We start from the raw sequence: 72,089 nt of genomic DNA on the forward strand, positions 1-72,089 counted from the left end.
GTTACATTGTGTCAACACTGTATTCAAATGCAGCATAGCAGCAGTCCTCAGTGACTCCCTGCCTTGTAGAACTTTTATGCAGTAACCAGGCATCAGTAAATATTTACTCTATAGAATCATATGAGAGAAACATTTTACAGTCATCTATAATTAGCCATCTTGATATGTGGTCTCAACACAGCTATACAGCAGATAGAATTGGGGCTATAATGAGATGTTTAATTTCTGATTCCAACCTAAGACCTCTGGGTTCGTGGAACATTCAGGGATGCCCAGATGCTCCTCTAAAATCATTGTTTCTTAGTGGATAGAAACCAAAGCATCGACAATAAAAGAGCATAAAATATCACTGTGTTTCCTTTCTCTTTGTTTCTCGCTCTCTACGGTGGCTGCTGTGACTGGACTGCCTTCTGACGCGTGAGCTCCGGGCGACTCGCACGTCTGCTGGGGTATACTGCAGGCTGCCCCTCCGTCATGGTGTGATCCTCCCAGACCAGTTTGGGGCCGCGGGCCACCACTTCCACTTTCATCACGCTCCCTGTTCGTGTTTGTTCCCGGGGCGGGTGGAGGGGGGGTGCGGTAACTGTCATCCTGCCACGACAGTCTGTTCTGCCAAGCTCCTCTATCCCCGTGCCCCAATCTTTGCGTTTTCTCTGCAATCGGTAGTTCCTGAACTTTGGTTACTGACAGCTTGCCAACAGCACACTCTGTGCCCTTGTCATCTCTCGCCTATCACACCTGCTGCTGCCACCTGTTCCCATAACTTGCCAACATCTCCCCCACTGCCTTCGGTGCTGGCCAGGCTCCTTCAGGGGGAAAGGTTTTTTTTTCTATCAGTAGCTGCTGCTGGACAGTGACACAACTACACAGTGACACCTGGGAAATATCATGTCATCTGTCCTTGAGCTGGTTTGCTACTCTCTTTGCTGCCAAGGTATCTAACCACCAAGCTCTGAGGTCTGTGGTGTTTACTGTTCTAAGAACATTTTATTTTCCTGGCTTTCTAAGAACCGCAACCTCTACCAAACAATATCTAACTGTTAAATAAAATTACTTCTTTAATTTTCATGTAAAATTTCGTTAGCAGGAGACAAAGGAAGGGATGTATTATAATTTCGTTCCAGCATCATTTACGTTAGCCAGCATAATGAAAATAAGTCTAGATCAGAGAGTCCTATTACATCTATAGATAAATCTAAAATAAACGTACAGATTTTAAAGTAAATATTAAGTTATTATCTGACACATAAAAGATAAATAATTAGGATATCAATGACTGTACCACATACTTCTATGTAAATGGTGTACCCCATAATATTCTGTTTTTCCAAAATGCCAAAGAGAAAACTGGGTGGAAGAGAGAGGGAAAGAGGGGAAAATGAGACATTTGGAACCGATACAAATTTTCAGAAAGCGAGATCTAAAAAGAAAACAAACACGTGCACATCTAGCCCGAGCCAGGCAGCTCAGTTGGTTAGAGCATCGTCCCCATTTGCTGAGGTGCAGATATGGTCTTCCATCAAGGCAGATACAAGAATCAACCCGTGAATATGCATACTTAAGTGGAACAGCAAATTGATGTTTCTCTCGCTTTCATCAGTAAATAATAAAATTTAAAAAGAGCTTGCATATCTATAGAATGACAGACTAATGAAGATTCAAAGATCAATGGAAATGAAAAGATATGAATGGGTTAGGTAAATAATACATTATTATGCAAATATAAAGATTATTTTAGTCAGGTTATTTCTAAAGCATGGCTTCCAGAAACAGTAAACTGATCTTTTAGTAAGACACTCTATTTCATTTAGAAACAGCTCTAATATTTAGAAAAATTATAACAAGCCAAAGGTGATTTCACTAGTACTAACTGGTTCTGTTAGTACAGAACTAGAAGGATACAAAACAGTCCAATGTCCTTAGCAGATCCTTTCAAATAATTAAATACATTTCTGCAACAATGTAAACTCTGTAATAGCTATGTTCCTTTGGAAGTAGAGAGTCAAGAGTTTCATGCTGTTGGAGGGGTCTGTGGAGAACTACCCTTCTTGAAAAGTAATCTGGAAAAACTACTCAAATAAAATTTGTATGTAACCTCTGACCCAGTGTCCTAGTTTGGGGAATCTATCTCATGGAAATAAAATTATAGGTACATTTGAATGTTTTGCATTATAAGTAATTATAAAAAACACTGGAAATGAATAACTATAAAAGAATATATGTTTATTGTATATGAGTTCCTGAAACATAAAACATATTTAAGAGGCCAAATTCAATCTGTATGTATTAATCCATTCCAAGAGGACTACCTTTGGTATATTTTTATATGAGGGAAGCACAAGCATGGGTATTAATAGGTTTCATTTCCTAAAGCAAACAAAAACAACCCAATTGTATCCCAGGGGATAAATGTTTGAAAAGCCACAGGAAAAGGCATAGAATAGAATAACTACACATCAACATTTATAACATATTTTAAATATATATCTGTTTTGTTTGAGTAAGTTTGCATTCCTTTGAAATTTAAATTACCTGATGTCTAAAACACAAAAATTACAAGGTCAGTCCAGAAAGTATCCAGTCGTGTAATATGAAAAATAGAGATATTTATTCAAGAAGATATAAGATACAATAACATTGTACATAGGTCAATGACACCTCAGTCCCCTTCAAAGTAGGCACCTTGGGACTTCACACAGTTCTCTCATTGGCCACCAGCTGCCCTGTTGTGTTTTCCTGAATATCTTTGACAGTGTGAAATCTCTTCCCTTTCAAAGGTGATTTTGGTCTTGGGAAAAGCCAAAAGTCACATGGCGCCACATCTGGGCTGTAAAGGGGCTGAGTCACCTGGATAATTTGAAGTTTAACCAAAAAACTCTGCATGAGACATGATACATGATCGGGTGCATTGTTCTCATGAAGCTGCCAATCACCAGTTGCCGATAGCTGTGGTCTTCTGAACCTTCTGGATAGTTTCTGCAGAGGAATTTTGAAGGTTAATGCAAATTTTATGCAGATTTGTTGCCCTACTCACTGAGTTATTTTGAATGCGACAACTACACAGTACACATGCTCATTGACTAGTGTCTATTGCCACTATTGCCACCAGTGAAGTCATCATTGTTCACACACGTGCATTCCAGTCCATTCTCCTTGGCCTCCAGGTTACAATGATACCACACAAACTGTTCTCCTTATATTAATAATGGTTAGACTTTTTTCCATACAGATCTTATATTTTTAAAAGTAAAACTCAGCCCTGGCCGGTGTAGCTCAGTGGATTGAGCGCGGGCCTGCGAACCAGAGGATCGCGGTTCGATTCCCAGTCAGGGCACATGCCTGGGTTGCAGGCGGGTTCCCTGCAGGCCAACTCCCAGCAGGGGATGCACGAAAGGCAACCATACATTGATGTTTCTCTCCCTCTCTCCTTCCCCTCTAAAGATTAATAAATAAATAAAATCTTTAAAAAAAAAGTAAAACTCAATCTATGCTGTTCTATAACTGTACATGAAATTGAAGTTGCTTCTAGGATTTCTTCCAGTTTAGAAGTCTTACAATTACACTCAACTTCCCCGTAATATTTATTTATTTTAACTTTTTAATTGTTATTCTATTACTGGTGTCCCAATTTTCCCCCTTTGCTCTCTCCTGCCCAGCCCACCCCCCACTCCCACTGTCAATCTCTACATTGTTGTCCACGTCTGTGGGTTATTCATGCATGTTCCAGTCCCCTCCCCGTCCTTCTGTGATTATCCCCCTCCCTTCTCCCCTCTGGTTGCTGTCGGTCTGTTCCATGTTTACATCTCTCTGGTTCTATTTTGCTCATTAGTTTATTTTTGTTCATTAGGTTCCCCTTACAGGTGAGATCGTATGGTATTTGTCTGTCACTGACTGGCTTTTTTCTCTTAGCATAGTGCTCCCCAGTTCTATCCATGCTGTCCTGAAGGAATGAGTTCCCTCTTTCTTTCTGCTGTGTCATATTCCATTGTATAAATGTATTACAGTTTTCGATCCATGTTGTAGACTGCTCTGCCTGGTTATAGGAATTGTATCTCGAACCCTTGTGATAAAGGCAAGGGGCAATCTTTGGAATGCGAGCCACAGGAGGCAAAGCTTGTCTCCAGTAGCAAACACTGCCTCAGTTTCCTCTCCCTGCACCCAAAGCTTGGTTGGAAGTCAATGATGGGTAGGACTCCTCACAGCAGGGGCACAACCTAATCCAGACTCGATCACTTGGGAGGCCTTCATGGAAGGACTTGGGGACTGCAACAAAGATCAATGGACTCTGGCTCCCTCCCCACCCCCCCCTTCCCCTGCTTTGACATAGCCCAAGTCCCCAGGTTCTCTGGGAGAAATGCTTCCTGGCTCTAATCCCCTTAAGCCTGAATACCTACCTGATGGGGAGGAGTTCAGCTCCTTGCCTTGCTAGAGTATGTCCTGGGGAAAAATCTGGCATCACAAAGACTTCCTGATAAACCTGTGAAATCTGCTCTGCTAAGAGTGCTTTCATTCATATGTTAAGGGTTTGAGCAGGAAACCCTAAAACTCTGTTCCTGACAGACTCTGACTCATAGTAAGCCCTCAGATTTCTTTGAAATGTTATCTACTGTTTGATCCTTGCCCCTCTGTATTTCTGTGTATTAGAACCCAATAAAGGGCCCTGGAGGAGGGAGCTGAGGCCTTTTTCCCCTGAGAAACTGGCCACCCCTCCTCCCCAAGCAGATCACATCATGTCTCAGTCATATTTACTCTCATCTATGGCATGGCGGTGGGGGGGAACTTGCAAGGAATGTCGCCCCCACAGATCCACTCATTTACTGACGGGCACTTAGGCTGTTTCCAGTACTTGGCAACTATAAATAGTGCTGCTGTGAACATAGGGGAGTATAGGTTGCTTTGAATTTGTGACTTAGGATTCTTAGGGTATATTCCCAACAGTAGAATTGCTGGGTCAGAAGACAGTTCCATTTTTAGTTTTTTTTGAGGAAATTCAATACTGTTTTCCACAATGGTTGTACCAGCCTGCATTCCCACCGACAGTGCACTAGGGTTCCCTTTTCTCCACATCCTTGCCAGCACTTGTTTGTTGATTTATTAATGATGGCAATTCTGACATGTGTGAAGTGGTATCTCATTGTGGTTTTAATTTGCATTTCTCTGATGGCTAGTGATATTGAACATCTTTTCATATGTCTATGGGCCATCTCTATGTCCTTCTTGGAGAAGTATCCATTCAGGATCTTTGTCCATTTTTAAATTGGATTTAAATTTTAAATTACATTTTTGTCTTCTTGTTGTTGAGTTGTGTGAGTTCTTGATATATTTTGGTGATCAAACCCTTGTCCAAATATCATTGGTAAATATGTTCTCCCATAGAGTCAAACCCTCTTTTTATTTTGATGATGGTTCCTTTAGCTATGCAGAAGTTTTTTAATTTGATATAGTTCCATTTGTTCATTTTTTCCTTTATTTCCCTTGTCTTAGGAAATATTAACAGTAAAAATGTTGTTGCGTGGGATATCTGAGATTTTCCTGCCTATATTTTCCTCTAGGACTTTTGTGGTGTCAAGACTTTTATTTAAGTCTTGTATCCATTTTGAGTTTATTCTTCTGTATGGTGTAAAATTGGTCATCTAGTTTCATTTCTTTGCATATCTAGTTCTCCCAACACCATTTATTGAAGGGGCTATTTTTACTTCATTGTATGCTCAGGCTCCCTTTGTCAAATATTAATTGACCATAAAGACATAGGTTTATTTCTGGGCTCTCTGTTGTATTCATCTATGTGTCTGTTCTTATGCCAGTACTAGGCTGTTTTGATAACAGTGGCCTTATACTATAGTTTAATATCAGATATTATGATCCTTCCTTTGTTCATATTTCTCAAGATTGCTGAGGCTATTCAGGGTCTTTTTGACCCATATAAATTATTAAAATATTTATTCTAAATTTGTGAAATATACCATTAGTATTTTCATGAACATTACATTGAATGTATAGATTGCTTTGGGTAGTATGAACATTTTAATCCCAGTAAAATTTATACTTAAAACATCATTGGTTTTCATACATGAATCATTAAAGTATCCTAATATTGCAACAGAGTTGTAGAAGCCTTATCCCAACAGAGATATACACTAAGATTATACCAAACTAACGACCTCAAGTCTTTCCCTTGTGTGTTGTATTTGTGAGTGTTTTAGCATAAAGTATGTTAGATCTTCTATCATCTATTTTGTACATGAGCAATTAGCACTACATTTAGGACTTAGTCATTATCTATACTATTTATGTATTTGTTTTTAAATTTCCCAACTTCGTTTTGAAATATTTTATGTATTTATTTTTAGAGAGAGGGGAAGGAAGGGGAAAGAGAGGGACATTAATAACAGTGTGTGGTTGCTTCTCACATACCCTGTACTGGGAACCTGGATCAAAACCCAGGTGTGTGCCCTGACTGGGAATCAAACAGGTGATCCTTTGGTTCACAGGCCATGCTATACCAGCCAGGGCTCATTATCTATATTAAATAAAAAGGAAATATATTGTATGTATGGCATGATTACAACTCTGTGAAATATATATCTATTTGTTTAAAAAGTTTAAACAAACCAAACTATCGATTATAATATGTTTAGGTATTAAAATCATAAATAATTTGCCCTTTTTGATAGTTTTTTAATTCTCAAGATTCTTAAATGAAAAGTTATATTATTTCAAACAAAACCTTAAATGTTTATTGAATTTATTGCCGTGACATAGATTAGTAGAATTATATAGGTTTCAGGTGTACAAGTCTGCAACACATCATCTGGGCACTGTATTCTGTGTTCACCACCCCATGTCAAGTCTCCTTTTGTCACCGTTTATCTCCCCTGTATCCTCTCCTACTCCCACCCCCTTTCTCTCTGGTAATCACCAAACTGTTGTTTGTATTTATGAGCTTGTTAATTTTTGTTGCTATATCTTTTCACATTTTTTACTATGCTCTCCAAACCCCTCCCTTCTAACAACTGTAAGTCTGTTCTCTGTATCTGAGTCTGTTTCTATGCTGTTGGTTTATTTTGTTCATTAGATTCCACATATAAGGGAAATGATATGTTCTTTGTCTTTCTTTAACTGTCTTATTTCACTTAGCAAAATATTTTCCGGGTCTATCCACGCTGTCACAAAAGGTAAGATTTCCTTCTTTTCTATAGGCAGTTAGCATTCATTGTGTGAATGCACTGCACAGCTTTTTTATCCACTCATCTACTGATGAGCATTTACGCTGTTTCCAGATCTTGGCTATTGTGAATAGTGCTGCTATGGACATAGAGGTGCATATATTTTTTGTATTGGTGTTTCAGGTTTCTTAGGATCTATTCCCAGGAGTGGAATTGCTGGGTCATAAGGCAGTTCCATTTTTAATTATTTGAGGAAACTCCATACTGCTTTCCACAGTGGCTGCACCCATCTGCATTCCCACCAACTGTGCATGAGAGTCCCCTTTTCTTCACATCCTTGACAACACTTGTCATTTGTGCATTTATTGATGATAACCATTCTGACAGGTGTGAGGTGACATCTCATTGTGGTTTTAATTTACATCTCTGATGATTAATGACGTTGAATATTTTTTCATATGTCTGTTGGCCATCTGTATGTCCTCTCTGGAGAAGTGCCTATTTGGATCTCTTGCCCATTTGATTTTTTAGTTTAATTTAGTCCCATTTGTTTATTTTTTTCTTTGTTTCCCTTGCCTGAGGTGATATAGTGGCAAAAATATTGCTATGAAATGTGTCTGAGATTTTACTGCTTATGTTTTCTTTTGGGATTTATATGGTATTTAGTCTTATATTTGTCTGTAATCCATTTTGAATTCATGCTTTTACATGGTTAAGGAGTTGGCCTAGTTTCATTTTTTTTTCCACATCATCTGTCCAACTTTCCCAACACCGTTTGTTGAATAGACTATCTTTACCCCATTGTACGTTCTTGCCTCCTTTGTCAGATAGTAATTGACCATAAAGGCATAGGTTTGTTTCTGGCCTCTCTATTCCGTTCTCTTAATCTATATGTCTGTTTTTATATGAGTACCATGTTATATTGGCCACTATGAACTTGTAGTATAGTTTGACATCAGGAATGTCAGGTTTGACATTCCTCCAATTTTGTTCTTCTCAATATCACTATAGATATTTGGGGTCTTTTTGTGGTTCCATACAAATTTGGAGATTATTTGTTCTAGTTCTGTGAAATATGCCATTGATAGTTTGATAGCAATTGCTTTGACTCTATAGAGTGCTCTGGAGAGTATGAATGTTTTTAACAATGTTAGGTCATCCTATCCATGAGCACAGTTCATGTTTTCATTTATTTGTACCTTTTTGTTTCTTTCTCCAGTCTTTTATAATTTCCTGAGTACAGGTGTTTCAATAAAATAAAAAATGAAAATGACCTTTAGCTTATTGTTTGTCTTTTAACAAACTGCTATACATCTGTTACTGGAGGTTTTTCTGTGGTGTTGCAGGGAAAGAATTTCAGGGACACTCACATACAAGACGCTTTAAGAGATAGAGGCCCCATTTATTAAAACTAAAGGCGACAACACTCAGAGAGACAGAGAGTGAGCAGGAAAACACTGCTGTGTATCCAAGGATGACACAGGAAAGAGAATTTGAGAACGTTTCATCATAGAGCAGCAAGAATGCCTTGTTGCTGGGATCTTGGATGTTGCTGTGGCTGTTCCCTGCCTACAGGTATAACAGGCAAAAAGAAAGGGGCAGTTGGAGTTTAATGGGTGCGAAGTTCCAGTTTTGCAAAATGAAATATTCCTGGAAGTCTGTTTCACAACAATGTGTCTATACTTAACACAACTGAACTAATACTACTTAAAAATGGTGAAGATGGTGAGTGGACCAAAATTCTCCCATCTTGAAATTGCCCTTTTGGAATACTGATTTTAGGCTGTTTATTAAAAAACAAGACTCAAAGGGAGGTTTTGCCCCTCCCCCCTTTCCTGCCCAAGAGATTCAGACAGAAAACCTGCTTCAGGAAGGAGATCTTTGGATGTTCCCCCAGCCCAATGGGAATTAAGTGCAATAAACAAGAGGGCTTCAGTCAGGCATCTCTTAGCTACATGCCCCCTGATCCCATTGTTTCTGAGTTGCCCGGCAAGGATTTTCCTGAAATGTGTATTGCTCTTCCTTAACCACCTGTAGGTCACTCACTCTCACATCTGAAATCTAATCCTCAGTCTCCTACCCTGCTTTCTCCTTTGTCCAAAATGTCTTGTGTACCCAATGTTTTCTCATAGTCTTTGGAATGTTCATGCCTATTTGAATTCCCCATGCCCATGTATTTAAAACCTTAATTTTTCCTTTAATCAGTCTCTGTTAATTTGACTATTAACTAGAAAAACTTAGATGGTAAAATAAAATATATTAGTATTTTAGCCCCCACAATGGTAAGTTTTATGTTATGTGTCTTTTACCACAATTTTTAAAAAAGTGTGGAAAGGGCCTTGACTGATGTGGTTCAGTGGGTTGGGCATCGTCTCACAAACCAAAAGGCTGCCAATTCCATTCCTGGTTTGGGCACATGCCTAGTTTTCAGCCCAGGTCCCCAGTTGGGGACATGCCAGAGGCAACCAATCGATGTTTCTCTCCTTTTCTTTCTCCTTCACTTCCCCTCTCTTTAAAAAGTAAATAAATAAAAAATTAAAAAAATAAAACTTGTGGAGAGAGCAAAGCATTTCAATATTAATTATGGTGCATGAAAAACTATTTGATCACTCAAAGCATTCTGGCTTGTGCAACTTGGTAGGAGATGATTGCTTAATGCAAAAGGTGAATACATGCAAGGAGGAGCAATTTGGAGTGAAGATAATTAATAGATGCTCTGATGCTTTGCACCATCTCTTCTTTACTCAAGTGATTTCAGCACTGCTGCAGTAAGCAGTTTTATGTGTATTGCCAGGGTCCCAACTCAATTGGGAATAATTACACCTTTCTGCTTCTCTACCTCAGGGCTTTCTTCAGTGGCATCAGTACCCTCAGCCAGCCCACAGTTGAAACCAGGAAATGGGAGAAAGAGGAATCTATGGATAATTGTTCCAACTTCCCTGTCCTTCTGTGAGACAATTTTGAAGTAGGTTCTACAGGGTTCCTACCGTGTCCCAACTGGGCCTGAGCCCCAGTTACTGATGCTGGTAACCAGTTCAATAATCTATTTTCCTACTTTTTTTTTTTTGCTTTTTCCCATTTCTAATTTCATACTCTAGAGGCTAAAATAAGTACTTTTCTTCCTACCTTCTAAATTCTTCTAGCTGGGCTAGTAATCAAATTAACAGAGATGCTAACAGAACATAGATGTACATGTTGGAGGTGTCATAAAATATAAGACCCCAAGCACACTGGGCAGTTGAGGTATATACACCACTATGAATGAAGGAGAAACTAGGTAGTGGGCCTCATATTGTGAAGGAGACGGGCAATGTTCAGGTAGCTGAGGAAGATCAGAACACATGTGGCAGGAAAGTGGGATGGGAGGGTGTAAAAATCTGGCTACCAGGACCCTGTGTATAGTCTTCCTGTTTAATTCTAAGGTAACAATATAAGACTTGCTTCCTGAAGCAGGCTTTTATATCTGAATCTCATAGGCAGGAAACGGGGAAACTCAAAGGTTCTTTCTGAACCTTTTGTTTCTTAATAACCAGCTTAAAATCAATATCCCAAAAGGCACATTTTGGGGAGGCAAAACTTTGGTCTCCTTCAACTCCCTCTTTTCTGCTTCCTAGGATCATCTTCTGATAAGCACTAAGATAAAGATATTTAGGTCATAACATTGCACGAGTCTTTGTGTCAGCATAGGTAGCTAGATATTAATAAAAGAATGGAGTAAAGAAAATCAGACATCAGGAAGCCAGGGAAACTGGGGGACTGAATCAGATAATAAGCCTGCTTGCCTCACTAGGAAGCTACAGACTCACAAACTCCCTGGGGAACCACTGGTCCTTTCCCCACAGATTACTGGGGTAAGAGATAGAATTATAAAGTGGAAATACCTCTGCAGGGCACATGCCCAGTAGAAACCAAGATGGTGAAGGGGGAGGTTCTTCTACTATGAGGCATGTGCGGTAGGAGCCAAGATGGCAACCACAAAAGGGAGGAGCTTAACCTGGAAAAAGGATCAGATTGGATAAGGGACACAAAACCCTCAAAGATATAGCAAATGAGTTGGTAATGGGGAGGGCCTACTGCAAGCCCATGAAGGATTGGGAAGTTGATTGGTTAGTTTGAAAGGGTGCTCAGTTCTTCCCAAACTCCAGATAATATACTCTTCTCTTCCCTCCTTCTCTCCTACCCTCCAAAACAATCCTCGCCTTGTTTGTTCCCACATCTTCTCCTCTTAAAAGCCGTGCATTCCTAGTGGCCTGTGGCCTGGCAGCCTTGTGGACTCCAAGGGGGGGCCTGGGCATAGCACCAGCCAGCATGCAGCCAGAACAGATTAGGCTAACCAGGTGGGGACAGACATGGACTAAACTGGGCTAAGCTTTGGCATGGCACTGAATTTTGGAACTTGGCCTTCGTACTGGGCTTGGTGAAGAAAAGGTTGGAATTTTTTCATGGTGGAATAGACAGAGATGAGACACCAGAGCTGAATCCAGGATAGTGCTTTGTGTTTGCTCCAGTGACTCTAAAAATCTTACCACATTCTCCTATATGAGGGTTCCCAGAATGCTTTCCTGGTGACCCTGTGACAGAGACCCATTTTCCAATGGCAACATTTAGGAGATTAATTGAAGATGCTCCTTAGAAAATTTGAAATTAATTAACATCACCTCAAAAATAAATCTTTGCTGTTGCCTTGAGCTATTTCCCTCTTCATCTTCAAAAAAATTGTTCTTGCCCTGGCTGGTGTAGCTCAGTGGCTTGAGCTCGGGCCTGCGAACCACAAGATCGCAGTTCGATTCCCAGTCAGGGCACATGCCTGGGTTGCAGGCCATTTCCCAGCAGGGGACCTACAAGAGGCAACCATACATTGATATTTCTCTCCCTCTCTCTTTCCCTTCCTCTCTAAAAGATAAATAAATAAAATATTTTAAAATATTGTTCTTTTTGTCAATCATTTACAGCTATCATTATTCTGTGTCCTCTTGTATTTTACTGTTTTTTTTAAGTCTTAGTTCTTAAAAATGCTACTGAACAGAAATTTCATTTACATTGTCTCAGCTTTTTCTTCTTCAGATGCATCATATGTGACTATATACAGCTCTGGTTTCTTTCTGGTCTTCTTGAGTATGTGGCCATAGAGCTGCACCTAATTTTTTTCTCAATCCAGTTGCTCTGGGCAAGGGTATATTCTTGGTATTCTCTGTGCCTTTATTCCATCAGATGCAATATAATATCCTTAAAAGAGGTAAAAGAATACAATGAAAGATATTTGATCTTGCCTGGTCTTATCAGTTTAAGAAAGGTTAACTTGTAATAAAAAAGTGAGCTTTATTATTTTTCTTTCTTTTTAAATACCTCTAGGGACCCTCATGTCCATGTGTCATATCTTATTGGATGCACAGGGTCAGAAATGTGGTTGATATCCGGAGAAATCCAAGATCTTTGGCATTTTTCCAAGGCTAGAAGAAATCTTTATAGAAATTAAAACTGCTTGTGTCCTGGGAGAAGTAAAATTTTTCTGCTTGAATCAAAATTGTGGTCTTAAAGAGACAAATGGTGAAAAGTTTGGGTGATGAAACTGTGATTAATCCACTTTTGTAAGTTAGAGCATTCTTCCTCATCTTGTGGCGAGGATACTGTGATCTCGTTTCCTTATCCTAATCCTTTTCCAAACACACTGACCCCTATCTCCTGGGATATCATTTCCCCCTTATGTTTTGTTTTGACCTGTTTTATACCTACTTTCTATTGTTTTTTTTCAGAAATAACTTTTTCCCATGATATTTACCCTCTTTATAAGGTTTGTTGATTTGACTTAAGTTTTAAGAGAATCATTGGAAATCAGGCATTTAAAAGGCATTACTTCAAGGATTTTAAATAAAAAGAGCAACTTTAAATGAAACATAAAAACCTAACTAGAATAAGCAAATATTGGTGATAAAAAGGTGAAAAATGGTTATTTTCTTCTCTTAAGTTCATATATAAGAAAATGAAAGTTAGGGCAGTTTAAGTGATACATAAAGTCACAAACTAACAATAAACAACACCGGGGCTAAAATATAATCTACTTGCCATTTAATGTAGTTTAATTGAAATAGGCTGCAATATGATTAAGAAAAATTAGGGGTAGAGATAAGTGACTTTTTATTTTTGATCTTATGTCTGTGATATCTGTGTCATTTTTAAAAGAATCTTAGTGACAGTTTAATGGAACCACTTCTGCATCTTACAGTGCAGAAAGCCTGAAACATGGAGAAAGTAAGTAACTTGGCCAACCACCTGGTTAAGCAATGGCAGAGTCAGAACCAGAACCCAGTTATTCATCCATTTCTTCATGTGTGAATATTTTCTAGCACATTCGCAGTTGCAGGCACCATGGTAGAGAATGGGGATATAAATAGTGACCCAAATCGACACAGTTCCTTCACTCACGGAGCGCATGGTAGATCATGGCTGAGCTGCTATAAACCCAATGATAGCATAAGAAAGAGAACTTGGGAACATTTCGCTGTAATAGCAAAAGCTTCTAGCTGATAAAATGTTGGCTGCTGATATAGCCTATTCCCCCAGCTTTAAAATATAAAAAGCGGTAGGCTTATGGGTTGTTGTTTTTTTCTGCTCCTCTTACATTGTTGGTTCTTTAAAGGATGGAATAAACCAATGCATTTTGCATACACTGGTGTGCAGAACTGAGAAGAAATGATCACTCCCTTGTAAACTCTGTGGTTCCTAACTTTTACTCTGCTTAATAGTTGGTTCTGTTATAAAGCAAAGTGAAAGCTATGTTTGCTAGCAACTACGTGACCTTTTTTGTCAGTATTCGAAACTGGATCGACCTTAGTGGCCCAGCCTGGCCTAGTGTTTATTGTCTAGTTGAAAGTGTAGCTACACTAAAAAGTGTAGCTAACTCCAGGGTCTTACCCTAGAAGGAGGGTGACTGGTGGCAGGTCCTGTGCCACTTGTTGGTTGAGAAAAATTTATACAAAAAATTTAACTTTATTTATGTACTTTATAAATCATACTGTTGGTTTTCCATTGTACACACTGATCTTTACTTTTATACAGCTTTTATCTAACCAGTAGAGGAAAGTTGATAGATATAATTACAAGTTTAATGAAAGAATTGGGCTTTTTTAAACCTAGTACCTAAAAAATATTATTGAAACAAATGCCATCTTTGGAGAGTCGATCAGGACCAATCACATACTCAGCTCCTTTTTTTTAGCTTAGGCTGTGTGGAAGGAGATAGATATTAGACTAATTATTCCAAAACAATCCATGTACAAAAAGAAAGCTCTATAGCTACAAGTGTGATAAGTAGGCATACTTTAAAAAGACTGGGATTCTCTGGAAACAAAACACGGATGGGAGGATATTATCTAGATTTGAGGTTGGAGGTGGGTCAGGGAAAGTTCTTGTGAGAAAGTGGCTTCTAAGCTAAGATATTTAAAAAATAAAGAAATAAGAGAGAAGTAATTAGTCATTGAAAAGTACAGGAACTGGAGAGTTCATATCAGAAAACAGAACCCCTCATACCTTTCCTCTAAAACTCCCCACCTTCTTCATATTTTCTCTTTAAAGGACTGAATCATTCATACTATGTCATTAATACTGTATCATATAATCTTAGGGACAATTAAAACCAAAATAAGATCTCGATTTTGGTAATGGTTTCATGCCCCTACATTTGTCAAAACTTAGACCAGTACACCAAAAATGAATGAATGTTACTGTATGTAAAATAAAAAAAGACAAAACACAACTTAGATATAGCATTGACTATTGTTGTCCACTTGTTCCTTTGGCCCCAGGTTGAAAAGCAGCAAGTAATGTCTGAGTGCACACAGAATTATGTGTGCTTCCCGGGGACTCTTCCCTTCCCTGTGCAAATGGAATGTTGGTTCTTGCTTCTCTTTGTCTGTGTGATTTATGTTTCTAATACGAGCAGGACTCTTTAATATGGCTATAATATGTAGACCGGCTGGCAAAATCTCTAGAAAAAATACATTTGGTAGCATTCCAATTTGACAAATGGAGTGTCATTTGGAGGCTTGATTCTGGCATTAAGTGACAGGTGTCTGTGTTATCTAGAAGAGATACGGCTGCACTCACCAGTGGAACACACGGTATCGCTCCTTGAATGCCATCACTCCATTAATGGGAAGGCACAAAAGATCATTAGTTCATACCCTACAAAACTCACGCACCATTGTTGTTAGCCTGGAGGCCTGTCATTTCTCTACATATCATATGATGACATAGTCTCTATGTTTATGGCAATGAAAATCCCATGGCTGTTACTGCTGAGGTTAACTCCTGTTTTCTTTGCCTTTCACATATTTGAAGAAATCTGACTTAGAAAAGTCTGTTTAGATGCACTTGTTGATTTGCATTAAAATGAAAATCTTCCTCTTCTCCAACATAATTTTCTCCAAAATTGGTGAGAAGAAGAGGGATTATATTTTTTAAGATTTTTATTTGTTTATTTTTAGAAAGAGAGGAAGGAAGGAAGGAAGGAAGGAAGGAAGGAAGGAAGGAAGGAAGGAAGGAAGGAAGGAAGGAAGGGAGAAACATTGATCTTCTGTGCACCCCTACTGGGAACTGAACTCACAACCCAGGCATGTACCCTGACTGGGAATCAAATCAGTGACGTTTTGCTTTATGGGACAAAACACCCAACCAACCAAGCCACACCAGTCAGGGCAAGGGGAGTTGTATTTTGATGGTTATCCATATTGAGACACCCAATGTGCCAGGGAAGGACTGCGCTGCTTCATTATGCGCATTAGCTCCTTAGGTTGCACACCAATAATCAAAACAGCACTCAGAGGCAGAAGTTATTACTGTCTCCATTATACAAACATAGAGAATGAGGGCCAGAGAGGTTAAGAAACTTGCTCCAGGTTGCAGAGCTAAAAATGTTCTTATCCTTGTGCCTGCAGCAGAGAATGTTTGTGTTTTATGTGCCAAGGCCAGCTGTGCTTGTGGGAAGGAGTGATGCTGAGTAACGCACTCAAGCAGCCTCTAATTCCAATGGTGAGGTGTATGATGATTTCTTCCCCTTGGAGGCATTGTGTCAATTTATATCGAGACCTCAGCACTTGCTGGTTCTCAGCATTTCCATAGAAGATAATTTCCTGTGATTCTTTGTAAGAAGCTATAACCAAAGAGTCCTCCAAGATTTTGCTTTATTAATAATCCCATTTTCAATGGCAATAGTCTAAGTGTGAAATAATTGCAAAGGAAAATGCAAGAGTTTCCCTCTTCTTTATTAATAAATACAAAAGTAATATTTTAATAATTTAAAATATTTCAAGGGCTTTGCCATTGAAATAGGCAATTCTTTTATTTTTTTTGTAAAGCATCACCTTTAAATTTTTTAATCTTAGATGTGGCCCAAACTTTCACTGTGTTATGTTAAGCATAACTTTAAAAATTAATCATACATGAGAAAAACTCTTAAAGCTGCCACATTTGTATCTCATTTGCACTAATGGTGAAAACAAGGTAAAAATGGGTTAGAGCTTGTGTCAAGTGTGGGAGTTCAGTTGAGTCTATTCAGAACGTGCCACCCTGGCATACAGATTATTTTGAGCTTTAAACAATTAGAGTCCAACAAACTCAGGAAGAGAGGTTTTTCATTTGTTTGTTTTTGTTTGTACTCCCCTCCCCTTTTCCTTAAAGATATTTCAATAGAAAAACAAAACAAAACCAGCTTTGGGGAGGAAACTTTAGCATAATCACCTTAGCATATTCACTTTAGCACCTTTGAATTAAGTGTGGCAGACAAGAAGGATCCAAGCGAAAATCTGTTCACTAGATTCCCCTCTGTCCCAGTGTTTCTAAGTTGCCTGGCATGAATTTGTCTGCCACTTTCTCTGCAACCTGTGAATGCCTATGTCTCCTCTGAAGATCCAGACCCTTTCCTCCCTTTTTAACTTCATTCTATATTCTTCATTTTACCTCGCGGTCTTTGGGATTTTTAAGCTTATGTGAATTCTCCATTCACATGTATTAAAATTGACTTTCTCCTGTTAATCTACTCTACGTGGTTTGAATTATTCAATCAGCCAGAAGATGTGAAAGGGTAAAGGGGAAGTTTCCCCAGTCTCAGCTCAAATTATCTTCTCTAGCACTCAGGCTCTGTGAGATCATTTGTGTAGTTTCAAGACACATAGTTTTAACTACCATGGCATTAAGGTGGCTGCTACGAAGGTATTGAAACATGGAAATCTGGAGAGAAACCCCTTTCTTTCAAAGGGTGCATGAGTTATCTGGGCAGGTCCTCATGTCCTGCAAGCTGCTGTACCAGCTGGAGTCCTGGGAGTCAGAGAAGATGACACAGAGTGACTCTTGCTGCCTTTCTCCTTCTGGCGATAAAAAAAAGTCACTATTTGAAGGAGGCAGCTGAAAATGCACCTGGGCTTCTTTACTTTATCTTCTTTTCCTTTAGTGTTCTTCCAAATAAGGCAGATAAATCTCATTCACCCTAAAACTCACAGTGTTCACTGGAATTGTCTTTCAGCTGCCAAAATACCTGTAGGAATTCATAATCCAGCCTTGTAAAAAGCTACTGGACTAGGCTCTTCTGCTATAAATTATGATATACAAGAGCATTAATTTTTTATTCTATTATCTACATCTCTCCAAAGGCAAGATGAACTGATAAAATATTTTATACTCATATATTAGACTTTTTTGTATATTAAGAAAGTACAGTATTTTTGACAATTTAACATGTACAACTAGAATTTTTATTTTAAATTGAATTTGTGTAATGATTTCACATTCATAGTCACACCTATGTTCTTGTTTACTTCTCAAAGTACATTGGAACAGAAATTATTGCCCTTACTCCTTATTTTCGCAGAGAACAAAAATGAGATTACAAAGTTGACCAGGGCTATACAGTTACTCTGTGTGTGTGCATATTTGTTCATTTGTGGAAGTAAGTGGCAGAATTTAGAATTCAAGTATATTGGGTCTCAATAAGCAGTTTTTCACCACTTCCCCACTGTCTTTACAAAATGAACAAACTTGTGAAGCATGGCAGGCTTCCACTCCTGTGATGAAATTTAAAGAAATCTGGATTATGAGGTTTGCTTTGCTTCATTTTCAAGTGTGGGTACCACAACAAACCAGAAACATTTTGGCCACATAGTCCCCATTTTCTGACTCCAGAACCCTCTATAATGTGTGTTGTCTTTATTAAAAAATTCATACAGAAAATAATGTTTCGAACAAGACTGAACCATTCCCTCTGCTTTCCTTCTGTATTTCTTCTCACATCTACCTACTCCAAATACAGGGTGGAGGGGGGTAGGTGGAGTTGCAAAGGAAATTTAAAGTGAAAACAAAATCAAAGAGAAGTAAAAGCATCATTGTTATTTCACTAAAGGGGTTAATTTGCCTGAGCTCATCAAAGCCCGGTAAGACACAAACAGGATCTTGCAGTGAAGAAAGTAAGGGGTTACTCATTGAAGAAGTGGTCCACTTCTGGGGCCCCAGGTGAGCAATACTCCAAGACCTGACTCTCCGATGGCTTTCAGAAAATGGGATATACAGGAGAAAAATCAGTAATCAGGGTGACTAAAGGAGTTAGGGACATGGTTAGGGTTGTGGTCTTTATTGATTGGTCATGCTAGGGTAGTGGGCAGTTGACCAATGCACCTGGTTCTAATGTCAGCCATAGCGTCATTCTGTCTGGTTTTGCAGGGATCTGGTGGATGGGTTCCATTTTCTTGGGTCCAGAGCTGGAACATAACTGAGGTCTAGATGTTATCTTCCTCTAAGGTCGTTAGACCTCAGACTTTGTTCCAAAGATTGTGTGATGCTGACCAGGGCTTTGCTGTCCTGAGGGCTTAATGCATAAGGCAGTGGTCATGTAAGAGAGAAGGAGGCAGGTGAGTCCGGGTGCCGGGGGAGGCGAGTGCGAATCAAAAGGAAGGAAAAGAGAAAAGGTCAGGTTAGAGAAATGAAGTTTCTGCATGGTTACAGCCTCTCTAACGCAATTCCACTCTTTCCAAAATTATAGGGTGAAATAAAGTATCTGAACTAGAATGCTGTTTCTGCTCATTCTTCTCCATCTGAAGTCTCACAGAGGATGAACTGAGGGTCCTGAGAAGTGGAAGTTTTGGTAATGAGCTTAAAATAATATGTCGAGATGGGGAGCAGACTTTCCATCATCAAGTTCATGTACTCATCCAACAAATATTTATTGTGCTCCAAGAATGTGTCAAGCATCATTCTTTGTGTTTGTGAACAGAGGAAAGATTCTTACCCTCATAGAGCTTACATGCTAATAGGGTGAAACACATAATAAACAAGAAACACAACACAAGAAATATACCCTATAGTATAGACGCAACAAAACAGAGTAGTAACAGCATTGCTCCTGAATCACATTGTCTAAGTCTGAACCCCAGCTCCACCACTTCCTAGCTGTGTGACTTGGGTAAGTTACTTGCCTTCCCTGTGTCTCAGTTTTCTTATGACCCATTCAATAAACAAGACAATACTACCTGCTCCATAATGTTGCAATGTGCTTTGGATGAATTAATACCTAGCTAAAATGCCTGGATGATAGTAAGACCTATGTAACTGCTCATAAATAAATCATTGCAGTGGGAAAAATTAAAAAGTGTGTTAGGGAGTATGTGGAGCAAGTAATTTTATATTAGGTAGTCAGATGACATTTGAGAAGGGAAAATATGAGCAAAGTCTAGAAGAAGAGGTAGCCAGACAAATATACTGGGGAAGGGCAGTCCAAACAGAGACACCGACCTTTGTGAATGTCCTAAGGTGGGCAGGTGACTGCTAAGTTGAGAGAACAGGGCGTTGAAGGGGTGAGCATGGGTATTGAGTAGGAGTTTCAGGACCAGTGGGATGGTGTTAGCTTTTATTTTGAGTGAAGTGAGAAGTGATTGGTAGTTTTAGGAAAAGGAGTGGTATAAACTCACTTTTATCTTTAAAACAACTATTTTGCTGCATTGAAAATAAATCACAAGGGGCCAGGCAAAAAGGAGGGAGACCAGTCATCCATGTGAAAGATGGTGATGGCTTAACTGTGAGCACTGCAGTGGAGATGGTAAAAGCGTTTGGATTCTGCATGTATTTGGAAGATAGAGCCAAAAGGAGTTCCAGATGGATTGCACAGAGTGTGCACAGGAAAGAGAAAAAGCAAGGCTAGATCTAAGATGAAGTTATTCTCTTAATGATTTCTGCTATCTGTTCTCCTTCCTACCTACAATTTTATTTATCCACCACCATTTTCCCTTTGTATGTAATGCCAGGAGGGTTCTCAAGTGTAGGAGGAAACATCATAACGTAAGAAAAGGAGAGTTGATCTGTGAAAGAACAGGACAGAGGAGAGATGCATAATCCATCTGGAGGAGGCATTCAGGCAGGCAGCGCCTCCCACAGGGTATCCTGGACAACAGCTCCAACTGGAAAGAGGTACAGATGGAAAGGCTCATTGGCTCCATCCTGGTGATACCCAGCTCTGTGGGTAATCTTTCGCAGGATGAAGCAGGTTCAAAAAGCCAGCATGGATTTCTGTATTTCTTTACTTCTCTATGTTGGGGAACAAAAGGTTAGAAAACCTAAAAATAAATATTGATGCTATCCTTGAAAAATGTAGGTTTTTCATTTCCCCTCTTTTCTTCCCAGTCCTTTTTTGTCATTTCATTCTCTTTGTCCTCCATGGGTGGGAATAAGCCATGTCTAAATGTCTAAACCATCAAAGAATAATTGATTAGTTGAGGAATTGGTACTGACATTTCCCAATGACGCTTATTAGACTGGAATAGCTGTCTCTACATAGAACCAGCCCAGTACTGCCAAAGCACTCGAAATGGTGATTTTTTGACGAATATCATCATATGGAAAACATCTTCTTTTTCCCATTTTCATACTCTGCCAAAGCTTCCTTGCATCCCCTCTCTTTTCTTCTTGCTTCCCTTCCTCCACTCTTACCAGCTAAATAGTCACCTGTAAAAGCCATTTAGAGTTTGATGCCTCAAAGCCCTGTATCTATTAAACTACAATCTCCTTTAAAAAGAGATTTTCCTGGAATCACCGCATTCATTCACTCATTAACAGATGTTGCAGCCCCAGGCTGCATTTCTCTGGAGTAGGCCAAGGAAGGGGATGGATTCATCGACATCTTCTGTCATGAGTCAACGAGCTATCATTCAGCCCTCCCGGGCTCTGAGCAGGTGCTCTGTCCTTTCTTCTGACAGTAGCAAAGGTTCCCAAGACCCTGGATGACAGCCCCTAAGTTAGTACTTAGTGGCTGCGCTGACAGGTGTTTCTCTGTATATCCAGACAACAGGTGTTTGTCTGGTGCCTCCTGCCAAAAGCCAGAGAGCCAGAGTAGAAAACAAAGGCCATTTGTGAAAATGATTGCTGTAATTAAGGGCAACGGTAATGCACACGATGAAAACACATACATACTCATACTCTCACTTTCCCAAATCCTCTGTTCCCTTGATACAGAAAATGACAGACACATTATTAAGCATGCTGATGTACTGGGGTTTTTGTTTGTTTGTTTGTTTTTCCTCTTAAAAAAACAGTTGACATATACACACCATATTTTTAAGTGCGAAAGGTCTCACTTCTGTGGGGGAGAAACTGCAATGATTATTAAGCTGTCTTTAGAAGCCATCTCTCATAAGGCTTCCCATTTAGAAATTACACTTTATTGTGCATCTGGGGGGTTGCAAGGCAGTGTGTGCTGAAAGAAGAACGCCTTTGAAGAGCTTATGATTTACTTGAGAGGCTACATACCCATAAGAAGAGTGAAACAGCTGAGCAGTAATCAAATCGCAGTACTTTGGGTGGGGACTTTCATCACAGTTCTGTTGTGTGCCCACCCCTCTGGCTCCCAGCAGGAAATTGCCTTACTTACAACCAAGAAGTCTCTGTATGTATTTATGTATGTATGTATTTATTCATAGAGAGAGGAAGAGGGAGGGAGAACTAGAGGGAGAGAAACATCGATGCATGAGAGAAACATCAATTGGTTGCCTCTTGCACAACCCTAACTGGGGACCTGGCCCAACCCAGACATGTGCATGACAGGTAATAAACCAGAGACCTTTTTGTTCAGAGGCCAGCACTCAAGTCACTGAGCCACACCAGCCAGGGCAAAGATATTATTTACTCTTTTATTTTTAAAAATTTTTAGAGAGAAGGGAAGGGAGGGAGGGAAACATTGATGTGTGAAAGAAACAGCATTCAGGGAGGGCTGGGGCGTGGGAAGGTGGTGGACCTGGCCTACAACCCAGGTATGTGCTCTGACTGGGAATGGAACCAGTGACTCTTCCAGGCCAGTGCTCAGCCCACTGAGCTGCGCCAGTCAGGGTAAACTAAGAAAAGCCTTGATGGTAATATGTTGCATGCTCCTTAATCCCTCCCTTAAGGATCATGCAGGAGCTCCAAAGAGGGAAAATAGTATTGTGGTTGGCCTAAGACACATTCTTCTTTTAAAAGAATTTGTGAATATGAATTAGCCATTCATTTTTCTTTTTTCTAAGAGCTAAGGATCCATTCACTGCTCTCATCCGAACCAGCTATTGGCATGATAAGTAAAGGATGGTTTCGGCCAAAGGAGAGGACACAGATAAATCAGAAGTCATAGACTTTGTCAGCATGATTTCCATATTATGTATATAAGATCACAATGTTCCAATCAATTATGTGTTGAGTCCTTCTGCTCCATTTTAAATCTCTTATATGTTGCTTTGGGAGCTAATGAGGATAATCATGTAGGTCAATTCTTGCTGTTACACATTGTGATTATCAAATGGTTTTATACTGCAATTACCAAAAGAACAGCCCAGGATTTTTGAACTAGCAGTTTTAAAATGTAAAAAAAAGGAAGAAATAATAAGGGCTGTTGACAGGTAGCCCTTCAAGAGGCCACAGGAATGGGATGCTGGTGTTTTTTTTTTTCCCCTAAGTTTTTGGTTAAGCTGAAATAACCTTTTGTACTTTGTAGAAAATTTCTGATTTTAGAAAAAACACACAAGGAGTATTTCTCTAGAATGTGGAGACTAAGCTTTTCTTTGAAAAAAAATCTAATCTCAAACAAGACACTCACTTGCTATTGTTGAAGTTATCTTTAAGATTTTTGTGTACTTGCTCTCCAACAGTTGCATCTCTGATTTTGGTACTTCTAGCCTTTAAACACCGGAGAAAACTAAGCACCTCATTATGTGAGGGGAAAAAACAATCTGCGTGGACAGGCTCTCGGACTTGGTCTGAGAAACCAGCCTTGATCAAATTACTTCCTGAACAAGTGGCCTTTGATTGCTTGGTGAATGGCTAGCCCAGGCGCCCTGGGTTTCAGCAGCTTCTTATCTGTTTATCACTGGTACCAGGCTTGGTCTCAGTTCTGTTCTTTTCCCGCCTCCCATTTGGCACGAGAAGAATGTCCTCCTAGAAGAGGACACTGTGGTTCCTTTCTCACTATTTCCCCACCCTCATTTTTCTCGAGTGAGTACGGGTTTGCTTGTGGCCTCTCTGATACAAACCAAAGACCCAGAATGCTAGAGCTATCCCAACAGCAGCAATTCTAATTCACTCTTTTTCTCTCATAGATGAGGAAAGTCTCTGATTTCCCACCCTTCTTATGAGGAATCAGGACTGAAAGTACCACACCTCTCCATCTACATACACTCAGAATGACTTCTTTTGACATTATTATATTCAGATGTGCCAGGAACAGAACCCATTACAAAGGACAGAGCAGGCTCTGTTTGGGAAAATGGATGTTTACGTGATCTTCAAAAATGACATTTGCACTCACAGGGAACTGCATCCTCCATGCTTAATGGCTGGTCCTAGACAGGGTTAGGGGTTTCTAGTAGTATCTTAAGAGCAGTTATTTCCCTATGATTGGATTTCATTGCATGCTGAGGTAGCTGGGAGCCAGTAGTGCTTTGGGAATCAGTGCACAGATGTACCAGAAGGTAGTTGGAAAGCACCCCAGTTGGCCTGAGTCGAGTTTCATAGTTGAGCTTTCAGTTACTTTTTTTAAACAAAAGATTTTATTTATTTATCTTTAGAGGGGAAGGGAAGGAGAGAGGGAGATAAATATCAATGTATGGTTGCCTCTCATGTATCCCCTGATGGGAACTGGCCTGCAACCCAGGCTTGTGCGCTGACTGGGAATCGAACCGCGATCCTTTGGTTCGAAGGCCTGTGTTCAATCCACTGAGCTACACCAGCAAAGGCCAGTTACTTTTATTTTATTTTAAGTAGCTGTTTTTGTTGAGTCAATTCAGGTTACAAAATTCCTTTCTACTAGAAAACGTTGCTTTGTTTTCTGACTTCACAGATATAGAGAAGATCAGCTGTCTGTGGCCATTTCGAAACAAATGCCTCCTCAGAGGGAAGTAATACACCCTGGAGAGAGAGGATGAGATCAAACCCCAGGACCTGCAGAATCTCCAATCACACCATCATCACCCTGCATGTACACTCTTGGTCTTTGTTTCCTTCTCACAGCGGGCCCTTCCTCCCCTCCCAGCCTGCTCCATGCTCCTTGAGCCACAGGCTATTTGTTGTGTAGTTGCTGCCAACTTGGCTGGTGAGAAGCCAGGCCTGGAGGAAATAGAGGGTCCTGGCAAGAACACTGACAGAAGGCCCCAAAGGGTCAGCTTCTGATTCCTCCCACAATACAACTGTGCATCCATTAATATTTGTATGGAATATAGAAGTCATTCTGGAGTCACCAGGTACCTGGTTAGCAAAAAGCTGTCCCGCTATCCTGATACAGCCTCTGAGTGTGTGGCAGGGTGTCAGGAAGGGACAGAGAGGGCCACAAGGTCCTCTAGGGAGGGCCAGGATCAAGCAGATCACTTAGGAAAACATGTGAAAGCCACTAGGCTCTTGTCTGCTTGGATCAAACAAAGAAAATCCTTGCTTTCCATGATAACCAACCTCAAACCAGGCAAACATGATAGAGAGCAGGTGCCTTCAGAAGCTGAGGTTTGGTGTGACTGAGGCTCTCTGGACAAAGGCCTGTGAGAGGTCCACTGGCAGGGTGGCAGCGTCTTCGTGGGTTGGAGAGTCTCCAGGGACTCCGTCTTGCACTGCCCAGGGTTGCTCACCCTGTATCACTAGCTACCTCTTTGCCTTCCCTCCCTCCCAGCACCATGCCCCTGGTACAGACCAGGCCCTGGCGGCCCTCCCTTAGGAGCGCTGGTCTCTGGGCAGCTCTGGCCTCTGTATACAGTCAGACGAAGCTTGTAAACAGTGAGCTTGTCCCTTCAGTGAAGGGAAGCTTATGCATTAACTTCTCCTTCCACTCTCTTACCTTAGACTTTTGAGTGCCGGCCTGGAGATACAGGGTTTGAATTGATCCCTGTCGCTAGTGACTGGGTCATACCTATAGCCACAGAAGACAAGAGATGTTTACCTCCCGGTTTCTGCATAGAGCTAGGGGAGGAGAGGAAAAAAGGTTGAGGTGCTCGGGCTGGGAAAGGCGAGCCTGAGGTGGTGCGGCTACCGAACGCGAAGCGGAGGGATGGAGGAGCTGCATGAGCGGAGTGCCGGGGGAAGCCGGGCCGGGAGCTGGCGCACGCGCACTAGGAGCCTGGCTCCAAGGCGGCCGGCGGGCCGAGTTGACCTGTTTAGTTTTCGGTCCCCGGTCGGATGATTGAAAACTAGTCTTCGAAGACCATTCGTTTTCTCTCCGCAGGTAGCCAGAAGCATGCACCTTCTTTCCCCCAACTTTGCCTTTGGGGGTGGGAAAGCGCGGGGATAACAGCACCGCGCACGCACCCAGCCCTGGCGAGCTGGACTGGGCTCCGCGGTGTGTACTTGGAGCTGGGCACGGTCTCCGGCCCGGGGGCTTTTGAGGATCGTAAAGCAATCTCCCTAAGCGTGGTACGGGCGTGCACTCTGTTGAGTGGAGTTTACGGGTGTAGACCCCGGAGTAGACCAAACGGTGAAATTAAAAATTTTCCCACCGCAGATTTTTCCGACACGGGCTCAGGGGAAATCGAATGCTCCACGGATTAGGCAGGGCGCCGGCGGGGGCGGGCGCAGCCCGGGAGCGCAGGGCGACCGGCTCCTCTCTGCGGAACTGCGGAGGGACTTAGCTGCTCCACCCGCTGAACACGCGCAGTGTCGTCATATTTCACCGTTCAGCCTTTGCGGATCTTTTTTTTTTAATGACCCAAATACATGTTCAACACTCGTTAGAGATTTTAAAAGTTTACTGGCATCCACCCTACTTGCTTACTCACACCATGCAAATTCAGTTTTAAGAGCGCACCTTTTTAAATCCCTCAGTATTGAAGAGAGCTGAGAAGGGGTTTGGGGTCCCGCATTGCCACACTCAGTCACCGTCCACAAGGATCGGTCACTTCTTCAGTAAGCACTCAGTCTTCCTAAAGTCTCACCATCGGAACCCAGAGGAGGTCGGAATGCATCTTGCCATCCCCTCAGGTAAAGCCCAAGAAAGTGTCTTGGCCTTACTGGGTCATCTCTAGGGAAAAGTTTGATCCCCAACTGTAATCTTGCGGGCATGAGAGATACAAGAATAGATATTTCAGTGAGGGTACAGCCTGAAAGTTGAAACAGAGAAGAAATAATAAGAGGTGGAATCTCAGCTTCAGAAACTTGGCCCCAGAGTGGCCTTGCCCTCCCGGGTTTGAGGAAGTGGATAATAGTTCATCTGGGGCGGGATCCACTCTCCTGCTCTTTCAGCAGATAAAGGGAGAGGGACACACACCCAATTAGATTTACTTTGGAAAATCTTTGCCACTGATACATGCAGAGGAGCTTACTGATGGCACTCAGCAGCACCATCAGGCCTTAAACCACGACAGACTTGTCACAGACCCAAAGGCATCACTTGCAGAAGGCACAGTGTTCAAGGTCTCACAATTTTTCATCCAAAGAGGTCAAGTGGACTGGTTTGAGGGACCAAGTGTTTGCGTTCAAGGTCAACTTTCAGGATTGCTTTGTAAGGGTCTGAGTACTCTAGTTAAGCCAGAAGCGTAGAGTTCGAACCTGCAACAGTGGGAAGGGAATGGGTGTTCAGCCCAAGACAGCAATTTACTAGTGTCAGGGCCGCTGTGCACATCTCGGTGGGATGTGTTCTTTTTCCTCCACAGCGGCTTTAGTAAGTTGTCAAGGTGATTTGTTTTACAGCAGCCTTGATGTTAAGTGTATTCTGGCCATGGAAGATTTCCAATCTTGAAAAATCTACGTGTTTTTTGTAATGCTTTTAATTAGGAATCCTTAAGTGGATACTCAATAATGGATATGGTCGTATCATGGGGTCAATTTTGGCTTATGTGAATGGATCTTATCGGTCAAAATCATAGCCTTTTCATTAAAATGAATAATGTATCAGAGCGTAGCTTAAAGTTTCAAATATGTTTTCAGACAGGAATATTTCAAGAATGCAAGTCAGGTATATTTCTTAGATAAATGATAGTGGGGGTATTGCATACACCGAAATTCTGAGGTCTCAGGTTTCCTGAAATCCAGCGCGCATCATTAATCATTCATTGGGGTCTGTCCTTCAGTCAGTGGCAGCTCTGAGTAAGCTGAAGCTAGTTGTTAGCTAATCCTTCCTGCCAAGGGGATCCTGAGGCGAGAGAGGGCAACTGGACAGTCATTCACACATGCTAGTGCCCAGACCTTGCCCCTCTTGCCCGGCTCCCAGGGTGAGTAAGCGTGTGCGCTCACCCTCCGAGACACACACCCAAGGCTTCCCAGAAGGAAAAACAAATTCGTCATAATGTTTAGCGCCACCGAGAGTTTCCAATACAAAGCATCTCAAATTGTGGCACAATGGCTCAGGGTGGCTCTCTAAACCCTGGATAAACCCATCTCTTAGCTTTTTAATCAGTAAGAACCACCATTACAACCAAAAGTCTTCTTCCACCGCTCCTCACCAAATCTTTCCCAAGTTGGACGGCGAATCCTGGCTTGGTTCCCCGCGGAAGCACTTGAAGTGGCGGGATCTCCCGGTGGGACGCAGGTCCCTAGGAATTCCCGGTCCCGGGGTTATTATGAAAGCCGAATCTGCAGCGGATAGGAAAGGAAACATGGAAATTGGGTCCTGACAGCGTTGGCCAGAGTGTTTGGCTGGGACGCAGGTGTGCGAAGAGGACTGGAACTCACTTCCACGCTTTAACCCCCCCATTTCCTTTGCTGTCCCTGGAGGACTCAGCCGCACGCGCGCAGCTGAATTCCGCGCAGCCTTGGCTGGAGTCTGAGGGTGGCCGCGTGGCGCGTGGGAACAGCTGGGATGCGTGGCCCCGCGTCCGGGTGCAGCTCCTCTGCACTCGGCTCCTCCACCCCCTCACTCTCTCTCGTCCCCTCCCTCCTCCACACCCCCGCCCCCGGGACCTCCAGCTTCCTTCTCCGCACCCGCCAGATAGTACACAAAGCGGCGGGTGAGAGGAAGCCTCGCAGGCGTGCACAGAGCAGTGAGATCACTGGCGTTATAAATATCTCAGTGCCAGCGCCGAGAGCCGTTCGGGTGGCCTCTCTCTCTCTCCCTCTCCCCCTGTCTTTCCCGAGGCTATGTCCACCCAGTGCGGCGAGGGGGGCAGCGCCAGAGGCACGCAGCCGCGCGGGGGCTACAGAGCCCAGACCCAGCTCTACAAGATGCACTTAGGACCCCCGCGGCTGGAAGAATGAGCTTGTCCTTCCTCCTCCTTTTCCTCAGCCACCTGATCCTCAGCGCCTGGGCTCAAGGGGAGAAGCTCCTCGCCCCTAAAGGGCAACTCGGACCCGCTGCCACTGATAGAAACCTGGGAGGCTCCAGCAGTAGCCAGAGCAGCAGTAGCGCGACGTCTTCCTCTTCCTCCTCCCCTACGACTTCTCTGGGCAGCCAAGGAAGTGGCTTGGAGCAAAGCAGTTTCCAGTGGACCCCCTCGGGGCGCCGGACTGGCAGCCTCTACTGCAGAGTGGGCATCGGTTTCCATCTGCAGATTTACCCGGATGGCAAAGTCAATGGCTCCCACGAAGCCAATATGTTAAGTAAGTTGCCCACTCTCCAGCAAAAACCAGTCCTAAGCGGGTGGCCAGACATTCGGGAGGGACAACCCATTATTCCCTGGGCCACCGGGTCATCTTCACAGGGCCGGGTAGGTGGGACCCAGCTGGCTTTCAGAACAGCCTGGCGGGTGGGGAGGAGATGCGTTTGTGTGGCGTGCACACACGTAGGGACTCGTGGGTACATGGAATGTCGATTCCTGGGGTGCAGGCTGCCGGGGGGGCTGGTGCGCACAGATAGGCACCTAATGTGCCCAGTCTGCCCTGGTCCCAAAGAAGAGCCTCCAGTCTATGCCTGGAGCAAAATCCAAAATCTTCTTTCTCCTTCAGTTTCTGTTCACTAGGTTAGCATTGTTCATTAGACATCAAAGTGCATCCTTTTTTCTTACCCATGATTAAAGGTATTTTTTAGAAGAATAAAATTTCACATACCCCCAGCACTGCCACCAAACCCCCAAATTGTGTGTGTGTGTTTATATCTATCTATCCATACATACATACATATGTCTATTGTGCATATATATTTGCACACTATATACCTATAAAATACATGTACCTTCTAGGGTAGACCAGACATGGCTTGTTTGGAAGAAAACAGTGATCTGGAAAACTGGACATCTTTAGAAAGAGCAACATGATAGACATTCGAAGTATTAGCTCCAGAGTTGGGTTTAGCAATGTTCAGTACCTTGAGATCAAGACAACACCTTGTCAGGAAGAGTGACCAGCCTTTGGTCCCCAAAGACAAATAGGGTAAAGTTCTTTCTTTTAGAAGAAATACGGAGGGTGTTCAATTTGGTACAGGTGAAAATTGTGTAGGGTTTTATTTTGAAGCCAAGTTTTCAATTTTCCTTGAGTTTACTCTTTAGGTATTTCTTTCTCTACTTTCTCATTTCTCTTCTCTTCCACTCTATCTGCAATTCCAGACCATCACCCCGCTCACTGCGTCTTCGCACTGCCTCTAGGTGGCTGGGGGCTGTGTGCGTGGGGTCCCGGGGCGATCTCTGCCGGGCTTTTCCTCTGTAGGGACAGGTCGCTCTTTCAGTGGGGTTATTCCATCGGAGAGTCACAGCCCAGTCCCCGAGATACCAAAAAGAGGGAAATGTTTTCCAGGAAAAAGCGCTGCTGCACGCGGTCACTTGCCTCAGGAGGTCAGCCTGGTCTTTCTCAGGTGTACTTGAATCTCAGCCCTCTGTGAATTTGATTGTTTCGACCACGTATTGTTTTTCTTCTGTAAAGCAATGCCTGGCTCATGGAAATTGCTCGCTTACTCTGTTGCTCAATTAAATTCCTTGTTTAAGAATGAGGAAACTGAGGCTGGTAACTTTCTCCTTCTCAAACCCAGGACCACATGGGCTATTTGGGGGGTTTCTTCTTTCCCAGGCCCCAGAGAAGGGCAGGCGCCACAGCAGGGCTGGCCTGCGGAGCCCTGTTCGAGATGCCCAAATTGATGGGGTGGTCGGCTGGCAAGCCTCTTCTTGGGGTTCAGGGGCCGGGGTGAAAAAGACTGGCGGTTTGCTGCGGAAGAGAAGCTGGTGGCTGCCCGCCCCTCCGGCCCAGACTAGTCACTCCGGCTGTGCAGCTCCAGCTGACTGTGTTGCACGTGGTGAGGTGGCCCGGACACAGCCAGGGAGCCTTCCTTACGCGCCCCAGTGGTCCCAGGGCCTCCCAGGTGCTTCTCACAGGAGCCTGGCCCTATGTTTTAAGATTCATTTGACTCTCACAAACAACTCATTACTTTTGGTGGTAGGGCGAAAGGAAATTTGCTGAGATTTCAGGGTCAGCGAGAGTTCAGTCTGTTTTAGTATTTCTATTTGTCCTTGTTTTGTCCCACGCAACCTTTTACTACTTCAGACATCAGAGCTCATTTCCTACTGCTGGGAATCTCTCCTTTTCTTCAGTGAAAACCTCTCCTATTCTGTTTATCTAGGAAGTTGGTATCCACAGAGGAAAACTTCCGTGTTCCCAGCACAGACCCAAAGTTAACATGCATCAGGCAGCAGTTGGGTCCCAGGGGAGTGAAAGAATGTGTCTGGGGTGGGTTTCGTGTGCTAGGTGTCTCTGAAAAGCGGACTTATTCCAGAGACTTTCACCCTCTTCTCTTGGGAAAAAACACATAGACAAAAAAAAAAACGTTTGCAGCTTAGGCCTTGTTCAAGGGTCAGTTGCAGAAAAGCATAGGGAGGGAAAGAAGGATAGCTCAGCAAAGAATATGTTCAGCTAAAGAAGACCTTGACCAGTATGTTAAGTCCAAGGTCTGATTTATTTTAAAATCCACCTGGAAAGTATCTACAAAAGAACAGGGATGTTTTCTAAACAGTGACTAAAAATTTCTTTCAACTAACAATTTCTTAATTCATTACAACTCACAGAGTTCAGTGTGTATGTTTCACATGTCACATGATCATTCACTTATTATTCATTTTTTAATTCATTCATGCACCTAGAATACCTACGTCCCCCAACTTGATATTTTAGGACTTTTAGATTTCTTGGGGGATTGTTTTATTTTTGACTTCCATACATTTTTGTCGCAGAAGAAAGGATGACTAAAGTGTTCAAATTATGCTGATTTTTCTGCTTTGTGATGCCCAAGTGTCCACTACTACTTCATAAGATTTTGCTACCTTTGACTCATGAAGAATTTATGGAATATGTCGTGTTTACCAGGGTAACATGTAATTTGGAAATTTAAAATGAATCTCTGCCCTTACGTAGCTGTGAATGAGGAACAGAGGCCTAATTATCTCTTTGAGGGTCCACACTTGATGGTTTTTTGACACACTGGTTAGGGTACACGAGCAAACATTTGTCTGAGTCTCACAAGGGACACCGAGGGAGCTGGGGTCATAGAGGGTACACCAGAGTTTTATCTGATCCTCTAGTTCTACTGTCTATGAGTGAGCAGTGACAGAAAGCTACTTTTTGTCATAGCTTGCTACTTCAGAAAGGAGTCAGAACTTTGCCATAAAACTGCATTCTAACAGGTTCTTTTAAGCTCAATAGTTTTCTGTAATATTTGTGAGAATATATATATATGTGTGTGTGTATATATATATATATATGTTTTTCAACTATCGTTTGACAGCAAAATTTTTGTAAACTGAATGTTTTCTAGTTTCACCATCAGAAGTACATGGCGGCCATGAATTTTTGAAACACAGTTTGTTTAGTTAAAGGATACACTTAGTATATTCTTAGCTTGTCTTACACAATAGTTATCCCATGTTTCGAACACAGAGAGAAGAATCAAGCTCATTGCACACAAACTCTCTTTGTGAGGTGATACTACAGAAAAGTTGAGAAAAATGGGACAAAGGTAGATGATGACAGACAACTGTTGAGTAGTAATAAAGGCTTTGCGTTCATTTATATTTGGTAAAGTTAGTTTCAATACAATGCTGCTGCTGACTTACCTTGGACCATTAAAGAATAAGCGATTGAATAATTGTCAATCTAAGGAGCAAAAGTTTAAGGCTATGACTATAGAAAGCCAAAGTTTCATAAAAAATACAAAAATTCCAATCATATATTTTGGTTAAACTGAATCCTCAATTTTACTGATTTTTAGAAATCTGAATTCACTATCAATATTTATGTCATATAAGGTCAGCCTTTATATTGTTCCCCAAACCTAGATAAATCAAAATCTCTATCTACTGTATAGAAAAACTCTAGTGGAAAAATTCTGTTACTAATATAATCAATGAAGAGAGATAAACTGGATATTTTAAAACTCAGATTTGATAATGATGCAGCATATTGGTCCCTATGTGAACACAAATAGAGAAATTTCAGTTTTAAATTATTTTTCCTTGAAGACTTTCAGATGGGCTGTTGAAAGCTTTTGAATACATGGACTATCTGTGTCTTATTCACTAGGTAGAAATAGAGAGAAAAGGGTGAAGAAGCCTACATAATTGTATTAGCCATCTTTAATAGAGTTTTATAGTTTTAAAAATCTGTAACATACTAAAAAAGTCTAAATGTGTATTTTCTTACAGAAATACTATATAATGCACGCTTGTGTTTGTAAGTCAGTGGATTAAACAGCTGTGTGTATAATCTGGGAGACACCAAGTGCTTGCCTCCTACAACCTAGATATCAACCCCAAAATTCCACCCAGAGAATTCCTTCAGTGTTACTGCCCTTTTCTTTTGATGCTCTTAAATGTGAGCACCCTAGGAAATACAACACATTGCTGCCTACACTTTAATATGAATTAATTTATGTTGACCTCTTCCCCTGGCCAGGAGAGTACTAAAACACACTTCTACAGATGTGTGCATATGGCGGGTCCTCAAAATGAAAAGAGAGGTAGTAGGTAAGGAAAGTCCAATCTAGCAAACATTCATTGACTATCTATGATCTGTGAGACACACTTGGACTTAACACACTTTTGCTTAAGAATGTTATCTTGGCATCCACAGTGTAAATTGTAAATGCTCATTAAATTTATTACTCCTGACTCCCAGAAAGAGTCAGGGAATTACTGAAATTGAGAAAAGAATTCATTGCAGAGAAATGTTTCTTAGAATTTAGATCTGTGTGATTTAATGCACATAGACTTATTATCTAGAATGTTATGTAGAAAATCTTTCGTGAGTTACTCACTGAGATTTAGCACAGTAAAATCATAGTAATCTCCTGAGGGAGGCAGGAAGTTGTGGGGCTTATTGACTGCTCTAATATTCTAGAAAAAAATATTGTAAGATTACTGTTGCAATTACTTTGGAAATTCTGATCTTACCAACATTCGTAATATTGTGACATAATTACATGAAGACTTAGAAGATCATACCAAAGTCGTATGTGAAAAAACCCATTATTTTGTTTAATCTCATTTACTCTCTATTCCTCATAATTTTAAATAGAATGATATAAGTAAAAATATTTTTAAGCTTTTCATTAAATATGATGTTCTTAAAATGATAACATCCTTTTATTTTCAGGCACTCTATCATTTGTACACTGAGACTTATAAGAAATGAAACCATGCAACATGTAATAAAATAAGGTATTATTTCATTTGCCCCATATATGAAATTCATTACAATGCAAATTTTGCATAACGTATATGCATACAGAAGGCACAGTGTTAGGAAACAAGTTGAATGAGTGAAAATGGGTCTTTCTTAAAAATAGAATGTCAGTGCTTAGAAACCAATAGTTTACATAAACAAATATTTTTAGAACCCTTTCGTTTTGACCTCTTAAATGTCAGCATGCAAATACATATACTTAATGAGAATGTTGCCTTTTATACTGCAATGTACTTTTTCACTAATATACAATGCATTTGCATTTACAAAATGTAATTTACAATGCACTTGCATATTCCACAGAGAGTGGAATAAAACACTTCTAACAATGTAGAATCATGGGTAATTTGGGGCAAAACATGCAACCAAGTCTCCTACAAATGCCACATTGTCTCTTTGGCAGCGATTATTCCACACCCGGACAATATCTCCTGTCCCCCCCGTCTCACGATTTTACACAAGTACACAGCATTCACAACCTTTCAGAGACCTAAAATCCATTAATGCTGTTTTATCAAGAGCATTCTGTACTTTTGATAGAAATATGACTTTCTAGCAGATTTCTATTTATGCTTTACAAATATTATTCAACCTGCTCTACCTTGGAGTATTTTTAAGTATAAAAATATTCTGTGTGCTTCATTACTATTTGGTAAAATGATAATACTTCTAAATCTTTGGAGGCACCTCATAGTTTATAATTTCTATAGCCAAATATATTGTAAATAGCATTTTTGAAAACATTTTGCAAAAAAGGATTTGAAACAAGTTTTTTAGCAGTTTCTTTCTATAAGCAAAAGAAGTTCCTGTCTAACAGTTTTTAGTTTTTCTTCTTCCTTTTAAAGAAACATCTAATAAATTGGTAGCTGCAGTTTTCTTGAGATGTGTTTTATTTATTCTAGGTTAAGAAAACTTAGTTCTGCTACTTCTCACCCCACGAAGCTTTCTGATCAAGTATTGTTCAGAAATCAATTTGAACAAATAAGCAGGAGTATTTGTTACAATTATAGGCATTAACTCACATTATGCACCATCAGTAATTGATAAGGATATTCTAAAAAAATTTTCATGTACATATATATCCATATACTGCTTTTTTGTAAGTTGAATAAATTTTTGTATGCATTTAAAATACTCCAGGAGGAGATGGTTATTTCAAGAAAAACAGATGAATTATTCTCTTCCACAGTGAGGTCTTCATTATTATATAGTATATACTCAAAGTATTATAGATTGAAATATAGATTTTCCCTGTCCCTCCCATCTTTGCTTTGTTACTTTCTAAGATAGAAGATAGGCCTCTTTGTAGTATTAGCGAATTATATTATTTTGTCCTTTTTTTAAACCAATTTGATGTAAGCAATTAACAAAAAGCACTATACATTTTTCTTGTTTATATAATATATATGAGACTATAAAACAGGTAGGAATTCCAAGTATATACACACTGAATTTCATTTTTAAAAATGCTCTATGAACCGTGGTGTGTGATTCTCTTGACCTAGTGGATTTGGGCTTTCAAATTATTATAGGAGACAGAGCAACTTTGACTTGGTAATACTAAATATAAGCATGAACATAGTAAAATACTTCATTGAATTTTTTCTGAGAAAAGTCATTCAAAATGCAAGATGTCTCAAGCCATAATCCACTAAACACTTCATTGAGCCAACAATCCCAAATGATTTATAATGCTTTTAGTATCTTATGTGTAATCTTAAATAAGCTACTCACTAAATGATTAAGTATGGTATATATTGATTTGTACTCTTGTGATTATGATACTTTGAGAAGAGGGATTTCTTTTATGTAAATAAGTATTTTTATATCTTTCAACAGTTTATGCTAGTCTTGAGTTTTAATATTAAACATTGCACTACTTCTGATAGAAAGCAGTGCATAAAGTCATTTTGAAAAACATATTTTAAAAGTCCTTCAATTCCTTTAAAAGTTGAAAAGATTCTATTGTCAAACATTATTTACTAAAAGTGACTTATTATTTGCAAAAAAAGAAAAGAATTACTAATGAAGCAGAACTACATTTTGAATCTTGAAATCTATCATATTAAATGAACATTTTATGGCTAGCCTTTTAAAAAACATAGTGAATATCGCAAAAAAATGTTAAATGCTTTTTAAAAATCACATTAATAAAGAATAAACATGATATATGTAGAAATTTGGTTCTTCATGACGGTACAAGGAGGAGTCTGTGTTTTATTTTGGGATTTCTATCATCCTAGGTATTTTGGAAATATTTGCTGTGTCTCAGGGGATTGTGGGAATACGAGGAGTTTTCAGCAACAAATTTTTAGCGATGTCAAAAAAAGGAAAACTCCATGCAAGTGTAAGTAGAACCACTTTATGTTTGTTAAAGGTGTTATGGAGAGTTTACATTTGTAAAATGGAATGAAGCGACTTTTGAAATTAGTAAGTAGATAGCACAGTTTGTCTAGAGAACAAAATGTTTATTGTTTCTATAAAATTATATGCACATTTAACCAAAAACACTGTATATGTTTTTGTAAATAACCATGTAAATGTTTTATTTACTTGAAAAGATAGAGCCTGCAAAAAATTGTAAAGGTAATTGCATTTGAAAATAGCATTCTCAAAGTGATTGCCATTACTTATTTCTTAGAATGGTTCCAGTGAGAAGAAATATTATGGAAATAATACATTATGTAACATTTTAAATTTACATGCTATGATGGTTGTGTGTGTGCATTTAGTTGACTAGGTTCTTATTTAATTTTACAAGCTATTCATGATGTCAACAATTGGTTCTAAATAATTTATTTTCATTTTAACAAGTACTGAGGAAAGAAACCAATGAGAACATTTTGACCTTTCATAGAAAAATTTTATTTTATCCATTTGCAAAGTTTTCACCTTGTATTTTTGGGGCATCAAAACAATTATTAAAACTATGAAGACTTAACTTATACTCATAAACACTTCTTCAGACCACCTATACAGTTTGTGAGCAATTTATAAATGACAGAGTTCTGTACTTTATTCTGAGAATGTTGGTTACTTGGGAAGCATTGACACATTTTAAAGTTAATAAAGTATGTTTAGCTTAGTTTTCCTACTCACAGATTCTGTTAATTTGTATCAGTACATATGCATAGCACTTAAAAGTGATTTATACCTTTTCTATAGTATACTAAGTTGGTTTTTTTTAGATTTTACTTATTTATTTTGCAGAGAGAAGGGAAGGGAAGGAGAAAAACAGGGGGAGGAACATAAATATAAGAGAGGAATATGAATTGGTTGCTTCTTGTGTGCACCTTGACCAGCACCAAACCTGCAACCAAAGCATGTGCCCTGACCAGGAGTGGAGCCGGCAACCTCTTGCTCTGTGGGACAATGCTCCAACCCGCTGAGCTGCACCAGTCCGTGGACTGTGTATTATGTGCACTGCAGTGTGCTACGCTTTGTCGCATTAAATCATTGCAAAAAGCAAGTCTTTAATGCTAGTACTTTAATGCTTATGCCCTTTAATTCTTATTAAATGAATTGGAGAGCCATTCCTTTTTCAGTTTTCAAAATATATAGGAAGTTTTAATTGAGTGCAATCAATTGAAACTTATCATTTATGATTTCTGCTTTACAGTCCTTTAGAAAATTCAATGAGAATTCTATTTGGTACAATGTGTAAGACTTTCAATTTTCCTTTCCCTAACAATCTAAAGGTGGTTTGTTAAATACCTCTTGGAGGAGGCAGTAGAATTCAATCTATTTCTATAGCTATTTGAGGATTAAATGAGATAATACATATACAGCTTTTATGTTAGTATTTGGTGCATTTGTAAGTGTTCAACAAATATTAGTTATCGGTGTATGATTATCTAAATATAATAAACTACTGAAATCTCAGTTTATTAAAATAAATAAAAACCTTTATTAAGTTCTTTAATCACGTACTCTCAGAATTTTTAAAAGATTTACCTATTTGATTTTCTGGGGTGGTTATTATCTTTTAGCAAGGTATAATATAGCATTCATAAAATAATTACTTTTTATTGTTTTATTATTTTAAGGAGCGAATTTCTGCATAGCTTTGGAAAAGTAGGACATGCCACATTATTTTTTAAAAATCAATTGTGAAAAATCCACATACAGAATAGAAAACAATTTATCAAATATCTGCATGAAATAAATTTTCCTCAGTCAGCTTCAAAGTTATAAAAAGATTAACATCTTCAAAATCTAAACATCAAAATAACATGTGGTGCATGTAAAAAAATCTTTTTCTTACTGGTTTGTTTTGAGTGAAAATCTTGACTTTTCAAATATTCAGATTTGTGTCTTAGAACATGCAAAAAATCCACTAAACTTAGGCCAGCTTAAGGATAATTGCCACAGAAAGCAAAGTATTACAAATGGATGCCAATTAGAAAGGTCAAACCGAGAGGTTAGGATACATGAATCCTGTGTCAAAAGCAAGTAACAAATTTCCAGAAATTTGACCCAAATGTCTAAGGACGGCTGGCTGCAATAATGCAGATAATGTAAAAACAGCATCTGTTACTCTGTCTCATCTTGGCAGACTAAAGTTATTTCATGGAATAATGACTTTTAAGCAGTACAAAGCAAGTCTTGCTCTTGTCACTCATTGAAGCTCTTTGATATAAAAGTCATTCTGATGAGTTTGAGCTGAATTGTAGATAAAAAATTAAGCCCCATGGTTATGTGGATTCTTTTTAAACCAGTTGTCTAAGCCCGCTTTCTTTTATTAGAGCTTTTATTAGCACTTTTTTTCTAGATGGAAGCCTAATTAAATTATAAAGTGATTTGCTTTTAAGGAAGTTGAATTTAGAAATAGTATTAATCCTAGCAATGATCAGTTTTAAGCACAGATGGCTTCTTTCCTGTTGTCAGTTTTTATTTAAACATGTTGAAAAATTGTTCTTGTCACATTAAATATACTTCCAGTATTTGATTTAGTTGTTTTATAAAGTTGCAGCATCACTAAAAAGGCTACAAACCCTTCTACTTTCAGGATTAAATGTGTAGTTTGTTATTTTTTTTCAATTTAATCATTGTAAAGAGGCATTTAACGAGTACCTTTGTAATCACTGTGAGACACATACAGCCTCAACATGACAGTGAGTCCTCAGTGTCATGAATAAGCTCTTGGAAACTGCAACTTCAAGCAAAACTATGGGTATGGAAAACCAGTTTACTACAGGCTAATTGAAATAAACACTTTAACTACTATGGAATATCTCATCATAAAATATCACCGAGCTTCAAATAAAGATCTGAAACATTTCTAATATTAAACATGGAAACATATATGAGCTCTACAGACATTTAAGAAAGATTAATGAGAACAAGAATGAGAATTCTTTCTGAAGCCACTTACTCCAGTTCAGGTCACAGGTGGCCGGAGCCCTAGGGAGCAGCTCAGAGCACCAGCTGGGGACACACCCTGGACAGGACACCCTTTCCATCAGGATGCGCTCACACTCACCCACATGCACTCACGCTGGTGCGATGTAGACATGCCAGTTCCCCGCACGTGCACATCTTCGGGATGTGGGGAGACACTGGAGTTCCTGGAGAAAGCCCACGCAGACATGGGGAGAACATACAAACTCCACGCGGACAGTAGACTCGACTCAAAATAGATTTTTTCTCATCAATGTTATAATAAAATGATGTTGAAAGAAACAACCATATTTGAGGACCTGCTATGTGTAGACTGTCATCACATATATCTTAAGTTTACACAATGTTACATGCCAACTATGTCTCAATAAAACTGGGAAAATTTAAAAAAATTAATAAAGAGTAGTTTTAGGGTTTTTATCTACAAAGTAAATTTGTACTAAAATGTATAGTATTCATATACTTATGGAGAAAGTAAATCTGTACTTTTAAAAAGTATTCACGGATAATTGTAGATTCTCAATTTGATTTTTATAGTAACAAATCAGAATATTAAATATTAGTTATTAAACAGAAATAATGTATTTGCATAATTTTTCAAAGCTCTTTCAGTCACATTATTTCATTACATTATTTGGTGAGGAAGAGTCTCTGAGATGTTCAGTATATTCCTAAGTCAACAGAGTTAAGTGACTGAACAAGACCCATGTCTTTATAGGCCAAAATGCTAGGTACTTAAAAGTTAGTTTGAAAGAAGATACTATGTTTTGTTTGGAACTAATTACTGGCACATTGTTTTCATCTATCATTGTATAGGAATTAATAATTTCATGATTTAATAATACTTTTTATATTTCAAAGAATGCATACTGTGGTTCATCCTTAGAACATTTTGCGTGCCCACCCTCTTCACACCACCTGTCTCTCTTCTTCACTCATTTCAAGCTCTTTTTGAAATCTTTTAATCCCCGTCTACTTCTGTATTTTCTAATACTTGCTTTTAAAATCTGGATAGGAGGGGATGTGCTCACCACTGAGCAAATTACTGAGTTTTACAAATGTTGGTTATTCAATGTGGTGATGACTTTCATAGGGAACCCCTGTCCAGATGAACTCTCAAAACAGAAAAGACATCTGTTTTGTCCACAGAAAATCTTCATCTAGAAATGCTTCATTGTCAATGGACACAAAGATGGTACAGGGTTCCATCAGCCCAGAATGGTTAGACTTTGGCAACATTCATTCTGATTTCTTTTGTAAATTTGACAAGAAGTTTTCTTTGAACTTCTACCATCTCTGTACACACTGCTCCCTGCACTCATTCAAGGTACATACGCCTACTAATCCTTAAAACTTCTGCTGGTGTACACTTTAAGTATACAATGCAACCGAAATCCTGCCATGCAGCTTTTTTCAGTGTTCTTTACAAGGAGGAATGGTCTTCCCAAAATGAGTTGGGAGGCATGGAGAGTAGGAGTAGAAAACTGCTTCCCACACGGTCGTGGGGTTAGTCAGACCTCCCCCGTGACCTCTTTCTCAACTCATTCCCAGGCTGGACTCACTTACAGAACTGAGCCTCCTTTTTTCCCTGTCTCTGTCCCTCTGCCCGTTTGTTCCTGTTCCTTCTTGACACTGTTCCTGTTCTCTCCTCAGGTTTGTTGTCTTTACTGAGAGTCCCACTGAGAACCTTTCTGCATTTATCTGAGGTGGGTCCAGTTGTAAGAGGCCTTGAGTGTGGTGGTTAAAAACTCAATTAGATTGTGTCATTCTACTCAACTTAAACTGTATCATCCCCCTTCATTTTTCTATTCCTTGGCATTACCAACTCTAAAACTAGGAAAATGCAAGGTAGAATCTACTGTGGTGGTTGAGCATTTTAAATGAAACAATACATATAAAGCACTTAGAATAGTGTCTGAAAAGTGTATCATCGTTTCATGTTAAAAAAGGATCTTGAATTTGCTCTCAGGCAGCTGTTTGATGCTCTTCAATCTCCTCTCTCAGAGGACTTCCTGATTTGGGGGTCAGGCAGCTGTGACCCCTCAGATATTTAGACTGTCCCCATATCCTACTTATCATTGACCTTTTTCTCTTGGGGTTCAAACTTTTCATGTATTATGTAGATCCTTATCTCCTGAGTTTTTCCTTTTCCAAGGTACTTAATTTGAAAGCAAAATTCCCGGGCTTAAGCTCTTAAGATGGCAAGGATTTCCAGTGCTCATAATCTCATAATTCTTTCAGAATTCTATTGTGCATCTTACTTTTTCTTCCAAAAGTGTAAATCCCAGAAAAGGTGGTTATCATGTATTCTTCGGTCTTTTCATGAAGTATGCATAATAGCTCCTTACCTATTGGGGAAAAATGTTTTAGCTTACTTTAAAGATCCAGACAGAAGCATGTGGTGAAATTGTTTTTGTTCCTCAGGGTTTTAGGGATTCATGTTTGGAAGGAAAGCTAATTGCAGAGTTTCTGAAACAGGCATGGAATGTGCTTGGTCACCCCTAAGCAAGGACCAGAACGTCCTCTTTCCCTGGTTTCAGAGGGTGTCAGCTGGCTTCCCTGGGGTCAGAGTCTGGACTGACTTCCTGTGCCCAGCAGAGTGAAGAGGAGTGGGTGGCCCTAGAGCTGGGCATGTTAAGGGGAAATGGAAGCTTGAGCAATAGTTACTATCGTTAAAAAATAACTTACTAAGTCCTGGCTGGTGTAGCTCAGTGGATTGAGCACGGGCCTGTGAAGCAAAGGGTTGCTGGTTCAATTCCCAGTCAGGGCACACGCCTGGGTTGCAGGCCAGGTCTCCAGTGGGGGACACATGAGAAGCAACCACATATTGATGTTTCTTTCCCACTCTTTCTCTTTGCCTTCCCCTCTCTCTAAAAATAATTAAATAAAATATTTAAAAAATAACTTATTAAGCACTGGTCAAGACTATGCGCTATATAAAGACACTCAAACAAAAACTTCCCTTGCCCTCTAAAAGCTTCCGTTTACATAATAAAGGTGAATGTGTAGAAATTCAAGCTCAAAATGGGTTCAGGAATTTGCCTTTACAGTAATTACCAGTTTCCCGTCTTTTTTTCACCCTATATAAATCTGGTTGGAAGACCTATTTTGCTGAGGAAGTTTGGTTGTGAGGAAATGACTTGTAGCTTTAGAGATTCAGTTCAGCCTAAAGGGAGACATAGGGTTACATTTCTCTGATGGTTTGGGGGATGGCACTTGGTTTTCACTAGTTTTTTAACACTGAGCAACTTCAGGGCAAGTGAAACTATAAAAGCCTAGGGCGTGCCCTTGGGTGGCGTGGTGTTATGGAAAGAGCTTGAATCTGGGATTTAAGTCACAGGCCTACCCTGGTACTTGATAAATGAGAGGTTTTAGATGAATCATTTTATTTACATCTCTGACTAGAAAATCAGGATAAAATCCTAATAATTGTGAGAATTAAGTAATATATGTAAAATACCCCAAATAGCCCAGTTTTATTGAGTAATTAAGAACATTTGAAAGAAAACTTCTATCTTAGGATCTCAAAGTGTGGTGAGTCCTCACCTCACCTGCATCAAAATCACCTGGGATGCTGATTAGTGATGCTGACCCAAGGTCTTACCGCAGATTTACTAAAACACAATCTCTGGAGATGGGTTCTGGGGAATTTGCATTTTGAACCAGCCCCCTGGGTCACTTTAAGTCAATTCATGAAATTTGGAGAAGAAATTCTATAGTTGGATTTCTTCACTACATCACCTCAGGTTGGTTTATTATGAAACCAACTTACATGTTTATTTGGTGGCTGAGTATGAAGAAGTGAGATATGAAATGGACAGGTGGGCAGGGCCAAACAGGAAATATGCCCATTTCCTGGAGATAGCATGGTATGGCTACGACTGGCCCATGTGAGACTTCTGTTACAGCAAAGAGTGAAAGGCAGTCCCCTTGCCGGCATGGAACCCTGTTTTGGGCCATTCTGCTTGGGAGCAATTGCACCAAGGTCTGGCTTTCAGCCTTCACTCACCATCAAAGGCAGGTGCCTTTGTGCAGGGAACATCTCACACAACCATACAGAACAGCCTGGGGAAAAGGACACTCTTCAGCGGTGCCCCACGGGGGGCAGGGGGATGGGAACAAAGAAGCACTTTAAGGATGCAGGGGAGAGTGAAGTAGAGATGCATACAGAAAGGAAACTTTCCTTAGGGCACAGCTTGGTCCATAATTGTTTGTATTGCAGTCTATAATAGTATTTAATTATTTAATAATCATATAGCCTATAAAACATTTTAATTATTCATATTTAGTTCATTATTCCTTAACTTTATAAAGTTTAAGGAAAAGAGGCAAAGCAAGGGAAGAAAGTGAAATCAAGAATTAAAATTGATTAAATACGTAGCAAACACCAAGATTTGTAATGATGTTAATCCAAATTTACTCCTCTTTCTATGCTTCTTTCACAGACTGCACATTTACTTTTCTAGTTGCCCAAAATGAGAATTGGTACTTGTTTGCATGGCTTCAACTCACTCATTACAAGATCCTCAATTATATTACAACATACTATTTACCAAAAGAAACAGAACTATGTTAAAAAGGTTTAGTAATATTTTAAAATGCCATTTCACATAGCATTTTGTTTGGTTTAGTTGAACCTCAGATTTTAATTAACCAGAATTACTTTGGGGGGGCGGCTATCCCAGTTAATCAAAGTTTTATCTTCTTTGAACTGATTTGATCGGTCTTTGAAATATCCATGGTATCCTTACGTATGAAGAGATGAGCACAGTCAAGGCAAAGTGTCCCTCTAATTCTAAAGTTCTTGCTTTCCTTAACACCGCCACATTTTTTAAAAATACTTTATTTATTTATTTTTTAGAGAGGGAGAAAGGAGGGATAAAGTGAGGGAGAGGAACATTGGTTGGTTGCAGCTCATTTGCACTCTGACTGGGGACCGAACCTGCAACCCAGGCATGCACCCTGACCAGGAATCCAATCGGCCACCTCCCGCGTTGCAGGACAATGCCCAACCAGCTCAGCCACACGGGTCAGGGCAACACCACATGTTTTTCCTTCTCTGAATAATTTGGATATTCAAGCAAAAATAGTTTAAGTTGTATTTGTGTCGTCAATTAGGACTATATTAAATTACATAGAAGTTAGCTCAGTGAAACATTTCATTTTAATTATGCAATTATGGCTTATTGAGTGAAACTTCTGTTGTAATTACTATTTTTAAAACCTATTTTATTTATAGTTGACATACAATGTTAAATTATTTTTGTGGTGTACAAGAAAGTGATTATATATATATATATATATATATATATATATATATACACACACAATTTAAAACTGATCTCAACAATAAGTCTAGTACCCCCTAATACTATACACAGTTATTATGATGTTAATGGCTCTATTCCCTATACTGTACATTACATCTCCATTATTTATTTTATAACTTGATGTTTTCAGTTCTTTTTTGTGTTTTTGCTTTTTTCATTGCATTGACTGGGGTGACATTGGTTAATACAATTATGTAATGTATCATCTGTATATTTTTGTGTTCGCCACCCCAAGTCAAATCTCCTTTCATCACCATTTCCCTCCTTTTACCCTCCTCCCATCCCCCTTCCCTCTGGTAATCACCGTACTGTTGTCTGTGTCTGTGAGTTTTTTTGGTGTTGTTTTCTTAATCCCCTTTTTTCACCATGCCCCTCCCCCTTCCCCCTCATGGCTGTCAGTCTATTCCTAAACCCTGTCAGGTAGCTCTCCTTTCCCTTGTCTGCCCACCCTCCCACCCCTTTGTTCTCTGGCAACCAGGGTTTGTTCTCTGTATCTACCAGTTTGTTTCCTTTTCATTTTGTTTGTTCATCTATTTTGTTTTTTAGATTCCGCATAAAAGTGAAATTACATGGGGTTTGTCTTGTTTTGGTCCAATTAATTTCATTTAGCATAATACTCTCTAGCTCCATCTATGTTGTCACAAATGGCAAGATTCCATTCTTTTTTTTACAGCCAAGTAATATCCCATTCAGTGTAACTTGTTTTTACACTTGCAAGATCAATTAAAAACATAGATAATTTAAGTCAACAAAGACACAAGTAGGACAATGTGTGTACTGTTTTTCATCGTAAATGTGGCAACTAGCACCGTGCCTGGCATGTAATGCAGTCAATAAACATCTATTGAATAAATTTGTAAAAAATGAATTTGAAACATTAACAGGTATGCTTTACAAACATCTTAATGATTGGTTTTGCGTAGTGATCAGTGGAGGCAGGGCAATGAGGTAATGGGGGTCTTGATTTCAATATCTTATTTGAAATCTGATTCCCTGTCCACAGCTTAACTGTAGGGAAAAAAAGTCTTCATATCAACTTCACTTTGCCTAGGGAAATAATACAGTTCTATTTTTAAAAATACATATTTTGCTACAGAACTTTTTGTAATTCAAAGGAGATTTTAAAAATTAAAAGTAGCCTGAAAAGTTTATTATGCAAAATTATGTAATGGTAAATGTATATATATTTAAACTACTGTAGCTAAGACCTATGCTGCTTATTAGCTCTGCTGTAAAGATGCTTCATGCGTGACTTTAGAGACAGAGATGCACTGCACAGGGTCACGATCTTCTCAAGAAGAGTGACAGGAACAGTCGAACCCCCAAGAAGAAACCAAATCTCCAGATGAAAAACTCACTGAAATGCTTGTTTCAAATGGGTCTGTTCCATTGTAGCAGGAGGAATTTTTTAGACAAAACATTAAATTAGAAGTCAGTTAAGAAAGCCAAAACAGTCTGACTGCCTTTACCCCTGTCTTAACGCGGGATTTAGAGGGACTGAGTGACTGTGAGTAGTGTGTGGGCCCTCAGATTGGGAAAATTTCTACCCACGTGACAGTTAGGTGACCTTTGAAAAATCCAGAACCTGAACAGCCATCTTTTATCTTAAGAAAGAACTTCTAAACATGAGTCATGAGGAAGAAAAGAGAAAGCTTTTAGATTAACTAATTTTAGAAGGTGGTATTAGTGGGCTTTTACTCACATGAAGACAAGAGGGAGGAATGGCTATAGGTTTCATTCACTGCGGGCCAGTGTGTATATGTGCCACACCAATAAAAAATGCTTTTTTCTTTATTTTCTTTGACACTGCCAAGGAAAAAAATAGGTTACATAATGCAGTGTCCTTAATTCTAACTGCCAAAGTTAAAAGCAATCACAACTATCTCTAGTTTAGGAAAATGGATTTTTGTGTGTGTGTGTGTGTGTGAAACGGGTAGGAGTCAGGTCAAAGTATAATGTATTATGTATTTATTTTTAAATGTTTTCAAATGCATTTGAAGAAAAAAATATCTGAGGCAGGGTAAATATATCTGCTGTGTCTTTTTTACCTTCGACTTAGGACATTTTTTTCCTGTTGCTTTTAGAGAGAGAGAAAGGCAGACAGGAAGGGAGAGAAGCATCCATCAGTCGCCTCCCATACGCACCCAGACTGGGGATCATACACTGCGTACTGGGAATTGTAGGCATCTGAACTGCACCTGGTCCAGGAACAATCGTGCAACCTAAGCATGTGCTTTGGACAGGAATTGAACCTGCATTCTTTTGGTTATGGACCACGCTCCAACCAACTGAGCAACACTGGCCAGGGCCCTGCTACTTTTTAAAATGAGACTTCCTACACCTTTCTAAAATGCTTATCCTTTTACATAGCAGAAAACATTCCAAGTGGCTATAGCCTTTATTTTGAAATAAAACTTTGGGGTTATGTAACTGAATTAAAGAACATGTACTTATATTTTGGGGACCATAAGACACACCTAAGATTTTAGTGGAGGGAAATAGAAAAACATTTTGAAGCAAAAATGTGGTAAAATATTCAATAACATAAATAACATAATATTTCACCAATGTAAACGTAAACAGAACTCAACAGCAGCATTAATAACCATTATTCCTCCCAAATTTGGGGGGGGGAAGATGAGTTTTATAGTCCGAAAAATAAAGTAAGTCCTTTAAAGAGCGAGGCAACTATAGACAAATCTAGATTTGAATTGTAAGAAACTGTTTTTCATTAAAAAATAGAAACAATAAATGTGCTCTTCTAAAGTGATGTCAGTGTCAACCTTGGCCTAGATGTGAGCAATAGATTATAGGATGAGAAAAAGCCATAGGTAGCGGTTCTTTAAAACACCTCCTCCCAGTCTGCTAAAGATCAAATCCAGGGAATCACCAGTAGCCACCTGGCCAATCCAAATATATACCTTCATAGCCCCCAAATAAAAAGCCTCATTGATTGAACTACACCTGAATGTAAACTGTCAAACATAAGGTAAATGTGCTGTTGGAAATGGTCTGGAACTGGTCAGCTTCTATTGTCCGTCCTTTGCATAAACAATATTCCGTGTGGCCCTCTCAACAGATCTGTGTAGATTGCCTCCCAGTGTCCAGGCTTCCAGTTGGTGTTGTGATCTATACTGCAGAGAAAAGTTTGGCGTTATTAGAAAAAGTGAGGACTTTTAATTCCAGTATAGAACATCTTGGTCTGATATAAAAATATATCATGTATAACAGGTCTTCAAATAACATTGCTTTGTTCAATATTGTTTCATTATAATGTTGATGAGGGGGAAAGATCAATTGCTGGCCCAGGTCTCTGTCTGTGTCGAGTCTGCCATTGTCCCCTGTCTGGGTGGGTTTTTTCTGGGGATTCTAGTTCCCTCCCATATCCCAAAGACATGCCCACGAAATGAACTGACCCGTCGAATTGTCCCAGGGCTTCCTTCACCATGAACTACAAGAAGCGGATTGGAAAAGAATTCTCTTGTTTTTATTAATGTTTCTTAGTAAAACTTTCTGTCTTCCTGTGTTTAATATTAGAAATATTTGGTTCTTTATTTAGAAGTTTGGTGTTTTTTGATAAAAAATATGTTGTAGGAACTTAACTTGTGTTTATATCAATTAGACTATGGTAACATTGGTTTCCTCATACACCAGTTCACTTAAATCCTCTGTGTTCAAGAATGACGCCAAGTGAGGACTTTTCTTTTATATATATTTAATGTTTCAATATGTAGGCACCAGATATTTGATGCTTATATTTTAAATGTGTGTATTTAATATAGAATATATACATTCAATATCTATTTAATATTTATATAAATATATTTAATATATATGTATATATTTCTAAGCCCAGGATTTCTATACAAATGTGCTCCCAGGTTGTAAAACCTAGTGGTCTGGTTTACAATAGGAATTCTAATTGTTTTGAGGGTTATGAACTCTTGTGTTTGGTGAAAGCCACAGATCTTTCCTTGGAAAAATATTTTGATTTTCACAATAGCCCTATGTGTGTAAAGACTGTGGATATGAGGAGCTTGAAGCTAAGACCTCAATTGACAGAACAGGGAACCCATGCTCAGACTCTTCCCAGACTCTTGCCATATTCTTTTACCCATTTCAGAGCTCGTACTGGCCTACTTTGTCAGCTTCATCTCTTGTTCCTTCTTTTGTGCATCCTCAGTGGAAGTTACACTGAATTACTTACAGTAGCGTCATGCTGACCTGTGAACATACTGTTCCAACTCTGCTCCCTGAAAATCCTTCATTACCTGACCACTCACTACTGGAAGACTGAGTTCAGATGTCACCTTTTCTAGGAAGGCTTCCCAGCCCTCTTGCCTACTACCTCTATCCTTTTAGACTCCTTTCCTGTACCCTAGCATTGCACACTCTGCATACTGCTGTCATAATTCCATTTTATGCATCAGGCTGCACTGTGACGGACGTTGACTTGTCTGCTTCTTCTACTATTTCTACTACTTCAAAGGCAGATGTTGTGTGTGTGTATGGGGGAGACAGAGAGAGGTCAGTATTTGCCTGAAGTGTTGCTAATGATTCAAAAAGTAATTTTTTCCTTCCTGGCATCAGCTATACTCTTCTGTATCATTGTGCGAAGATATATTTTTTACTAAAAGGACTCTAACGCATGCAATATTAATAAGGCCATATGTTACCCCCCTCTCAGTACCATGAATCCTACTGATAACACTGAAAAAACATACTCTCATTTCAAAGAAATATCATGACCACATTTCTCTGAACATGAATTCATATTTTATTAGGCAATTATTTCTGAGTAATATAGTTCTATTTTCTTGATGGCTTAACAGAGGAAAATCTTATAAGCTAATTTTTAACTACAAATTTAAAAGTAGTTTAAAAGCAGTAACAGAATTTAAATATATTAAGAGTTTTCTGTTATCAATAATATACATTGATATTATTTTACTAAGTACATAGCAGACAGAAATCAGTTTACAAGGATGACTAAGTAGGACTCTAGAAACAAAATAGTAATTTTAAAGTGACTTTTAAAAAAGCAAATCTTTCTTACAAAATAGAATGTAGTAGGAGGGCAGCGGGCGATGGAATTCTTGTGTTTTTTTTTAATAGTACAAGACCTCTTTTATTACACACTAAAAACATTCTACATTTTTATTTCCCAGGCCAAATTTACAGATGACTGCAAGTTCAGGGAGCGATTTCAAGAGAACAGCTATAATACCTATGCCTCAGCAATACACAGAACTGAAAAAACAGGACGCGAGTGGTACGTGGCCCTGAACAAGAGAGGAAAAGCTAAACGGGGCTGCAGCCCCCGGGTGAAACCCCAGCACATCTCTACCCACTTCCTGCCCAGATTCAAGCAGTCGGAGCAACCAGAACTCTCTTTCACAGTTACTGTTCCTGAGAAGAAAAAGCCACCTGGACCTATCAAGCCAAAGGTTCCCCTTTCTGCGCCCCGGAAGAGTCCCAACACAGTGAAATACAGACTGAAGTTTCGGTTTGGATAATGTTCAACTTGGCCTTGTGAGAAAGCACACTTCCCCCTCAGGAGTTTCCACAGGAGTCTTTATGGATCTGTAGAAACATTTTTGGACATAGCTTCAGCTCTACCACACTGTAGTGAAGTCAGGTCATTTGTTTCGGTGTGACTGAAACAAAAATGTTTTCTGATAGGAACTGAATGGGAATTCTTTGTATAAATACAGGGAGCACCCCGCTTCAGTTCAGTAACACATAAAGCCTTTATGCTCAGTGCATACCAGAACTCTGTATTTTCAAAGAGTTAAACAGTGTGGACTATGTATTTCTCTGACTTTTACATATCAACCCGAAAGAAAACACATGATACGTTTTTATTTTTGGTTTCCAAAGAATATTTTGATGCAGATAAAATATTTTATTAACTTTTGGTGGGTTTTTTTGTTTGTTTTTTTTAAAGTACCTCTGCATTGAGCATATTTTCTTACTTTTATTATTTTAATTAATATGACATGAACAATCATTTTAATGAATTATAAATATGTTTATAACCCATGTGTAACATGTGAATTTCTTTTCCATTTTTCTTATTCATTGCACTTTTTATTTTTATTATAATTATTTTTACCATACCTCAGATAATGTACATTTAGTTTTACATCTTAAAATTTTTTAAATTTTCTTCAATACACCAAAGGCTCAGATTTGTGTGTGTGTGTGTGTGTGTGTGTGTGTGTGTTTGTAAATTCATGATGTGAAATCCTACCCCTTTTGTGGCTGAATTATAATGGGTTAGAAGTAAGAAGACAGTATAAGAACTTTCTGATGGAACTAAAAGTTGGAGAAAAGGAAGAGGATTAGAGGTACAAGTGTAGTAAGTTTACAGCATCTATTGATAATCTCATTCTGCCTTGCCTTTATTTCTCCTTTTATCAATCCCTACCCTCATTCCTGAGCAGCTGGAGAAAAACATTTTATTCTGTCACTCAAGCATATACTATGAGATTGGAGTACTTAAAATACCTCTTCAGTGACCCTCTGCTGTCCCCACTGTATAGATCTGTGGGGAGCAACCCGCTCACTGAGAACACGTGGAGAACTGAAGGGCATGGATCATGTAAGAGTGACCCATGTTGAGTCCCATTCTGAAAAACATTCTTATTTCTCAGTAGAACACCCTTTGAGTTTCCTGTCCAAATGAAAACCATTCTAGTGAGTAGATTCGCCCTTTTATAAGGTACTTTCTGATGTATATTTTTAAAAAGCTGATATGTGATATGGAGAACTTAATTTGAGAATTCGATGAGCTGAAAATGGCATTTAATACTAAATGTTGGGCATAAATCAAAAGATTTCACTTAAGAGAATTTACATTATTTATTTGTTTTCTTAGATAATAGCTTTTATGGAGTTCAATGAAATATAAGCCACATTTTGGAAATATCTTCCAAAATGTCACAATGAAAAAGGGATAGCTAATGTTTAGAAGCATGTCTTTCATAGGAAAAGCAAGAGTTCACAGAAGGTTTGTGGTTTTTTAAAGAATACTGATAATCTTTTTTAAAAAAATGTATAGTTTATTTTGGTGCACAATCGCCAAATAGAAAGTTGTCAAAATTAAATTTACTACCCCTGAAGCAGATTGCTTTGTTTTAATAAAAGCAAACAAGACCCCTATATGTATAATATAAGTAATTATATATAAAATCCATCCATCAAGTAAAACATAATGCATATACTCCAGTATAGTGTTTTATCATAAAGCTAATAATCTAACATTACTGCATTTAATGCATAATTTTTAAAAGTATAAATTGAAATACAAAACTTTGTATTAAAATTCTCCTGGGTTAAATGAAACAATGAAGTTTTACAAACAAAGATATGTCCAACTCTTATTCAATTGCCATCTCACCTTATATCATGGTATAAAGCTAAAAGTAGCCCTGGCTGGTGTGGTTCAGTGGACTGAGCATGGGCCTGTGAAGCAGAGGGTCGCCAGTTCGATTTCCAATCAGGGCACATGCCTGTGTTGCAGACCAGGTCCCCAGTAGGGGACACATGAGAGGCAACCACACAGGATGTTTCTCTCCTACTTTTTCTCCTTCCCTTCCCCTCTCTCTAAAAATAAATAAATAAAATTTTAAAATGCTAAAAGTAATCCTCTAGTTTATTCTAATATATTGTTAAGAATTTTGCATTGTATATCAACTTCTTAGTACAAATAAAAATTAGAGTTGCAGAACAGGAGAACAGTAAGCGTGCACTCCTAAATGGGCAAGGAAAAGATGATACTGATGATTAACTACAAACTAAATTAACGCATATATTGTATTAGGCTAATGCTGCTGATAGTTTATGTTAGCTAAAGATAGTAGCTTGTCTTGTACTCTTAGTTTAATTTGATTAGTATATGAACATTAAAGTAAGATAGCTACCACATATATATTATGCAAGTTAAGACTCATTAATTTCACATTTTAAAGCCAAGCTAAAATTTTAAAACACCACCTTTAAATTACACTTATCTTTAATTTACTGGCCATACATAATTACATTTAATTAAAGCTTACTGAAGCAAAAAGTTACCTAAATTAATTAATTGAATGAACTCCTCAAGTACAGAAAACATGTAGAGCATAAATATAATTCCTGACTAATACCTAGAACTTTCTAAGGGGATGCTTGCTTATATAGTTTCTGATGATTTTTTTAAAGTAATTGGACCTATCTAACATCAAATAAAGTTATTTAACTGTGATTATGTTCATTGAGAAAAATGAATTTTACATTAAAATTTAGAAACCTAATTTGCCTAGAAGATAAATGACAGACACTTTCACACTGATGTTTCAGTTTAATTATACATGTTTAAGAATTTCTTTATTTGGAACATCAGTAGAGATAAACAGAGATTTCCAATAAGATGCCACAACACCGTGGATTTGTCTCACAAAACACACCATCACTTTCTTCTACAAACACTAATTTGAGAGTGGGGGTGTATATGAATTACCCTAGTTCCTTTCGCTGAGTTAAGAGGCCCAGCAGTGCAAAATCATATGACAACAGTAGATGATACTAACAAGAGTATTTCCAAATTTAATAATTACATCATCTCAGATGCATTTATTTTATATAATTGAAAATAAAACCATACATCTGGTCAGTAAATTTTCTATAAAATTGACCTTGAAACAAAAAACTGAAGAACTTTCTTACTTTAATAATTTTTACCCTTCCAAAGGAGTCAGGAGCTAGGTCATGACTACCCACATTTTCAATAACAAAATTAAAATATTGCATTAACTCAGTACTTGAATTCTGGCACCATTTGTACAGTTGCAGAAAATCGTTTAGTTAATTTTTTTTAAGTGATATTATAGACATTGCTGTAATGGGAAGCAAACAAAAATAATTGTCAAGGGAATTCTACACTTTCTTAGATACTTCCTTCATTGATACATCTACATTTTAATCATATAAAATCAAATTTTAAGCCAATTGATCTTTTTACAATTTTTGAAACAAATTTTCAGGTAAATGAACATGACACATTTTTCTTTTAGAAGCCAGTCCAACTGCACGGCCTAGTGTTTGAAATTAGATTATCAGATGATTAGGTGTCAGTCAAAGGAGTTACCCGCTGGGAGTCATCCGCCTCTGGGAGAAAAGGGAGAGAAACCAGCCTGAGCTGAGCCAGTGGAGTCATTTTTACATCTAAGACTCATTTTCAACATTCAGACACACCGTCAGACAGCTGTGTGACAAATCCTCCCTCAGTATTTTAACAACTTTGTGTAATAAAAACATTAGATTAGATAGCAAGGGTTCTCACTTTTCATTTTCTTGTGTTTTGTCCTGACTCTGCCACACACTAATCGCAGGGCACTTTCTAGGCCTTGTTTTGTCCTCCACCGTGTGATGGGTCTCCAAGGTCATTTCCAGCTTTGTCCTCAGTGGCCGAATGAGTTGTGAGTCAGGGAATGTTGAGGTGCTCGAAAAAGGACATGGTTCCTCTTTAGGTAAAGCTGGATAATTACATGGAAAAAAAGTCAATGCATTAAGAAACATTCTTAAAGACTTGTCTTCGATTTAAAAAATTAGATAAATGTGAGACTGGATCAAAAGATTTTTAAAATGGGAACCAATTCTGGGCTTCATGCTTTATGAGGGACTTTATATATTTGAATTAATCTGGAGGGAAATGCTCAGAATGTTATCATTGTTGATAACAGTCCTACAACCTTAATTAAACATGAAATTTTTGAACATCTCTGTTTTGACTGAAATCTCACTTTCTCCAGGAAGCCTTCTGAAACTTTATGAAGAAATATCAGTAAGCTCATCATGACACGCTCCAAATAAGTATAGCTAGTAACATAATTTCCTACCATCATTCATTTACTTGCCCCAACAATTCAGTGTTTTCTGAGTTCTTGTTCTGCACAAGGCACTCAGCTAGTGCAACATTTCTTTACTTGTGCCATACTTATTCGGTTCATTCCTTGTGGGTGTTAACATCCACGTACTCTCAGATTTTGAACTTCTGGAGGAAATATGGCTGTCCTCATTGAGCACTGCCCAAACCAGAGTCATACTTATGATGTGCTCTTAGCTGACAGCAATTTTGAATGTGTTCCTCTGACTTAAATACTTTGTAGAGGCTATAGGATATGCTACTAATTCACAGAGCTGGGCATCTAATTATAGGTCCCTGTAATATTTCAGGTGCTCAAAAATGCTTGTAGGATGGACATAAGTGATGAATAAGGTCTGTTTGAAAATGATGATTATGGTTAAGAGAATTTCATGTGAAATATGAAAAGGCTGAGAACACCACATAACACCCTCTCTGTATTTGGACTTGTCAAATGCAAATCTGAGTCAAAATTGAAAAAATATTAGGCATTGACATTTTTGCAAGCTGCATTTAAGTATCAATAAATCAGTCCTCATATGAAACTTCAAGTTCATTGGCAATCTTAAAAATAGGTGACCATGCAAATCCTATATAGAGGACTATGAAGATTTTGCTATTTGTAGGCCAAACATGCAGTCCAGTGAGAAAGTGAAGATTTTTTTTTTTTTGGTAATTTGTTTCTAGATGTGTTTTTTTCTCTTTCCTCAGATAAACTCTCTCAGGGAAGACAGCCCTTTTCCTGTACCCTACAGAGAGATTAGTGAATGCATAATCACACAGTAATAGGTCTGGTTCCAAGGCATTTCTCATTAAATTCTGTCATTCCCTCTGTGGGAAACTGGGAAATTTATCAGATTTTCATATAGGGAGGTGAATTTCTGCTGAGGAGGCAACGCAATGTCTTTTATGCTCTGGAGTGCAATTACGGCTGCTTCCACAGCAGAACTTCCTTTTACCATAGCGCTCTCTCTCTGCAGGATGGATGTGTTCCCTAACCTGTTTCCATGTCCTGACACAGGTTATATACGCACCTTTTTTAAGCTCACTAGTTGTTCTACATTCTCCTCAATAAAGGACCCTGAGAACGAGTGTAACTGTTGACTGTATACTAGAATATTAAATGTACCAGAAAACTATACAAAGACCTCCCTAGCAGTCACCATCCTTATGGATCATGAGACAGAATAGATTTAAATTTTAGAAACAAAAAGCTGAATAAAAGTTGTATGTTCTCAGTTTAATTTTTTGCATCAAGTGTGTATTACAAAGGGGTAAAACATGTTTTCTGTTGAAGTAATGAAAGGATAAGTCAACACAATGCCCACTCTAAATCCCGATGGAAGGTTGCAATTCCTGTAAATTATGATCAGGGGAAAAGTCATGCCCATCATGTTGCTGCATTAGTTGTACCACTGGGTAATAAAATTGGGTCAGTGCTGAAAGAGTGTTTGTTTTTGCCTTAAAAATCTTGTTGCTTAAGAGTCTAAGCCTTTACCACTGGAGAGCAGGAGATCGAACAAGAAAAAGCCGTATATCCCAGTGTGCTGGCGCAGAACGAAACCTGCAAGATCTCTCAACTAGTCAAGGGAGTTTAATGTTTAATGATGCAAAATCAACTTGGTCTAGCAAGTTCCACAGTCCAGAGGAGCCTACACAAAAGGAAAGAATAATGATTTCTTGGTTGCTAATAATTTATGGCAGAAATGTTTAATACATTTCTAATAAAACATTCAATGTTTACTTAACCCCTTACAGTATAGTGGCATTGTGCTGGGGTCTTGGGAATGAAACAAAACACGGCACTTGTTTGGGGGGGGAAACTGGCATTCTTGCTTCTATTATCAGGGCCATGGATCATATCTTTCAGCATTTTTATTCAGTTCTCCGTTGAAATGACAATCTTGCCAAAGGAATTTAATATGTCAGGATAGTATTTGTTGCAACAGACCCGAAAACTTAAACTACATTACATTATACACTTTGGGAGTGCTTCACAAATTCCTTTGATATTCCCCTTGGGAATGTATGGCATGCTTTCCATCACTTATTGACCAAATGCAAGATAATTCTACACTCATTAAAAGATAATTAGGGGCCCAATAGAGCATAGAAAAAAAGGATACAGACTATTCTAGGAAGACCTCAAATTCTGTCTATTACAACCAAGACTGACTTGATAGCTGGGATTGGAAGATCAACAGCAACCTAATTTCAGGATTGCTCAGAAATGGGAAAAACTGATGTCTGTTTCCCATGGTCTGATTATTTCACAAGAAAAAGATTTCTACAGGATAGAAACAGGTGTGTGGATTGAAACACCAAGAAGTGATTATGGTCCCGAGTCTCACCTGATTTTTAACTCTTTCTCTACTTGTTTGTAGGAAGCTGCAAAATCATTAACAATTTAGCTCTTTTAAAAAAGTAATAAAATGCTACCTCCCACTGTTGGTCTTAAACAAAGGATTATATCAGGCTCCTGAGAACAGCTGCTGCTTTGGGGGCTGCTAGGATTAGTGCAAACGCACCTCCCCCAGGACATTCGAGGGGGTTGGCAAGTATTGCTGTGTCTACCTGGTGTTACAGAGGCACCCTCACAGTGGTTTCAGCCAGCATTCCTGGCCTGCAGTCAATAAGCATTTCATGTCTTTTGCCTGAGGGTGTGCTCAGAGGACCACCCTGCAAGTGTCTGCCTCTGTAGTCACAGCTTCACGCTGTGGGCGTAAAGGTAGGTATGGAGCCAGAGGCAGGATGTGCAGGCGGGATCCGATGTGGTTAAAATTTGGGATCGCTGGTCTGGCTGTAGGGGAACTGGAAACTTCTTCATGTCAACACTCATTCTGGAAGGAGAGGCATGTCCACCAAGGGATTATCATTAAGCATCAGCGTGACTCACTCAAGGGTTAATGGAAGGAAGCATTCATAAGAGGTGAGGTTGCAGGTTAAGCGAGAACTAGAGGCCTCTTGTACTCGGCAGGCGTTCATGGTTAAGGGAAAGTAGAATATCCTCTTCCATTTAGGAAGGAAACTCTCTAAATTTCAAATGACAGGGACCAAGTGTAAAAGGGTCCAAGTCTCCTTAACTCTTTAAAGCATGTCATGACTTGTACATCAAAACAGTAAAGCACTAAGTGAATAAATATCTAATGAACTGAATGACTCAGATTTTGATCAAGGTTCTAATTGCCTAATAAAGAGACTCAAAGACCACAGAAGGCAGAACCAGTTTTCTATTCTGAAGAAAATGGACGAAAAATGGAAATGATGTCTCATACTGATTTGGGGGCCTACAATTGGCTTTGCTCCACCCTAATGAAGGTTGGGTCTTGCTGTCATAAGCTGTAATTTAGATGGCTTGCTTATTTATTCACTGTTTATTTTCCATAGACTGTATATCTAGTGTAGCACTAAGTATTGGATACATAGAAATAAGTAAGACATGGTTTCTTCCCTCAAGAAGTTCATAGTCTAGATAGGAAAATGAACAATTAAACAAATAAGCTCTAATATTAGTGTTAGCAATTTGACTACTATAATTGCTACCATTACTTCAATTTGAACATCACTTTTTAGCTTAGTTTAGCACTTCTAGTTTTCAGAATGTATTTAACTACCTTATCTAATTAGATATAGAAACAAACCACCTAAAAGGCAATGAATAAATTTTAAAGTCCTGGCATATAAACCTTTGATATTGTGGTGCTCAGTGCAGATTCCCTCTTCAGTGCTGGGACACTCTTTCCCCAATTGCTGGCTGTGCCCCTTGGCCTTGGGAAAGTGTCCCATTCAGAGTCGCACTCACAGCCATGTGCATGGTGAGGCCAATGACTGGCTGATGCAGAGATGCAATGTCCTGACCCACCTGGCACAATTTGCAATAAACATGGAAGGCCGTACTAGCTTCAAAGCACTGGCAGGATCAGCTAAGGCCTCTGTTGTAGCCGTATAAAGGATCACCGTGTCTTTCTACCCTGTCTTCTTTACTTCCTTGTAAGATAAGGATGCAGATAGAGTACCACAGCCTCAGTTAAATGTGAATTTCAAGTTAGAAAAAACAACATTTTAATATTAGTATATTCAAATAGTGCATGGGCCTTCTGTATTTTTATTTGCTAAATCTGACAAACCTACTTACGGATATGACTCTCAAGCGTGCTCTCCAATAAAACTTCTGTGTGTTCCTCTCAGCCTCAGACTGTTTCCAATGAATCCATACTTAAACAAAAAGTATTATGGTTAGTAAATACCAAGCAGTACCCTGGACGGCAAAGAGTAATGCAGAAGAGAACAACAAGAGGATCTAGAGAGATCTCTGTCCACATTTAGGGGGAAATAGTTCAACATTCTTATGGGCATAAAGACCTTTGGTCATAAGCAGTACTAAATCATAAGTTTCAGTGGGTATAACACGCTAAAATATTATTTATGCAAAGCATGATCTTCAGGCATTAACTCTTCATTCCACCAATTCCACAAGAAATTAGCTGTTATTCTGTGTTGTATTTATCACACCAATGTACATGAACTGCATTTTCCTAAAATTATACAAGAAATGTAATCACTTTGTGACTTATCACCAAGGTTTTGAAAGCCTCTTAAAAAGCTGATGACTTCCTCCTTCGTGAAATACATTTTTACATTATTATTCCAAGTGGCAGATGATCCCAGTCTTTCTGCCAGCTCAGCGGCAGCTCCCTCCTGTTGCCTTTGCTGAACTCCTCTTCTCTCTGACCTCTAAATCGTGCAGGTCTCCAGGGCTTAGTTTTTGGCTCTTTACTATTCTCTGTCATAACTTTCTATGTGATCTCATTTCTGCTTTAAATACCACTTATATGCTGATGACTCCTCAATTTAAATCTCCACCCTCAACCTCTCCCCGAGCTCTAGGTTCATATAATCAGCTGCCTACTCTACCCTGCTACTTGGATGTCTCTCAGGAATCTCAAACTTAGCATGTCCAAAATTCACCTCTTGCTCCCAGACCGGTTCAGCTTCCAGACTTCCACAGTGTAATAAACAGCGTGATGATTTATTCAGTGACTCGAGCCAAAAATCTAGGAATCATTCTGGTGCCATCTCTTTCTCTTGTAACTTTCATCCAATATTCTAGTAACTCCATTTGCCCAAACCTTCTAAATGAAACCTGAGTCCTACCATTTCTCTCTACCTCTTCTCTACACCTTAGTCCAAGCTACTCTCATATCTAGCTTGACCTATTGCTGTAACCTCCCAACTGGTAACCCTCCGCACTGTAGTGGATCTTACAGAGAGGTCATTCTCTTGCTCAGAACCCTTCAGAATCTTTCCAGACCACTAGGATGGATCTTCACTCTCCTTCTTCACTCTCCTATCACATCCCCTGTGCTCTTTCCACCTCACTCACTCTAAACATAATGGTCTGGAGTATCTTTCCTCCAGTTCTGTACCAGCACTACTTTTTCTCTTCTCAGGGGTGCATTCCCTGATGGCTCTATGTAAAGTCTCTTCCCCAAGTTATACCATCTCACTCTCATCGTATTTTCTTTACATCATTTTTCACACTCCTTAATTATCTTGTATACATCTCTGTTTACTGGTTTGCCCAGGAGACTGCAAACAGTCTGTCTTCCCCTGGCAAAATGAAAGCACCTTCAGCATACAATATTTATTTATTGAATGAATGAATGAATGTAGTCAGTTTTGCTACATTCGTTTTGAAAATAATAAGTTAAAACACAAAATTCAACTAAGTAAATTGGAAGATCTAATTGGCTGCATTGAGCAATTCATGATTCAGGCACATTCTATCCAGTAATTAGAAGGGTACTCAAGGGGATTGTACAAACTGGAAACTTTTTATGGGAAGAAGGGTGGGGCAAAATGGCTATTAACAAAAAAATATTTGGGAGCCTGGACATCTTCCTTTGGTGGGGGGCAGGTGCAGGGATGGACAACAAAGAGGTTTTATTGTGAGGACTGCCTCTATTTTCTATAGTGGATGAAGAGTGCCTGAGTGACAGATTTTCCTACTTGTGCCTGACCAGAAAATTCCACACAGGCTGATTAAAACTACATTTCTGGGAGAGGTTGAAACCGTAATTAAATCAGATTGAAGTCTAGGCTTGGTATCATGGGCTTTTAGCATAAGCACCACAATTTTAGACCAGTGGTTTTCTCTATAAAAACAAATTTGTCCCAACCTGATTGATATATTGAGTTGGCTAAACATTTCATTTAGTTTTTTTCCACGATGGCTCTAGTACTGTTTAGTTGTCTTCAACTTCATCTGAAACAATTTTGTTAGATGGTATCATGATAACTGTCATGTCACGTCATGCCAAAACTTATCAAAATTGATGAATTGTTGTATAGCCATTTTAATATTGAAGATGGAAGAAAATATGAAACATTTTTGGCAAATTGTGCTTATGATTTCAAGAAAGGTAAAAACGCCACTGAAATGCAAAAAGATATTTGTGCAGTGTACAGAGAAATTGCTGTGACTGATGGAATGTGTCAAAGTGGTTTGTGAAGTTTTGTGCTGGAGATTTCTTGCTGGACAATGCTCCACAGTTGGGTAGGCCAGTTAGATAGAGATCAAATTGAAACATTAATTGAGAATAATCAATTATTCCATTGTTACATCACATGGAAAATAGCTGACATACTTGAAATATCCAAATCAATAAAGTTATTCATGAAAATGAAAAACATATCTTTTATTTTAAGGAAAAAATACAGACTTTTTGACTAACCCAATATAAGCAAACGATTTGAGAATAATGTATATTTTGGGGTTTTTTTATGTGTAATTTTATCTGTGAGAAATACTAGGCATTTCAGCTCAATCAAGCTGTATAAGAATATACAATATATCCTACAAATAAAGTTTTTGGAATCAATAATTGCAATATGCATGTGAGAGAGGTGGGTTCCCATACCAAGAAGCAATTCCCTGACACCGGCTGGGGTATCCTACAACTCAAACTAAGTCCACCTCTGTCTCTCCCTCTCTCTCCTTTCATTCCAGTCCATTCCATTTGGGCTTTCAGTGGGTTGAAGATGCCCCTCTACACTGGGGCATCTTCTTTATTCAGTCTACTTATTCAAATATTACTCTCTTCTAGAAACACCCTCACAGACCCACCCTGAAGTTATGATTTATCAGTAATCTAAGCAACCTTTACTTTAGACAAGTTGACACATAGAAGTTACCATCACAGCTGGGTTTTCTGCTGCTTCTCCTCCAGCCCTGCTTCCAGATTGGCTCATTTAGAGGTGAAGCTTCTGTGCAGACTGAAGATAATATTCTGGAGGACTCTTTGTTCTCTTGACTAAACTCTGCAAACCTCTGCAAGCTCCCTGTAGAAAGGCCCTAGTGGGTGGACATGAATAACAAAGATTTCTCTAAGAACACATAGTTCTTAAAACTTCAGACTATGGTGCATTCAGAAACCACCAACCTAACAGTTATGGACCATTGATGGGGGTGAAGAGGATACCAATAAAACTTGGTTAGTTTAACCAGTACAGTTAATTAAATGAATAAAAAAAACCTAACAGACACCTATTTTTTGCTTCCTTTGTTGGTGTAGGCCAGCTCTCAAAGGTCTTTTAACATTATTCTATTCTGGAGTAGAAGGGGTTGATGGGATTATTTCAATTTAGAGGTAACCAAAGCTTTAAACTCTCCTACTAGATTTAAGTCTTGTTTTCAATTATCATCCCCAAATAGATCATACTTCCTAATGTAGCTCCTATTAATCCATTGATACATAAGCTCACTTCTCCTTTAAGACTCTTTTATTCTTTTTCAGAGTTAATTGTTTCCAAATGAAAAACAGAGAAAAAAGTTTGACAGTTATAAACACAAAAATGACAAAAAAGAGCAAAGATAGAAATGTATACACTGAGATGCAGGAAGTTGAACTAAATTGCTTCTAAGGCACTAGCCAAATCTAAGCTAGATTTTAGGCATTTTTAAAATACATAAAACTCACTAGTTATAAACGTGTTGGTCGACCAACCAACCAACGTGTTGGTTGACAAACAGCTACATTAATTATAATTTAAGTTATTTGTTCCAAATATCACTGAAGTAGAAAACCATGGTAATAGCCCTTATAGGAACTGACCTTAAGATGTACTAAATACTTCAGCATTAGCCACACATTCAATAGTGCTGTATTCATTCAAAGCTTGTGATCTTGTCTCTGAGAAAGTTGATAAGATTAATTTTCCACATATCTAAACTGGGAGAAATGAGAACACTATTGTTACCGACAATAACAAAATGAGCAGACTGCTGAATTCTACAAAAGATGCTCTGTTTTGTCTTCACAGTACAGGATGGGGCAAAGAAAAGAGCACTTTAATAAAAATGACATGCATGTTTTTAGCAGAAGTTTTGAGCACTCATGTGATTCAACATAGAATATGTTGTCACATTCACACAACTGCTTCATGCTTGCCACTGTGCCCATTGAACTATGGACTTTTGATGCATTCCCTATTCATGTGGAAGTGTGGGGAACAAATGATGGGAGTCAATAACCGCAGAAATTGGAAACACTGGAAATCTTTCTTCTATGACTGAGTCAGTCTCTTCAGTGGATTACTAAACACATTCCAGAAATCTCATAAGTTACTACTGGTCTAAAAATGGATATAATTAAAGATGAGTAAACCTACCGCAGAGCTTGATGTAATCTTTTATAGTAATTAACACAAAGTATTTACCATGGACTTTTTTCTATTTTTCTAAAGGCTGCGTATATGTTACTACAAGTTCATATACCTTACCATTACTAAAGTGCACCCCTCTCTCGTGCATTTATATGAAGCCAAGAGATTTCTGATTTCTAATAGTTCCGGAGGAGATAGATCAAGTAACTATGGCTGTAACTTTGACCAGAGCCAAGCTAAGATCTGGCAATTCTTCATGAATTGCATCCTGTTAGGATCTATCAGGAAATGTCTTTAACCTTAGCAAGTAATGTGATTTAGAGCAATAACTTCCAATGTCTATGATCTGATAACCCTAGTGAGGTGGCTTGTCTTGCTATGCCCCCAGCTGCTTTCCAAGGTCAGGGGAGAGATGATTCATCCTAAAATTCTTCTTTTCAGGTCTGACAGATCATTATTAAATTCTAGAAAATAAGGTCCCTTGTCTTGCTATCTTCTACTTTTTGCTTCACTCAGGTACAGACTTTCCCTAGTAAGGCCTTCCACCAATGTGGACTCATTAAAGGACCTATGAAATTGGGTAGGACTTTTCTGGATAATTTGTTCTTTCTTTTCATTCATATTTGACAATTACTTTTTATGTTAGAGAGTGTGCTCAGTGCTTTCACCTATCTCTTTAGCCCTCACAGTCATTGTATGTGAACGAGCAATTCTCCCTTTTAAGGTTGAAGAAATCAAGGCCAGGGATTATATAAATCTCCCAGGATTGGAAGGCAAAGCTGAGAGTCAAATTGCATTTTTTTCTTTGTTTCTCAAGGTTTAGTTTAGTTTAGTTTATATTCCTCCTTGAAATTCTGCTATGCGTTATATCATTCAAAACCTGAACTTTCCCTTCTCTATCGAGACAGCCGTGACAATGCTCTTGGGTTTAAAAGAGAAAGCAAATGGCAGATGTAAATTCGCTTCCCTGAGCCTACACATACAGAGCGTGTGGATCTGCCTGCTGGTGTGTGTGAGAGACGTACCGAGCCCTGAGAAATAGCTTGACAGAAAGAGAAGCTGGATAGGGATTACAGATACTGAATCTGACCTGCCTCAGTCACCCTATATGGATAGAGGTACCCACTGGGCTTTTGGTGTATTGAATTTCTTTTTCTTTTTAAAAAAATTAATCTGTATTATATTTTTTTCGGTGTATTGAATTTCTTTTACTTATTAATTCTGCTCTTTGAAGAATAACAAGATTTTTCTTTCCATAGTTACACCTAGAGTTATGCCTGGATGTGCTCTGACATCAGGGATTAAAGTCACCTTCAGTTTTTCCTTTTTACATCAAAGAACCCCCCAAACAAATTGCAGGATCTCATCATCACAATATCCAAGATGCAAACCTATCTTTTAGATCCCTAAGTTTCGTTATAATTTGATCTGATCATTGCTTGGGAATAGTTGAGAACATTTCCCTTTTTCTAAGCTGTCAAAATGCAGTTGATACATCACAGATCCCTACAGCTATGTAGGGAACTCTTCCCTCAATTCCACCCGCTTTAATTCTAAGCATCTGTAATAGTCACGACTGGGTTCAGTGAGAGTTCTGCTCGCCATGAGTGTGAGATCATGCCCTAAGTAATTACAGTGAGCGTGCAGTGAAAATATGTAGTGAATATAATGTCAGGAAATCATGCAAATTTTATTATCATAGGTGAAGTGGTGGCTGGTGGAGAACTTGTCAGTAGTTGCAACGTGAAGCCTCTAATTACCCTGATTTACTTGTAGTACCATTCATAACCTTGCTGTCGTGCTGTTCCTGACAGCCCTTTTGCATTTTACAAGAAAGGAATAATGCCACATAAATAATTAAAAAACAATAAATCATTTAGAGTGGCTCTAAACCAAAACATAATGCAGTAGCTGGCCGAATACTCGCGGCACGTGACAGGTAGCTGGCATACAGACTTCATCTATGCATTCTAGGTGCTTACTTCTAAAACTCACAGGTCCTAAACAGACAGACGGAAGCAAAAATGAGACCGAAGTCTCCTCCATTCTGAATCGTCCATTTCACTTTCTTCAGGTGAAATGGGAAAGAGAGACGTTAAATTCTACACAAGCCGGTCCTACTTAAAACACAGATTTGCTGAGTTATGCTAGGGAAGTGACTAATTAAGAATGACTCTCCAAGCAGAGCTGGCTGAGAGTGGAGGAGTGCGTAAAGTGCCTGTGGCAGCACCCCCACCCCTGCCCACGCAAGAGCTGGAGGGGGAAGCCTGGAAAGGTTGGGGAACAGGATGAGCAAAGGAGATGATATGTCACCAGTTCCCACCTATTCGCAGGGGAGGATCAAGCTCTTCCTCTCTGGTCATTTCTATGCACACAGGACAAAGCAGATAATGAATAGCAAAAACCCATCAAGAAAAGCTGCTACTTAAGAGAAAAGGTAGGACTGCTTCCATTGTGCTGGAGGGTCTCCCAGCTGCCTTGGACAATTGGGTTCCTACTGGGTGCCAAGCTAGTCATTATCTCTTTTAATCCCCACAACAATTCTCTGAGGTAGGCATGATTAGTCCCTTTTATAGATAAGGACAAAGCCTGAGCTAGATTAAGTAATTTGCCTGAGATCACCAGCTAGGAAGTGACTATCAGAATTAAATAGGAATTCGTCTGACTCAGGCAGCAATCTTCCTCCATCCCCTGCTTTTTCCCCACCACCTCTCCCCACAAATCAGATTTCTTTCCTAATCTCACCTGGAAATTCATTTGTATTTTCAATATGTCTGTGAGGCAAGACTGAGGACATTCAGAATAGTGGACTCCCTGGGGTGAGAAGGGGTGCTGAAAGGCAGACTATGTCTAAAACATGCTGCTTCCACCTCTCCAGAAGGTGGTCTGCAGCGTATTTAGCCCATTACCCACCACAGGGTAATGGGGCGCACATGCAGCTTGCCTGAAATAAATGATGGCTTAATTTCTTCTCTGTACGTTGCTCCTGCCACCCCCACCAGGAGGGTATTCTCTCCAAAGTTCCCGGCTACCATGGTCCCCTCACAGGTATTCATGTTTCAGGGAAGACCTCACGACAGCTGTTAAAATCCCAATGTGGTTTTTTTTATCTTTCGAAATACCAACATTTAAATATTTATTTTCTTAGACCAATGGCTCTCAAATGTTAGTCTGCGTGAGAATCACCAGGAGGACTTGCTAAAACATAGATCGCTGTCTTGTGAATTAAAAATGTGTGATGCTCATGGTAGGGACTCAGTAAGTGTCAGCTCCTTTTTAATTCTAAATCTTAAATGATCCTCGTGTTTTCCTGATTCCAGTTTGTGCCTGCTTTCCCCAGACGGTAGGTGTCCATTTCCTTCTGTGGCAGCATGTTCCTTGAATTAATGCATTCAGAAGAAGGAAAATCAGGAGAGTTTTCACTCATGTATTTGTACAGTGTGAAGAGGAAACTCGTAGCAAACTGTGCCCTCTCATGTCTACATGACACGGCACTGACGAGAGACATCGTGAAACAACCACCACTGGGCTGCATTTGAGGAAACGCATTATATCTTTGGTAAATTACTCTGTTCAAGTGTGTTTATAATGGTTCAAGGCAAAAGAGGGTTGACCTTTATGAACTACAGGCCAATAGCGGAGTTTAGCTGGTAAAATCAGTTAGAAGCTTACTAAAGCTACTAACTGGGAGATCTGTTTGCAAGAGGAGAGGCACTGATCAGAAAGGGACTTGGGAGAGTTTTGTCCGAGTCTTGCCTTCTGTGAAAAGGTCGTATGGAAGAAGGAACCCGGTGGGCTTTCACTAGCTGCTCAGGATGGGGGTTCTCACCATGTGGTGCTTTGAGTCACAGCAACAGCATGCTGTGAGAAATGGAGATGCTCTGGTCTCATCCTGGACCTACTGAGTCAGAAACCCTGCGTGTGGCTGGGGGGAGGGGGGCACCGAAATCTGTGTTTTAAAAGACCTCCAGGGATTCTGATGAACAGGAAGTTTTGAGAATATTTTCCTAGAGCAATTTTCCTAAAGAAAAGCACAAAAAGGGTAGAAAGAACATTGATCTATGATTTTAGCTGTCACTCTGGTCTGTCACTCCCACTAGCGGCTTCTACAAGGACAATTGAACTAACAGGAGGCAGAAGAAATCCCCGGGTGCTTCTCAACCCTAGCCACACAGCAGAATCACTTGGGAGGCACTTTTAAAAATGGCATTCCACCTTTTCTTACTACCAAAGACCCCCACCGCCAAACGAACAAATTCCCACTCTGGGCTACCTCTGGAGAGTCTTATTTCACTGTCCCGAAGTGGGGCCCCAGGCTCCCGTGGGCAAAATGTTTCCTCAGATGATTCTGATGTGGCCACCTGGGTCGAGAAACACTATTGTGGAGACTTGAAGTTTGCAACATCGCAAAACTGAAAATAACACGAGAGAAAGCCAGGGATAGTCTTTTAAAACACAATTTAATTAAGTAAGTACTGGATGATAACAGCTACTAGTTCTCTGAATTATCAGAGCTGCTAGGAGACCACCTAGATTGCAAGGCCACTGCCATTATCCCTACTCTGACACGTCAGCAGCCTTTACAGAGCCACTCGACCCATGCACAACTAGAGTTGTACACTCTCAAGTTCAGTCTACAGCTTTTTTATTTCTCCAGATATCCTCTGTGGGAGGGGAAAGCAGTAAGTAAGGTTCATGGATAGAATTCAGCATCAGAGTGAGCAAATCTTCACAGGAGAACCTGCCTTGCCACTAACAAACTCTATAATGAGGTTAAATAATTTACATGCTCTGGACCTTTTCCTCATCTGTACTATTCAACATGCTTACTCCCAGCTGTATAAGCTATACTCGTAGTTTCTTTTATTTCATCAAAGTGGGCATTTGTACATTTATCTACTATTAATAAACCACACTCCAATGCCTCACAGATTTCAATTCTTGAATCTTACTCTTTTGGCTTATTCATTTATTGAAGTTAACCTTTCACTTCTGATAAATAAGATTGATGGTCTAAGGAAAATACAGAAATTGCCAGCTTTACATTCACACTATGAATTGAGAGTGTCCACTTTCCTTCTTCCAATGTAAAATGACAAAAGCCACCAGGAACAATGCTTTAGGTTGCCTATAAACTCAAGTTTTCACGAAAGAAATGGAATTGGCTGTGGAAAAGAAGCAGCTTCTCCCGTTGCATTTTAGGCTGCTGTTAGGTGTTCTTCCACCTGGTTTCGAGATCCTTTTTTATTCTGAAGCCAACTTAAGCTCAGACTGAGAAGGGTTTAGCCACAGCACATTCCTTTCCTATCACAAACGATGCTCCTGGTAGTATGGGATTCTGAAAGGTACCATATGACGAATGTCACACAATTATTACGGTTCATTCATCATTCTTGGTTTCAACTGCTGGGGTCAGAAACCAGACAAGGATCAGATTCTAAATGCAGTGCTTAGGAAGGAGACAGATTTGCCCTCTATGTTTATTGCTCTTTACTGTTGTAAATGTTCCTCCTGGTGTAGCATGAAAGATCTCCTTCTGTTCCCATCTCTCTCTCTCCCTCCCCCTTTCGCTCTTTCCCTCTTACTCTCATATACTGTATTTTGGCCCTTATGATGTACACCCATGTTTTTGGCCCAAACTTTCAGGAAAAAATCTTTCATTTGAATTGTTTAATTCAATTATTTACTTATTTATATTTAGAAACAAAACTGATTATCGTATTACAGGGTACTATTTTGCATACAGTTATCATTATTGCTTTCTACTGTTATACTTTTTAAAAAATTTTTATTTATTTATATTCAGAGGGGAAGGGAAGGAGAGAGGGAGAGAAACATCAATGTATAGTTGCCTCTGGTGTGTCCCCTGCTGGGAACTGGCCTGCAACCCAGGCATGTGCCCTGACTGGTAACAACTGTGATCGTGTAGTTCGCAGGCCCGCGCTCAATCCACTGAGCTGTGCCAGCCAGGACTACCATTATACTTCTAATGCACAAGCATAAATAGAGAATTAAAAACATTTATATGGATACAGAATTAGTACTATCCATGTATAATGTGCATCCTCATTTTTCCCTCAAGAATTTGAGCAAAAACTACACATTATACATGGCAAAATATGGGGTGTTTCCAAGTACTATTAAATCTGAAAAGCTCCTTTTAGAGTTTCGTGTGAACTTTTATTTTTGTTGTGGCTCAGGTCAGTCAATAAATGGCAATTTTCATTCAAATTCCTTTAATAAACTTTGATGCACATGTGCCTCTATGAATATATATATACACATACATATTATAGTGAGATATTTCAAATACATATTAAGAGTTTGAGCCCTGGCTGGCACAGCTCAGTGGATTGAGCGTGGGCCTGTGAACCACACGATCCTGGTTTGATTCCCAGTCAGGGCACATGCCTGGGTTGCAGGCCAGTTCCCAGCAGGGGACACATGAGAAGCAACCATACATTGATATTTCTCTCCCTCTCTCCTTCCCTTTCCCTCTAAAGATAAATAAACAAAATATTTTAAAAAAGAGTTTGACAGGCAGAACTATTTTGATGATATAATTTGTGGGTACCTATGAGACTTAGGGAGTTAGATGACTCTGGCTTCTCACAATCTGTTTTATACCCCCTTATAATCATACCTTCTGTCATTCTCTCTTCCATCATATTTAGATGTGAACAAAAATTTCAGGTGAGAGAAATTTCAAGCAGAAAAAAAAGGTGGGTAATTCGTGTTAATGGATGAGAAACATTTCAGCAATATAGCTACGCACAATGTACCCAAACTTTTAAATATCAACCCTGTTAATAAAAAGTGATTTAAGTTCACACCCCAAATTTTATATTTTTATTTAAAAATTGCGCCCTGGCTGGTGTAGCTCCATGGATTGAGCATGGGCCTGCGAACCAAAGGATCGCAGTTCAATTCCCAGTCAGGGCACATGCCTGGGTTGCAGGCCAGTTCTCAGCAGTCAACCATACATTAATATTTCTCTCCCTCTCTCCTTCCCTTCCCCTCTAAAGATAAATAAATAAAATCTTTAAAAAAATTGCCTAGAAGTACTATTGTAACAATGAAATGATTACTATGTGTTAAAACAGATGAAAATATTTTATATTGGTTTATAGCATATCCAATGAAACTTTTTTCTTACAGTCATATCTTTGTACTCATTGGCCTCAGAACTTGTCAAACCCTGTACTCATTGCATTTTGATGAGAAAAAATGTTTCAGCACTCAGTGCTTACTCAGGACTTGTTATGCTTGCTAGAACTTGTATGAGTCACAATGTTGCCCTGCAAAAGAAAAGGCTTCATCACTCTTTGTGTTTGGTACTTGTTGGTTTCAGCACTTGTCACAAGTTCTGGAATGAACTAACAACCAGTACTAATTTCTTGCTCTTCCCCTTCTCCTTCTGGAACCACTCTGATTCAGATGTTGCAATGTTTAAAGTTGTCCCAGAGGATCCCAAGCCTCTCCTTTTTTAAAAAAAGATTTATTTATTATTTAGAGAAGGGAAGCGGGGGGAGAAAGAGAAAGAGAGAGAAATTATCAATGTGTGGTTACCTCTCACATGGCCCCCACTGGAAACCTGGCCCACAACCCAGGCATGTGCCCTGACTGGCTCTCCTCATTTTTTAAGATTCTTGTTTCTTCATTCTATTCCAATGAAATATATATTTCTTCCTTTTGTTCTGAATTGTTGAGTTGAGTCCAGGTTTCCTTCATTTCACTGTTGGTTCCCTGTATATTTTTCTTTATTTGATTTTGTGTAGCCTTCATTTCTTCTTTGTTTTGAGACCGTACTGTCATTTCTGTGAGCATCTTGATTACCAGTGTTTTGAACTCTGTATCTGATAGGCTGCCTGTCATTTTTCTGGAGTTTTAGTTATCTTTCTGGAGTTGCTTAGAAATTTTGCTTAGTTACTTTGCTTAGTTATTTTTCTGGAGTTTTCATCAGTTCTTTCATTTGGGCCATATTTCTTTGTCTCGGCATGCCTGTTATGTAGTAAGGGGCAGAGCTCTAGGTATTTGTCAGGGTGGTGCAGCCCATTTCACTGCATTGTGGAGCTGTATGAGGGGGAGGGGTCAAAGAGGGAACAATGCCCCTTGCTTGGCTCTCGCCGCACTTTGACACCTCCCTCACTTCCTACAAGTGGACTGTGCCATTTCAGGTGCTGATTCTTGGGTAGTTGGGTTTGTGTGCATTCTAGGATGCTGTGGACCCCTCCAACGGACTCTCCTGTGACACTGGGAATTTCTCCCACTGCTTGCTGCAACCTCCACAGGTTTTTATAGTTAGAGGTTTTGAGACTTTAGTTTTCTGCACTGGAACCCTGGGTTGCATGATCTGTCTCTCTCCCAGTTGCAACTCCCCATTTACTTGCATGCAAATATGGGTTATCCTGGCCCACCAGCTGCCAGCTTGTCATGCACCCTGGCTGCCCCAGTTCCCCATCTCCGCCCCTCCTACCAGTCTGGGCTAATGTTTCTTTACTTCCTTGGTTGTCAGACTTCCATACAGTTCAATTTTCCGGCAGTTCTGATTGTTTTTTT

The 72,089-nt window shown here is 39.3% G+C and overlaps 1 protein-coding gene across 1 annotated transcript; it reads left to right on the forward strand.

Annotated features, from left to right (window-relative positions):
* Positions 1–28,786: 28,786 nt before the first annotated feature.
* On the forward strand, positions 28,787–50,809 carry FGF5 (fibroblast growth factor 5). Its single transcript, XM_037051082.1, has 3 exons — positions 28,787–29,171; positions 36,473–36,576; positions 50,128–50,809. The coding sequence occupies exons 1-3, from the start codon at positions 28,826–28,828 to the stop codon at positions 50,473–50,475; spliced, it is 798 nt and encodes a 265-aa protein (XP_036906977.1). The 5' UTR covers positions 28,787–28,825; the 3' UTR covers positions 50,476–50,809.
* Positions 50,810–72,089: the final 21,280 nt, after the last annotated feature.

Source organism: Sturnira hondurensis, unplaced genomic scaffold (assembly GCF_014824575.4).
Source record: "Sturnira hondurensis isolate 20B ecotype Veracruz unplaced genomic scaffold, ASM1482457v3 Scaffold0007036, whole genome shotgun sequence".
NCBI classification, from domain to species: Eukaryota; Metazoa; Chordata; class Mammalia; order Chiroptera; family Phyllostomidae; genus Sturnira; species Sturnira hondurensis.

Bases quoted from the DNA above. Each gene is read 5' to 3' on its own strand.
- FGF5 (XM_037051082.1), top strand. From the start codon at position 28,826: ATGAGCTTGTCCTTCCTCCTCCTTTTCCTCAGCCACCTGATCCTCAGC. The intron at 29,172-36,472 runs GTAAGTTGCCCA...CTATCATCCTAG, and splicing joins CCACGAAGCCAATATGTTAA to GTATTTTGGAAATATTTGCT. The intron at 36,577-50,127 runs GTAAGTAGAACC...TTTATTTCCCAG, and splicing joins AAGGAAAACTCCATGCAAGT to GCCAAATTTACAGATGACTG.